Source organism: Manacus candei, unplaced genomic scaffold, assembly GCF_025592945.1.
Source record: "Manacus candei isolate 608988 ecotype Guabito, Panama unplaced genomic scaffold, ASM2559294v1 h1tg000264l, whole genome shotgun sequence".
Classification (NCBI taxonomy): Eukaryota; Metazoa; Chordata; class Aves; order Passeriformes; family Pipridae; genus Manacus; species Manacus candei.
Window position 1 is genome coordinate 1 of NW_026138312.1, and position 55,707 is coordinate 55,707.

At 56.4% G+C, this 55,707-nt stretch overlaps 6 protein-coding genes and 4 long non-coding RNA genes across 28 annotated transcripts; 5 read left to right on the top strand and 5 right to left on the bottom strand.

The window, feature by feature from the left end:
* Positions 1-11: 11 nt before the first annotated feature.
* On the bottom strand, positions 12-2,301 carry TTC5 (tetratricopeptide repeat domain 5; the record flags this gene model as incomplete). Its single annotated transcript, XM_051775210.1, has 4 exons — positions 2,194-2,301; positions 1,437-1,596; positions 686-900; positions 12-192 (listed from the first exon to the last, which is right to left on the bottom strand). Coding segments are annotated over exons 1-4 (652 nt in total), but the record flags the coding sequence as incomplete, so codon positions are not given.
* Positions 2,302-3,109: 808 nt separating this feature from the next.
* OSGEP (O-sialoglycoprotein endopeptidase) lies at positions 3,110-8,524 on the bottom strand. Its single transcript, XM_051775198.1, has 12 exons — positions 8,300-8,524; positions 8,083-8,202; positions 7,264-7,439; positions 6,569-6,664; positions 6,291-6,340; positions 5,542-5,620; positions 5,362-5,427; positions 4,763-4,853; positions 4,551-4,626; positions 4,174-4,272; positions 4,043-4,094; positions 3,110-3,368 (listed from the first exon to the last, which is right to left on the bottom strand). The coding sequence occupies exons 1-11, from the start codon at positions 8,412-8,414 to the stop codon at positions 4,055-4,057; spliced, it is 1,008 nt and encodes a 335-aa protein (XP_051631158.1). The 5' UTR covers positions 8,415-8,524; the 3' UTR covers positions 3,110-3,368; positions 4,043-4,054.
* A 13-nt stretch (positions 8,525-8,537) lies between these two features.
* On the top strand, positions 8,538-11,574 carry APEX1 (apurinic/apyrimidinic endodeoxyribonuclease 1). 9 transcript variants are annotated; one of them, XR_007901554.1, is made up of 7 exons: positions 8,538-8,766; positions 9,053-9,141; positions 9,369-9,520; positions 9,892-10,084; positions 10,430-10,935; positions 11,059-11,140; positions 11,234-11,246. XR_007901554.1 is itself a non-coding variant. In XM_051775200.1 (6 exons), the coding sequence occupies exons 2-6, from the start codon at positions 9,093-9,095 to the stop codon at positions 10,986-10,988; spliced, it is 912 nt and encodes a 303-aa protein (XP_051631160.1). In that variant the 5' UTR covers positions 8,538-8,766; positions 9,053-9,092; the 3' UTR covers positions 10,989-11,574. The 9 variants fall into 9 exon arrangements, 7 of the variants coding, with proteins under 7 accessions (XP_051631160.1, XP_051631162.1, XP_051631163.1 ...); XR_007901555.1 differs by lacking the exon at positions 11,234-11,246 and adding an exon at positions 11,189-11,205 and having other exon boundaries at positions 11,059-11,136; XM_051775200.1 differs by having other exon boundaries at positions 10,977-11,574.
* A 41-nt stretch (positions 11,575-11,615) lies between these two features.
* On the bottom strand, positions 11,616-14,949 carry PIP4P1 (phosphatidylinositol-4,5-bisphosphate 4-phosphatase 1). The gene is made up of 8 exons (XM_051775211.1): positions 14,815-14,949; positions 14,458-14,623; positions 14,154-14,356; positions 13,556-13,662; positions 13,005-13,110; positions 12,587-12,639; positions 12,382-12,472; positions 11,616-12,161 (listed from the first exon to the last, which is right to left on the bottom strand). The coding sequence occupies exons 1-8, from the start codon at positions 14,947-14,949 to the stop codon at positions 12,018-12,020; spliced, it is 1,005 nt and encodes a 334-aa protein (XP_051631171.1). The 3' UTR covers positions 11,616-12,017.
* Positions 14,950-15,137: 188 nt separating this feature from the next.
* On the top strand, positions 15,138-19,649 carry PNP (purine nucleoside phosphorylase). Of its 3 annotated transcripts, XR_007901556.1 has the most exons (7): positions 15,255-15,398; positions 16,119-16,282; positions 16,745-16,848; positions 17,429-17,604; positions 18,229-18,410; positions 18,763-19,132; positions 19,252-19,388. XR_007901556.1 is itself a non-coding variant. In XM_051775208.1 (6 exons), the coding sequence occupies exons 1-6, from the start codon at positions 15,201-15,203 to the stop codon at positions 19,029-19,031; spliced, it is 906 nt and encodes a 301-aa protein (XP_051631168.1). In that variant the 5' UTR covers positions 15,138-15,200; the 3' UTR covers positions 19,032-19,647. The 3 variants fall into 3 exon arrangements, 2 of the variants coding, with proteins under 2 accessions (XP_051631168.1, XP_051631166.1); XM_051775208.1 differs by lacking the exon at positions 15,255-15,398 and adding an exon at positions 15,138-15,211 and having other exon boundaries at positions 18,763-19,647; XM_051775206.1 differs by having other exon boundaries at positions 18,763-19,649.
* LOC127464738 (uncharacterized) lies at positions 17,632-18,121 on the top strand. Its single transcript, XR_007901558.1, has 3 exons — positions 17,632-17,732; positions 17,775-17,880; positions 17,965-18,121. It is a non-coding gene; the product is annotated as an uncharacterized LOC127464738 (long non-coding RNA).
* On the bottom strand, positions 19,040-19,881 carry LOC127464737 (uncharacterized). Its single transcript, XR_007901557.1, has 3 exons — positions 19,733-19,881; positions 19,237-19,459; positions 19,040-19,172 (listed from the first exon to the last, which is right to left on the bottom strand). It is a non-coding gene; the product is annotated as an uncharacterized LOC127464737 (long non-coding RNA).
* Positions 19,882-22,023: 2,142 nt separating this feature from the next.
* On the top strand, positions 22,024-27,846 carry LOC127464739 (protein NDRG2-like). 5 transcript variants are annotated; one of them, XR_007901562.1, is made up of 17 exons: positions 22,024-22,099; positions 22,209-22,261; positions 23,236-23,335; positions 23,459-23,579; positions 24,171-24,233; positions 24,327-24,387; positions 24,911-24,997; positions 25,096-25,152; positions 25,637-25,731; positions 25,931-25,975; positions 26,076-26,127; positions 26,210-26,257; positions 26,359-26,394; positions 26,499-26,550; positions 27,195-27,595; positions 27,627-27,657; positions 27,689-27,846. XR_007901562.1 is itself a non-coding variant. In XM_051775209.1 (15 exons), exons 2-15 carry the CDS (start codon positions 22,217-22,219, stop codon positions 27,350-27,352), a joined length of 1,020 nt encoding a protein of 339 aa, XP_051631169.1. In that variant the 5' UTR covers positions 22,024-22,099; positions 22,209-22,216; the 3' UTR covers positions 27,353-27,846. The 5 variants fall into 5 exon arrangements, 1 of the variants encoding a protein (XP_051631169.1); XR_007901559.1 differs by having other exon boundaries at positions 27,195-27,657; XR_007901560.1 differs by having other exon boundaries at positions 27,627-27,846.
* Positions 27,847-29,502: 1,656 nt separating this feature from the next.
* LOC127464740 (uncharacterized) lies at positions 29,503-32,084 on the bottom strand. Of its 5 annotated transcripts, none has more exons than XR_007901565.1 (5): positions 31,134-32,084; positions 30,981-31,042; positions 30,551-30,887; positions 29,682-30,467; positions 29,503-29,606 (listed from the first exon to the last, which is right to left on the bottom strand). It is a non-coding gene; the product is annotated as an uncharacterized LOC127464740 (long non-coding RNA). The 5 variants fall into 5 exon arrangements; XR_007901567.1 differs by lacking the exon at positions 29,503-29,606 and having other exon boundaries at positions 29,696-30,467; positions 30,551-30,732; positions 30,831-30,887; positions 30,999-31,042; XR_007901563.1 differs by lacking the exon at positions 29,503-29,606 and having other exon boundaries at positions 29,696-30,467; positions 30,551-30,732; positions 30,831-30,887.
* Positions 32,085-33,856: 1,772 nt separating this feature from the next.
* On the top strand, positions 33,857-39,526 carry LOC127464741 (uncharacterized). The gene is made up of 8 exons (XR_007901568.1): positions 33,857-34,287; positions 34,778-35,012; positions 35,097-35,164; positions 35,350-35,427; positions 35,503-36,105; positions 37,928-38,159; positions 38,309-38,501; positions 39,404-39,526. It is a non-coding gene; the product is annotated as an uncharacterized LOC127464741 (long non-coding RNA).
* The last annotated feature ends 16,181 nt before the right edge of the window (positions 39,527-55,707 follow it).

Below are 55,707 nucleotides of genomic sequence, written 5' to 3' on the forward strand. Positions count from 1 at the left end.
CCCTCACTCACACCAGGACTGTCCATCTCGGGGGTCACACCTCACGGCCGCCTCGGCCTGGGCCAGGCTCTCCCGCAGGGCCCCGCCCCCCGCGCAGGGCCCCGCCCCCTGCGGGCCCCCCCCGGCCCCCTCGGGGCCGCCCCCCGCCCGCAGGGCCATGGACAGGAGCCGCCGGGCCTCGGGGTCCTCCCCCTGTGGGACAACAACATCACCGGGGGGCTGCGGGGACCCCTGACCCACCCCGGGCCTCGGGGTCCTCCCTCTGTGGGACAATGGGGGAACTGGGGGGCTGTGGGGACCCCCAGACCCACCCCGGGCCTCGGGGTCCTCCCCCTGTGGGACAGTGGGGGGCTGTGGGGACCCCCAGACCCACCCCGGGCTCTCCCTGACCCTCCCTCTGGGATCTCCTTGAACCCCCTGAAATCCATCCCAAAACCCCCCCAAAAACCACCCCAAGAGACCCCAAAGCTCTCCCATAACTCCCCCCTCACAGTGACCCCCCAGGACCCCTCCCCAGCCCCCTGACCCCCATTAACCCCCCTCAGGACCCCTCCCAGCCCCATAACCCCCACCAGTGACCCCCCAGGGCCTTTCCTCCCCCCCAGGACCTTTCCTCCCCCCCAGGACCCAATAATCCCCATTAACCCCTCCCAGGACCCCTCCCCACCCCAAGCCCCCCCCTGACCTGCTGCAGGGCCCCCCCGAAGGCATCTCGAGCCCCCCGGAGGTCCCCCCGCGCCCACCGGTGCTCCCCCAGTTGCCTCCAGGCCGCTCCCAGTGCCGGGTCCAGTTTGAGGGCGTGGCCGAGCGCCTGCTCCGCCCGGGCCCCGCCCACCGCCGGGGCCACGCCCAACGCACGTGCGCGGAGCACCAGCGCCCGGCCACGCCCCTCGGGGGACACTGGGGGCGGGGCCACAGTCAGGGCGGCGTGGCCATGAACAGGGGGTGTGGCCAAGGCCAGGGGGAGTGGGCGTTGGGGGGGCCTCCCAGTCCCTCCCAGTGCCCCCCAGTTCCTCTCCCAGTGCCCCCAAAGTGTCCCCAAATCCCCTCCCCGTTCTGCCCAAACCCCTCCCAGTACCTCCCAAACTCCTCCCAGTGCCCTCCCACTCCCTCCCAGTGCCCCCCAATCCCATCCCAGTCCCTCCCAATGCCCCCCAAACCCCTCCCAGTCCTTTCCCACTCCCTCCCAGTGCCCCCCAATCCCATCCCAGTCACTCCCAGTGTCCTCCAAACCCATCCCAGTCCCTCCCAGTGCTCCCCAATCCCATCCCAGTCCTTTCCCAGTCCCTCTCAGTGCCCTCCAATTCCATCCCACTCCCTCCCAGTGCTCCCCAATCCCATCCCAGTCCCTCCTAGTGTCCCCCAAACCCATCCCAGTCCCTCCCAGTGCCCCCCAAACCCCTCCCAGTGCCCGCCCAGTCTCTCCCAGTGCTCACCCTGGATCTCCTCCATCAGCTTCAGCGTCTTCTCCATCTCTGCCACCAAGGGGTCGTCAGGGTCATGTTTGGGGTCACTTTTGGGGTCACTCTTGGGGTCATTGTTGGGGTCATGGGGGGTCAGACTGTCCCGAAATCGATAGAGGTCTGTCACCAGGGCCTGCAGGGGGGGAAAAATGGGTCAGAGAGGCCCCAAAACCCCCCTCACAGGGGGCCCAGACCCCAAATGACCCCCAAACCCTCCGACAGCCCCCAAAAGGGGGGTCTAATCCACCCCCATAAAGGTTCTGTTTCCCCTAGAACTCCCCAAAAGGGGTCCCAGCCCTTCCAAACTCCTTCCAAGGGGGTCCCGCCCCGTGAAACACCACAAAATCCACCTAAAACGGTCCCAGCCCACCCTAAAGAGGATCCCGCCCCCACAAAGGGGGTCTCAGCCCCCTAATTCCCCCCAAAAGAGGATCCCACCCCCAAAGGTGGTCACACACCCTCAAAGGGGTCTCAGCCCCCCCAAATACCCCCATACCCCTCAAAAGAGGCTCAACCCCCCTCAAATGGGGTCTCAGCCCCACAAACGCCCCCCATTAATCCCCCCCCTAAAGAGGCTCCAACCCCCACAAAGGGGGGTCTCAGATCCCCAAATACCCCCCAAAAGGAGCCCAGACCCCCCTCAAATGGCTCCTAGCGCTCCATAACCCCCCCAAAAAGGGTCCCATAACCCCCCTCCCCCTAAAGCCCCTCAGAGGGTCCCCTCTCCCACCTCCAGCCGCCTCAGCGCCGCCTCATCGCCCTCCCCCGCGACCCCCTCGCCCTCCTCCGCCGCCGCCGCCGCCTCCTCCTCCTCGGGCGCCGCCATGACAGGGCGGAGGCCCCGCCCTCGCCCCGGTGTCTCCGCCCGGCCCTGCCCTCGGTTACCGCCCCCGGACACCGCCCCCGGTCCGTCACCGGCGCTCCCGGTTCGCTGAGGGGACGCACCCAAGATGGCGGCGCGGCCGCTCCCCCTCAGCGCCCCACACAAAATGGCCGCCTCCTTCAGGACCCCTTCCCGCCCTTTTCAGGCCACGCCCCCTCGGCGCCTTTTAAGGACAGGCCACGCCCCCTTAATCCTCTTTAAGGTCAGGCCGCGCCCCCCGTTGGCTCCGCCCACCTCCCCCTCAGAACCCCCGAGCTGCTGGAATTGGGTTAAACCAGAAAAACCTGGGTCAAAACACGACAAGTTTGGGTCAAAACAGGACAAAACTGGGTCAAACCGGCCCAAAACTGGGACAAAGCGGCCCAAAACAGCAAAAAGTTGGGTCCAAATGAGACAAAGTTCGATCAAAGCGGCCCAAAACCGCTCTTTTTAAATCCTTTTTAAACCTCTTTTCCCCTTAATTCCACTTTTTTTTAAACCTATTTCTCGGGTTCTTTACCTTAAAATCTCTCCTTTTTCAAAGGCAAGCTGAGCTAAAAATAAAGGCAGGAAATCAAGGGGAAAGAGAAATAAGAATTGTATGAAGGGGAAAAAATAACAACCTGTTCCCTTTTACCTTGTTCTCTCTGTCACCAGTTCCCGCCCTTTCCCCTCATGTTTTACCCCCCTTCCCCTCACGAACTTTTATTACGTAAAACATATGAATTTAAAATACATAAAAACAAGCACTTTTTTTTCTACAAGAAGAACGCGTTTAAAAAAGTTTATAAATCTATGTTTTACTGTACGGTTCAGGTGACTTTCAAAGGGGGAAGGTGGGACAAATGGGGGAGGAAGTTGTGGGTAAAACTCCTGAGGTAAAAAATCTCCAATAAAGCAAAAAAACACCCCAAAAACCGATTAAGACCAAGGAACAACTATATAAAAACGCGAAAACAATTTTTAGAAGGAGAAATTCCATTAAGAAATATAAATTAAAGGCGCTTTACGAAGTCGGGATCCTCGTGGTGCGACGGCTCCGCCTGAGGGAAGAGAAACGGGGTCAGAGCCGCGACCGTCCCGGGCCTTCATCCCCCCCAAACACCCCCGAGCCTTTGTACGACCCCGCAAAATCCGGTGGAGCCCCGAACCCTCCGCTGCTCCCCCGGGTGAAGAAGAAGCCGCCGCTGCTCTGCGACACCGCTAAAACCCCGCTCGCCCGCGGCTGGCGGCGGCGGGGGGAACGCGGGTCGGGATGGAAACACACCGCCCCCCCGCCCCGCCCTGCCCTTCCCGCCGCCATCTCCCCTCAGTTACCGACGCGATCGCTCCGCTGGCCGGGATGGAAACACGCGGCCGCCCCGCCCCGCCCTTCCCGCCGCCATCTCCCCTCAGTTACCGACGCGATCACTCCGCGGGCCGCTCAAGGACTGCGACCTTCGCGCCCTCGCACGCCGGCCCCCCTCAGCAAGGCCACGCCCCCGGCTTTCCCATTGGTCACAGCCCCGCCTCCCGCCAACCCCATTGGTCGCTGCGCTCCTGGGCGTGGCCTGGTCCCCCATTAGCTCCTTATAAAGGGAAGGGGCGGGGCTATTCAAATGAGGGGGAGTGGGCGTGGCTTGTGGGCGTTGATTAACATCGCGAGGGTTAAAAATGAAATAAATTTTTAAAAAATAAAAATAAAATAAAAATAGAATAAAAAATGAAATAAACCCACCTTCGTTGCCCCTCAGTCCCTCCAGGTCACCTCCACCTCGTCCGTGCGGTACCTGGAGGGGTCAAAGGTCACAGGCGAGGGCTAAGGGCCACGCCCCCCTCACCTGTGTGCACCTGGCCACGCCCCCTCACCTCTGGGTGATCCCCGATTGGCTGAGCTCGGTCACCTGCCCCGCCCGCAGCATCTCCCACCCGGCCTGGGCGATCATGGCGCCGTTGTCGATGCAGTACCTGGGGGGAGGGGGGAGTAGGAGGGGCACAGGTGTGGCCCACAGGTGGGCACAGGTGTGCCCCGCCCTCCCCAGGTCAGCCCAGGTGTGTTCAATGCCCCCAGGTATGCTCAGGTGTGTCCAGGTGTGCCCCACCCTCCCCAGGTGTGCCCAGGTGTGTCCAGGTGACCCCCCAGGTGACCCTCAGGTGACACCCAGGTGTGCCCCACGCCCCCAGGTGACCCTCAGGTGACCCCCAGGTGTGTCCCACCCCCCTCAGGTGTGCCCAGGTGCCCCCACCTGTCGTCAGTGGGGCACAGCTCCGCCCCCCGGGCCCTGCACATGGTCTGGAGCATCTCCTGGAGCCGATGGTTACCTGGGAGGGAACCCAAAAACTGGGTCCAAACCCCCAGAATTTGGGTCCAAAACCCCAAAATCCGGGTGCAAACCCCAAAACCTGGGTTTAACCCCCAAAACCCGGGTCCAACCCCCCGAATTCGGGTGCCGCTCACAGGCCACGCCGCCCACGAGCAGGAGGTGCCGGGCGCGGGTCAGGGCCAGGGCGCGCTCGGTGACCTCGCTCAGCATCGCAAACACCGTCTCCTGGGGACACAGGAACCCCGGGTCAGGCCCAAAAACCCGCAAAGTGACCCCAAAAACCGTCAAATCGACCTCAAAAACCCACAGAACGACCCCAAAAACCCTCAGATCGACACCAAAAACCCACAGAACAACCCCAAAAACCCGCAAAACAACCCCAGAAACCCTCAGATCGACCCCAAAACCCCTCAAAACAACCCCAAAAACCCACAAAATGACCCCAAAAACCCCCAAACTGCCCCGAAATCCCATTAATCGCCCCCAAAACCACACCCAAAACCCCCTTGAACTGCCCCGAAATCTCATTAATTACCCCCCAAAACCCCCATTAATTGCCCCCAAAATCCTTCCATTAGACCCCAAAGCCCCTCAACGCCCCCAATTAACCCCCAAACCCTAATTAATTCCATTAATTAACACCCAAATCTCTCTATTAGACCCCAAAGCCCCTCAATGCCCCCAATTAACCCCGATTCCCCCCTAATTAACCCCGTTAATTACCCCCCCAGACCTGCAGGGAGAAGCAAAGGTCCTCCGGCGTCGCCTCCCCCGACTCCAACAGCTTTGGGGTCACCGCCTTTGGGGGGCACAGGGAGGGTCAGGGGGGTGTTCTGGGGTCCCCCCGGGTTTTGGGGGGGTTTTGGAGGGTCCCGGGGGGTGTTTTGGGGTCTCAGGGGGGGTTTGGGGGTACCTGGAGGTGGGAAAGGAGCCCCGAGAAGGACACGTCGAGACCCTTCACCACGTAGGGCAGCGGGACCAGCCGGCGGCCCCTGGGGGGACAGGGGGGGTTGGGGGGGTCCTTGAGGGGTTGGGGGGTCCTTGAGGGGTTTGGGGAGGTCCCAGAGGGGTTTGGGGGGTCTCTGAGGGGGTTTGGGGAGGTCCCAGAGGGGTTTGGGGGGTCCCAGAGGGGTTTGGGGGGTCTCTGAGGGGGTTTGGGAGGTCCCTGAGAGGGTTTGGGGGGTCCTTGAGGGGTTTGGGGGGTCACTAAGGGGCTTGGGGGGGTCTCTGAGGGAGTTTGGGGGGTCCCAGAGGGGTTTGGGGGGTCCCAGAGAGGTTTGGGGGGGTCTCTGAGGGGGTTTGGGGGGTCCCAGAGGGGAGTTTCGGGGGTCCCAGAGGGGTTTGGGGGGTCTCTGAGGGGGTTTGGGGGGTCCCAGAGGGGTTTGGGGGGTCCCAGAGGGGAGTTCCAGGGGTCCCAGAGGGGTTTTGGGGGTCCCAGAGGGGTTTGGGGGGTCCCAGAGGGGAGTTCCAGGGGTCCCAGAGGGGTTTTGGGGGTCCCAGAGGGGTTTGGGGGGTCCCAGAGGGGAGTTCCGGGGGTCCCAGAGGGGTTTGGGGGGTCTCTGAGGGGGTTTGGGGGGTCCCAGAGGGGTTTGGGGGGTCCCAGAGGGGTTTGGGGGGTCCCAGGGTGGGTTTTGGGGCCGATCTGGGCAGTTTTGGGGTCACCTCTTGGCCAACTGCTCCACGTTGTACCCGGGGCTGGGGTCGTTGGGGATCTGCAGAGACACCCCCCCCAGACCTCAATTAACACCTGTTAATTACCCCCAATTAACCCCCGGACCCCAATTAACCCCCAAACCCCATTTAACCCCCAAACCCCAATTAACCCCCCTTAACTACCCCCAGTGAACCCCCCAGACCCCAACTGACCCCCGTTAATCACCCCAAACCCCCCCTGTCAGCCCCCAACCCCTAATCAGCGCTAATTAGCGCTAATTAGTGACCTGCAGCAGCCGGGCCAGGCGGTCGATGCAGTTCCCCACGGCCACGTCCAGGGTCTCCCCCAGGATCCGGTACCGGCGCCGCGAGTACGAGATCACCTGGGGGTCATTAATTACCCAAAACCCTCGTTAGTGACCCCAAGCCCTCCTTAGTGACCCCAAACCCTCCTTAGTGACCCCCAAAGTCTCATTAATTACACCCAAATCCCATTCATTACCCCCAAAACTCATTTATTGCCCCCAAAACCTCATTGATTACCCCCGAAACCTCATTAATTGCCCCAAAAACCTCATTAATTGCCACCAAAGCCTCATTCATTACCCCCAAAACTCATTTATTGCTCCAAAAACCTCATTAATTGCCCCCAGCAGCTAATTAATTACCCAAAAATCTCGTAAATTGCCCCCAATCAATTGATATCAATCTCATATCATCCGATATCACCCAATATCACTGAAAACCACCCCAAAACCACCCGGGATCATCCTGATATCACCCCAAACCACCCCGAAATTACCTGGTGGCAACCTGATATCCCCCAGTGTCACCTGATGTCACCTGGAATCACCCCAAACCGACCCCAAAATCACCTGAAATCACCCCGATATCCCCCAGTGTCACCCGATATCACCCCAAAACCACCCCAAAACCACCCGGGATCCACCCCAAGCCCCTCCAGACCCCCTCAAGGCCCCACCTGTGTGTTGCCCCCGCTGACGTAGAGCACGGCGGGGTCGGGGGCGGCCCCGAGCAGCCGCCCCATCTCGATGTGCCCCACGCAGTGGTTGACGGCGAGCAGGGGCAGCGCCCACAGCTGGGCCAGCGTGCGGGCCACCGTGGCCACCACGGCCAGCGGGGCACCCATGCCCGGGCCTGCCCGAAAACGGGGTCAGCGACCCCAAAAACGGGGTCAGTGACACCAAAAACACAGTAACTGACCCCAAAATGGTGCATGGGAAACCCCCAGACACCCCGGGGACCCCCCAACCATCCCCCAGCCACAGTTGGGCCAGCGTGTGGGCTACCGTGGCCACCGCGGCCAGGGGGTGTTTCTGGGTTGGTTTTGGGGTGTTTTAGGGGTGGTTTGGGTCCCTCTCACCCACCTTTGGTGAAGGCCACCCCGTCCCTCTCCCGGGGCTGGTTTTGGGGTGTTTTAGGGTTTTTTTGGGTCCCTCTCACCCACCTTTGGTGAAGGCCACCCCGTCCATCTCCCGGGGCTGTTTTTGGGGTGTTTTAGGGGTGTTTTGGGTCCCTCTCACCCACCTTTGGTGAAGGTCACCCCGTCCATCTCCCCGGGGGTGTTTTCAGGGCTGGTTTTGGGGTGTTTTAGGGGTGTTTTGGGTCCCTCTCACCCACCTTTGGTGAAGGCCACCCCGTCCATCTCCCGGGGCTGTTTTTGGGGTGTTTTAGGGGTGTTTTGGGTCCCTTTCACCCACCTTTGGTGAAGGCTAACCCGTCCCTCTCCCGGGGCTGGTTTTGGGGTGTTTTAGGGGTGTTTCGGGTCCCTCTCACCCACCTTTGGTGAAGGCCACCCCGTCGAGCTCGGCCGGCCCCACTCCCGCGTCCCGGAGCGCGGCCCCGACCAGGCCGAGGAGCCGCTCGCGGTGGTGCCGCCCGGTGGGCCCGGGGGCGAACCCTGAGGGGGGGGAAAGGGGGGCACAACGTGACGTCACACGGGGGGGGTCCCGCTCGCGTCACGCAAGGGGGGGGGGTGAAGGGGATCGTGACGTCACCGTGTCCCGGCGGGGTGACGTAGGTGGCGCGGCGGTTGCTGAGGACGGCGCCGTCCCGCACGACCCCCGCGCCCACCTTGTTGGCGGAGCCCTCCAGGCCCAGCACGGTCGGCATGACGTCACACGGCCCCCGGGAACGAAAAAAATGACGTCACGGAGCTCCCGGGTTTTCCTCCCGCCGCTCCTCCTCGCTCCCGCGCCGTGACGTAACTTCCGCCCTCCCCTCACAGCGACTCCGCCTCCCCTCTCGTGTTTCCGCTTCCGGCCACGCCCCCCTCCCCACGCGCTGCCCACCGGTTCCATTGAGTAGTTCCCGCGCGCGGGAAGCGCTCGCGCCGCTCGCGGCGGCCGCCGATTGGCTGAGAGGAGAGGAGGGGGGGAGCGCTGAGGTACGGCGGGCGCTGATTGGTTGCGAGAGCGGGAGGCGGGACTAACCGGGAGACCGGCGGGCGCTGATTGGTTAAACGGTAAGGGGGGGGGAAATGAGGTACGGCGGGCGCTGATTGGCTGAGGGAGGGGGTTGATTGACAGGCGGCGTGGGTAGGGGGGCGGGTTTAACCGGGAGAGCGGCGGGCGCTGATTGGCCCCGGTCCGGGCCTCGCGGGCGCTGATTGGCTCCGGTTCGGGCCCCCTCGGGCCCTGATTGGCTCCGGTTCGGGCCCACGTGTCGGCGGCGGGCGCTGATTGGCTGCTGGGGGCGCCGGGGGGGCGGGCCTGAGGACCTAAGCGCGCTGTGATTGGCTCTCTGTGCAGGGGGGCGCGGCCTAAGCCGGAAAGGGGCGTGGTCTCGGTGATGCCGAAGCGCGGGAAAAAGGAGGAGGCGGCGAAGGACGGAGAGGGGGGTGAGTGACCAGCACGGACCAGTATAAACCAGTATACCCCAGTACAACCCAACACAACCCACTATAACTCAGTACAACCCAATACAACCCACTAAAACCCAGTACAACCCAACATAACCCAGTACAACCCAGTACAACCCAACACAACCCACTATAACCCAGTACAACCCCTCAGGAGCCGCCCAGCCTGTCCAGTGCCCCCACTGACCCCCCCGTTCCCCCCCCAGTGCCCCCCAAGGTGCCCAAGGCCTCCCCCGCCCCCCAGTACGAGGACCCCCCGCTCCGGGAGGAGACCCCCGGGGGGCGGCGCTGGACCCTCAAGGTGACCTCGTGGAATGTCGACGGGCTGAGAGCCTGGGTCAAGAAAGGGGGGGCCCAGGTGGGACTGGGGGCACTGGGAGGGACTGGGAGGGACTGGGGGTCAAGAATGGGGGGGCCCAGGTGGGACTGGGGACACTGGGGGCACTGGGAGGGACTGGGGGGTGAAGAAGGGGAGGTCCAGGTGGGACTGGGGGCACTGGGATGGACTGGGAGGGGTTTGGGAAGGCATAGGGTGGGCCTGAGGGGGGGTGGGAGGGACTGGGTGGGACTGGGGGGAGACTGGGAGGGACTGGAAGGTGTCTAGGGGGTCAGCCGTGGGTCTATGGGGGGGTCCCAGACCCATTTTTTGGGGTCCTGGCCCTGTGTTTTGGGGTCCTGGCCCCGTGTTTCGGGGTCTCCGCCCTCACCCCGGGGTCTCTGCCCCCGCAGTGGGTGCAGGAGGAGGCCCCGGACGTTCTGTGCCTGCAGGAGACGAAATGTGCGGGTCCCTCCGTGCCCCCCGAGGTCCGGGGGCTGCCGGGGCTGCCCCACCAGTTCTGGGCCAGCGCCGAGGGGAAGCCGGGCTACAGCGGGGTGGGGCTGCTGGCCAAGACTGAGCCCCTCAAGGTCACCTACGGCATAGGTGAGACCCCAGAATAACCCCAATATGTGCTAAAATAACACCAGGTATCCAAAAACAGGGATAAACTGCTCCAAAATGGGGATAAATCCCCTTCCAGTCCCTCCCAATCTCTCCCAGTCTGTCCTAATCCCCTCCCAGTACCCCCCAGCCCCCCCTAACCCCTGTTTTACCCCCCCCCAGGAGCCCCCGAGCATGACTCGGAGGGCCGAGTGATCACTTCCCACTCCCCTCCCAGTCCCTCCCACTCTGTCCCAGTCTCTCCCACTCTGTCCCAGTCCCTCCCAGTGACCCCCAATCCCCTCCCAGTGCCCCCCAGCCCCCCTAACCCCTGTGTTACCCCCCCAGGAGCCCCTGAGCACGACTCGGAGGGCCGGGTGATCACGGCCGAGTTCCCGTCCCTCTTCGTGGTCAGCGCCTACGTGCCCAACGCGGGGCGGGGCCTGGTGCGCCTGGAGCCGCGGCTGCGCTGGGACTCGGCCTTCCTGGAGTTCCTGCGGGGCCTGGACGCCCAGAAACCCGTCCTGCTCTGCGGGGACCTCAACGTGGCGCACCAGGAGATCGACCTGTGCCACCCCGGCTCCAACCGCGCCAGCGCCGGCTTCACGCCGCAGGAGCGCGAGGGCTTCTCGCGCCTGCTGGGCGCCGGCTTCGTCGACTCCTTCCGCCGCCTGTACCCCGAGGCGCGCGGCGCCTACACCTTCTGGACCTACCTGGGCGGCGCCCGCGCCCGCAACGTGGGCTGGCGCCTCGACTACTTCGTGCTGTCCCGGCGCCTGGCGGACGAGGCCCTGTGCGACAGCAAGATCCGCAGCGCCGTGCCCGGGAGTGACCACTGCCCCATCACCGCCTATCTGGCCATGTAGGGAGTGACCACTGCCCCATCACGGCTTACCTGGCCATGTAGGGAGTGACCACTGCCCCATCACTGCCTACCTGGCCATGTAGGGAGTGACCACTGCCCCATCATTGCTTACCTGGCCATGTAGGGAGTGACCACTGCCCCATCACTGCCTACCTGGCCATGTAGGGAGTGACCACTGCCCCATCACTGCCTACCTGGCCATGTAGGGCCATGCCTGGGAGTGACCACTGCCCCATCACCACCTACCTGGCCATGTAGGGAGTGACCACTGCCCCATCATTGCTTACCTGGCCATGTAGGGAGTGACCACTGCCCCATCATTGCTTACCTGGCCATGTAGGGAGTGACCACTGCCCCATCAGCACCTACCTGGCCCTGTAGGGCCGGTGCCAGGGCGGGGATGGGCCGGGAGTGGGGCAGGCTGGGCTCCAAGGAGGGTAAAAGCAGCCCAAAATCAGCCCAAATTGGCCTTCAGTTCCCCCCAGCGGCCCCAAATCTGCCAAATCTCAGCCTGGAGCCGCCCAGAGCTGGGCTCTGATGACATCACCAGCTCCTTTAGCCTCCCATTTGCCCCAAAACGGCCCCAAACTGGGGCCAAATCCCCCCCCCAGGCCCCTCCCCCACCCCACAGACCCCTCCCCTGCCCCGATATATTTTAATAAAGCTCAATTTTGGGGGCAAATCCGACGATTTCGGGTTTATTTACACGTGAGGCCCCGCCCCCCCCCGCCAGGGGAGGTTAATTAACGGGGCTGTTAATTAAATAATAATAATATACAGGGGGGTGTGGGGGAGGGGCGGGGCTTATGTACAAGGGGGCGTGGCTTTGGGCATGCAGGGAGGGGCCATGCTGGGGGAAACAAGGGGGCGTGGCACAGTTTTGGGAAGGTCGAAAGGGGGCGGGGCCACCGAAGGGTCACCCACCCCAGGTGTCGGGGTGGGCGTGTCCCCCAAGGGGGGGGCGTGTCCGACAAAAAGTGGGCGTGTCCCACCAGCTCCAGGCATATCCCAGGTGTGCGCTGTGGGCGTGGCCTCCCCCGGTGGGCGTGTCCGCGGGTGAGGTGGGCGTGGTCAGGCACGGGGGGGGAGGGGCTGGCTGACCCTGACGCAGCCCCAATAGGCCGCGCGGAGCAGACACGCCCCCGCCCCCGCCCCCAGCGCCGCCCAGGCCGCCGGGACCCACCGCGCCCGGCGCCAGAGCCACCACGTGCCGGCCTGGATGGCAACAAAACCCAGCAAAATCCCAGTTAAACACGGCCAAAATCCCAGTAAAACCCGGCCTAAATCCCAGTTAAACCCGGCCGAAACCCCGCCCACCGCGCCCGGCGCCAGAGGCACCATTGGGCCCCTCCCTTTAGGCCACGCCCTCTCCCGTCCCCTCCCCTTCAGACCACACGCCCCCCCGGGCCCCTCCTCTTTAGGCCCCGCCCCTCACCGCGAGCCCCGCGGCGGCCCCGCCCATCAGCAGCGCCCCCAGGAGGCAGCACAGGCAGCGTCGCCGTGGGAACCGCCGGCCAATCGCAGACCTGCATCCAACAAAGGGGGCGTGGTCATGTCCCCGGGCGGGGGGGCATGCCCACAACAGGAGGGGGGCGGGGTCACACAGAGACCACGCCCCCAAGAGGGGCGGGGCCACTTACACCTTGCGGCAATGGGGGCACCGGGCCAGGGAGCGGTCGGGGAGCTCCGCCCACTGTGGAGAGGGGTGGGGCTTAGAAGGGTGTGGTCGCAGGGGAGGGGCTTAGAGGGGTGTGGCTGAAGGGGAGGGGCTTAGAGGGGTGTGGTTTAGACATTTAGATGGGTGGGGTGGGGCTTAGATGGGTGTGGTTATTGGGGTGGGGGTTGGAAGGGGTGTGGTCATTTGGGGCGGGGTTTAGAGGGGTGTGGTTGAGACAGGGTGGGTTTTAGAGGGGTGTGACCAGGAGGGGGTGGGGTTTAGAGGGGTGTGGTCATTGGGGGCGGGGTTTATAGGGGTATGGTCAGAGGAGGTGGGGTTTATAGGGGTGTGGTCAGAGGAGGCGGGGTTTGAGTGGGTGTGACCGGGGGGTCGGGGCTCACCAGGAAGGGCCCCCCGCAGTGGGCACAGGCCACGCGAACCCCCCCCGGGGGCGGGTCCGGGCTGGGGGCCCCCGAGTGCACCGGGCCGAGGTTGATGATGCGTTTACTGGGGGGAGGGAACTGGGTTAGACTGGGGGAGACTGGGAGGGGATTGGTGATCCCAGTGAGGAGCGATGGCCCCGCCCAGTGCTCCCAGTATGGCCCGGGGACCCTTCTCAGTGCTCCCAGTATGGCCCAGGGCCCCCCAAAATGCTCCCAGTACAGCCCAATGACCCCTCCTTGTGATCCCAGTATGGCCCAGAGACCCTTCCTAGTGCTCCCATTATGGCCCAGTGACCCCTTCTAGTGATCCCAGTATGGCCCAGCAACCCTGCCCAGTGCTCCCAGTATGGCCCGGTGACACCTCCCAGTGCTCCCAATATGGCCCAGGGACACCCAAAATGATCCCAGTATGGCCCAGTGGCCCCCCAAAGTGACCCCCAGTGCGCCCAGTGTGGCCCAGCGCCCCCTCCCAGTGCCTCCCACGCCCCTCCCAGTGCTCCCAGTCTGACCAGTAAGGCCGTGGGCAGGCGATGCGCTGGGCCGAGGCCCTGCACACCAACAGGCAGTTGCAGGGGCACCGCACGTATTTCTTCCCGCCGGGGGCCGTGCGGATTGGCTGAGGGGGGTGGGCGCGAAATTTTGGGAGGGGGCGTGGCCTCAGGGCAGGGCCCTGCCCCCTAAAACCCCACCACCCACTTTAGCCCCGCCCATTCCCAGAGAGAAGGCTCCATTGTAAGCCCCGTCCCCTTAGGCCACACCCATCGCACCCAAGTCCCGCCCCCTCCAAAACCCCACCCCTCCAGACCAGCCATTGAGCCACCCCCCTTAGGCCCCGCCCCTTTAGGCCCCGCCCCTCTAGACCCCCTTTGCCCCACCCCCTTAAGGCCACACCCCTTTAGACCCTGGTGGTCCCACCCCCTTTGGCCTCTCCCCCTTCAAGCCCCGCCCCCAAACCCCTTTTCCTGCCCCCTTTAGGCCCCGCCCCTCAAAGTCCCTCCCACACCCAACCACACCCTCTTCCCGCCACTTTGACCCCTCCCCTTCCCTCCCGCTCTGACCACGCCCCCTCCCGACCCCGCCCGCCCCCTCCAGGCCCCGCCCCCTCACCGTGGCCTCCCCGCACCCCCCGCACTTCACCACGTGCTGGTGCGTTTTGCCCTCGACGCTGATGGGCCGCTGGCACACCCGGCACGTGACGGCGGGCGGACCCGCCCCGCCGGGCCCTCCCGCTGCCCCCCCGGCCCCCGGAGCCGCCCCCTCCTCGGGGCTGCCCAGCGGCGAGTACGGGGGCGGGGCCTCCCCGCCAGCGCCTGGAAGGAGAGGGGGGAAACAAGGGGAGGGGTCGCTCAGCCGCGGCCCCCCACAACGACCACACCCACACCCCCCACCCCACCCCTTCCCCGAACCTCACCGGCGGCGGCCCCGCCCGGGCCCGGCCCCGCCTCGGGCGGCAGCAGCGGCGACCGCTCCCCGTCCGCCATGACAGCGCCGAGGCCGCGCCCCCCGCCTCGCCGGCGATTGGCCCGTCCCGCCAGCGTGACCGCGGGCACCGCCCCTCCCCGCCTCCTATTGGCTCCCTAGCGGAGACACGTGACGTCCCTTTCGGCGTTGCCAGGCAACGCCCCGCACTAGCCTTTCCGGGTTCCGCCTTCGCGCGCCCCCATTGGCCCCGAGCTCCTCACGTGTTGGCCCTTTGCCGTTGCCAAGCAACTCCCCGCATCGCCTTCCGGGTTTCTTCACGTCCTCCCATTGGCCCCGCGGGCCTCACGTGACGCCCTCCTTTAGCGTTGCCAGGCAACAGCCCGCACACCCCCTGTCCCTTTTCCGGGTTCCGCCTCCCGCTCCCATTTGCCCGCGGGCTGTCACGTGATTTCTCCCGAACACCCCCTCTTTCCGCGTTCATCCCGCCCTCACCTCCATCCGCGTTCCGATTGGCCGGTGCGCCCGCCCTCCTTCCGCTCTGATTGGTCACTGCTCCCGCCACTCAATGCCCATCCCTCCGAGCCTCGCCCGCGGCGGTTTCCATGGCGACGCGGCGGGGACAGGGGCCGCTGATTGGCCGAGCGGTGGCGGCGCAAGGGGGCGCGTCCGCGCGCGGTGACGTCACGGGTATATAATCGGCGGGCGGGGGGGCGGTGGCGCATTCACTGCTCGATGGAGGGAAGGTACGGGGGTCCCGGGGGGGGCGTTAATAGGGGGTTTGAGGAGCCAAATGTGCGGGTTCGGGGGGTGAATGTGGCGTTTTGGGGGGGTCTCGCATCCCTCTGGCCGCCAATAGGTGCGGGGGGCGTGGCTTATGTTCTAATCCCCCCCCCCGCCCAGACCCCAGGGGATGGGGGGGAACAACGACAGGTTGTGAGGGGGCGTTTTGGGGGAGGGGGCTCGGGGGGGACGTTGGGAGGTTTCGGGAGGGTCCGGGTGGTGTTTCGGGGGCGGGGGAGGGTCGGCCCCGAGTCCCAAAGTCCGTCTGGCCCCGGGCCCGGGCCTGGAGCGGCTCCTGCGCGGGGTCAAGGTCGGGGGCTGGGGGGACATGTGGGGCCTGGGGGGTAACTGGGGTCGGTTTGGGGGGCTGGGGCCTGCTGGGGGGGCTGGAGTCGCTGGGGGGTCACTGGGGGTCATTTTGTGGGTCCTGGGGGGTCCCTCTGGGGGTCACTGGAGGGTCATCAGGGGTCACCCAAAGGGTCCTGGGGTGATGCCAGGGGGCCCTGGGGGGTGGTGGGGTTGTTTTGGGGGCGATTTGGGGGCGATTTTGGGGATGGTTTGGGGGGCGATGTTGGGATGATTTGGGTATGATGTTGGGAGAGATGTTGGGGTGGTTTTGGGATGATTTGGGGATGATTTTGGGATGATTCGGGGATGATTTTGGGGGTGATTTTGGGGGTGGTTTGGGGCTGATGTTGGGGGTGATTCTGGGATTGATGTTGGGGTGGTTTTGGGATGATTTGGGGATGATTCGGGGATAATTTTGGGGATGATTTTGGGGGTGGTTTGGGGCTGATGTTGGGGGTGATTCTGGGACTGATGTTGGGGTGATTTTGGGGGTGATTTCGGGGCGGTTTTTGGCCCCCCCAGCTACGAGGCCTGTGCGGAGGCGGCGGCCTGGCTGCGGGCCCGGCTCCAGGAGCCCCCCAGGGTCGCCCTGGTCTGTGGGTCGGGGCTGGGGGCTCTGGCCCAGGAGCTCACGGACCCCCAGAGCTTCGACTACGCCGACATCCCCCACTTCCCGCGCAGCACCGGTACGGGGGGGCCGGGGGGGGATTTGGGGGGGATTGGAGGGAACCTTGGGGGACTGACGGGCATTTGGGGAGGGGATTTGGGGGTCTGGGGGGCAGTTGTGGGGCTGGGGAGGGTGTTTGGGGGCTGGGGGGCACTTGGGGTCGCTTTGGGGGTCACTTTGGGGGTGGATGGGGCGGTTTGGGGTCACTTGGGGGTGGATGGGGCAGTTTGGGGTGACTTTGGGGGTGGATGGAGTGGTTTGGGGACACTTTGGGGGTGGATGGGGCAGTTTGGGGTCACTTGGGGGTGGATGGAGTGGTTTGGGGACACTTTGGGGGTGACTTTGGGGGTGGTTTGGGTTCACTTGGGGGTGGATGGGGTGGTTCGGGGTGACTTTGGGGGCGGTTTGAGGTCACTGTGGGGGTCACCTGGGGGCACTGGAGGGTCCCTCGGGCCCGGGGTGACCCCCCCGTCCCCCCCAGTGCAGGGCCACGCCGGGCGGTTGGTGGTCGGGCGCCTGGGGGCGGGGCCTTGCGCCGTCCTGCAGGGCCGCTTCCACCTGTACGAGGGGTACAGCCCCGCCCAGGTGAGGCACACCCCTCCCCGGGACACGCCCCCTTCCCCGGGACACGCCCCCTTCCCCGGGACACGCCCACCCGCACTGCCCTGAGCCCCCACCCCTTTCTCGGCAAGCCCCACCCATTTATTGTGTTCTGTTCTTAAGCCCCTCCCCTCTCTCTTTAGACCACTCCCCTTTACTCCAGAGCTCCTCCCACTCTTTAGTCCCTCGTCTCCCTCCCCAAGCTCCTCCCCCTTTTCTGGCCACACCCCCTGCCTCAGCCACACCTCCATTCCCTTAGCTCCACCCCTTCATTTGCTTGCATGAACCCACCCTCCCACGCTTAGCGCCCCCTGCTGGTGGTGACGCCCCTTTGCACGTTGGCCCCGCCCCATCCCTATTGGCCCCACCCTTCATTTGCATGGCAGTGCCCATCATTTGCATAGCCACACCCCTTTTTACACTTAGCACCCCCTACAGGCGGTGACATTCTCTGCCCCCCGTCCCTTGGCCCCACCCCTCATTTGCATGGCCATGTGCCTCATTTGCATGGCCATGCCCCTCATTTGCATAACCACACCCCTCATTTGCATGTCCCCGCCCCCAGGTGGTGATGCCGGTGCGCACCCTGGCCCTGCTGGGCGTCCACACGCTGGTGCTGACCAACGCCGCGGGTGCCCTGAGCCCCGGGCTGGCCCCCGGCCACCTCCTGGTCATCCGCGACCACATCGACCTGCCCGGGCTGGCCGGGCGCAGCCCCTTGGTGGGGCCCAACGACGACAGGTGGGCGGGGCCAGAGGGGCGGGAGGGGCGGTGGCCACCCCCAGATGGACACTGACCGTTCCCAGGGTGTCCTTGGCCACCTCCAGATGGACACTGGCCGTTCCCAGGGTGTCTTTGGCCACCCCCAGGTTGACATTGGCCATTCCCAGGGTGACCTTGGCCACCCCCAGGTTGACATTGGCCATTCCCAGGGTGTCCTTGGCCACCCCCAGATGGACGCTGGCCGTTCCCAGGGTGACCTTGGCCACCCCCAAACGGACGTTGGCCGTTACCAAGGTGTCCTTGGCCACCCCCAAATGGACACTGGCCGTTCCCAACTGCATGTTGGCCATTCCCAGTTTGATCTTGGCCATTCCCAAGGTGTCCTTGGCCATTCCCAGGTTGGCCACGGCCATTCCCAAGTTTGCGTTGGTCATTCCCAGGTTGATACTGGCCATCCCAATCTCACGTTGCCTGTTGCCAAGTTGACCACGCCCATTCCCATGTTGACCACGCCCATTCCCAAGCTCACCACGCCCATTCCCAAGTTGACCAAGCCCATTCCCAAGCTCACCACGCCCATTCCCAACTTGACCACGCCCACTCCCAAGCTGACCACGCCCATTCCCGGGCTCTTCCCGGCAGGTTCGGGCCGCGCTTCCCGGCCATGACGGACGGATATGACCCCGCCCTGCGGCGCCTGGCGCTGGCCCTGGCCCCGCCCGAGCTCCACGCCCGCCCGGGGGTCTACGTGGGCGTGGGGGGGCCCAGCTACGAGACCTGGGCCGAGTGTCGGCTCCTGCGGCGCCTCGGCGCCGACGCCGTCGGTGAGTCGTGGGGGGGGCCCAGAACCGACCCAAAATGGGCCCAAAACGGGCCCAAAACGGGCCCAAAACGGGCTGGACGTGCCAAGGATGTGCTGGGGGGGAGGGGGACACACCTGGGACACACCTGGGACCATTCCCAAGCTGTCCACCCCATTCCCAAGTTGACCTTGGCCGTTCCCAAGTGGACCTTGGCCATTCCCAAGGTGACCACGCCCCTCCCCAAACTGACCACACCCGTTCCCAAGCTGACCACGCCCCTCCCCAAACTGACCACGCCCCTCCCCAAACTGACCACACCCATTCCCAAGCTGACCACACCCACTGCCCTGGCTGACCGGGCCCCGTTCCGCAGGGATGAGCACGGTGTCGGAGGCGGCGGCGGCGCGGCACTGCGGCCTGCGCGTGCTGGGCCTGTCCCTCATCACCAACGCGGCCCCGGGCGACGCCGACGAGGAGGAGCAGGAGGAGGAGGAGGAGGGCGGCGGCAGGGCGGGGCCGGCGGCCGAGGCCGCGCCCCCCGGGCACGAGGAGGTGCTGGCGGCGGCCCAGGAAGGGGCGCGGCACCTCCGGCGGCTCCTGCTGGCCCTGGCACCGCGCCTGGCCGAGGGGGCACGCGCCTAGGGCGGCGTGGGGGTCACCCGGGGCTGGGGCTGTCCCCTGTACTCCCCTGTCCGTCACACTGTTACTGCTGATTCCGGCCTTAAACACCCCCAATGGTCTCGTGTCCATCCCGTGTCCATCCCGTGTCCATCCCGTGTCCATCTCGTGTCCATCCCGTGTCCATCCTGTGTCCATCACACTGTTACTGCTGATTCCGGCCTTAAACACCCCATTGGTCTCATGTCCATCCCATGTCCATCCCGTGTCCATCCCGTGTCCATCTCATGTCCATCCCGTGTCCATCCCGTGTCCATCCCGTGTCCGTCACACTGTTACTGCTGATTCCGGCCTTAAACACCCCCCAATGGTCTCGTGTCCATCCCATGTCCATCCCGTGTCCATCCCGTGTCCATCCCATGTCCATCCCGTGTCCATCCCGTGTCCATCCCCTGTCCGTCCCGTGTCCGTCACACTGTTACTGCTGATTCCGGCCTTAAACACCCCCATTGGTCTCATGTCCATCCTGTGTCCATCCCGTGTCCATCCCATGTCAGTCACACTGTTACTGCTGATTCCGGCCTTAAACACCCCCATTGGTCTCATGTCCATCTCATGTCCATCCCGTGTCCGTCCCGTGTCCGTCACACTGTTACTGCTGATTCCGGCCTTAAACCACCCCCATTGGTCTCATGTCTGTCCCGTGTCCATCCCGTGTCCGTCACACTGTTACTGCTGATTCCGGCCTTAAACACCCCCATTGGTCTCATGTCCATCCTGTGTCCATCCCGTGTCCATCCCGTGTCCATCCCATGTCAGTCACACTGTTACTGCTGATTCCGGCCTTAAACCACCCCCATTGGTCTCATGTCCATCCCGTGTCCATCCCGTGTCCATCCCGTGTCCGTCCCGTGTCCATCCCATGTCAGTCACATGTTGTTACTGCTGATTCCGGCCTTAAACATCCCCTTAAACATCCCTGTGTCCATCCCGTGTCCATCCCGTGTTGAATTCCTGCTGATTCCGGCCTTAAAGCCCCCGTCCCATGGCTCCCGTGTCCGTCCCATGTCGGGGTCTCGTGTCATCACGTGTTGGTTCCGTGTCAGTCCTGGTGGTGCCTTATCCTGTGTCAGTCCCGTGTCGTTCCCGTGTCGTTCCCGTGTCGTTCCCGTGTCACCCCTCCCTGGATTCGCTGCTGGTTCTGCCTTAATCCCTTTTAAATCCCGTGACAATCCCGTGACAATCCCGTGTCACTCCCGTGTCACTCCCGTGTCGTCCCTCTCCCCATGTTCCCTGCCAATGGTGCCTTAATCCCACGGGAATCCCGTGTCAATCCCATGTAAATCTCATGTCAATCCCATGGGAATCCCGTGTCAATCCCGTGTCAATCCCATGTAAATCTCATGTCAATCCCACATATATCCTGTGTCAATCCTACTGGAATCCCGTGTCAATCCCATGTAAACCCCATGTCAATCCCATGTAAATCCCGTGTCAATCCCATGTATTTCCTGTGTCAATCCCATATAAATCCCATGTAAACCCCATGTCAATCCCGTGTAAATCCCATGTCAATCCCATGTCAATCCCGTGTAGTCCAGCCTGAGTTTATCCCATGTAAATCCCGTGTCAATCCCGTGTCAATCCCATGTAAATCCCATGTAAATCCCATGTCAATCCCGTGTAGTCCAGCCCGAGTTTATCCCGTGTAAATCCCGTGTCATTCCCGTGTTGTTCCCATGTCAATCCTTCCCCCCATCCCCCCCTCCAGGGCATTAATTACCCCCCGTTAACGAGCCACAAACTCTCAGGACAAGGGGCCAGTGACCTCCCCCCTCCTGGGCTAATTAGCCCCCATCTCTTAATTATTCCAGGCCAATTCGCCCCCATCTCTTAATTATTCTGGGCTAATTAGCCCCTCTCTGTTAATTATCCCGGGCTAACTAATCTCCCTGGGTTAATTAGCCTCGTGGGTTAATTATTCGGGGTCGGTGGCCCCGTGGATTGATTAGTCAGGGCTAATTGGCCCAACTGCTTGATTATTCGAGGTTAATTAGCCCACCCCAATAATTCGTTCCAGGTTAATTGTTATCGATGATTCCAGATTAATTAGCCCAGTTAATGTATTATTCAAGGTTAATTAATCCCATTAATGTATTATTTGAGGCTAATTAGTGCCATTAATGTATTATTTGAGCTTAATCGATTGCTTTGATTAATTATTCGAGGCAAATGCGCCACATTAATTATTTCTGCAAGGCTGAATGAGCCCTCAATTAATTATTCTGGGCTAATTAGCCCCGATTATTGAAGATCCAAGGCTTTAATGACTAATGGTTCGGGGCTGATTAATTATTCATTAATTGTTCCAGGTTGATGAGCCCCTCCAGTTAATTATTCAGCTTAATTACCTGCACTGCTTAATTTATTCAGGGCGTTGATTAATTAACCAAGGCCAATTACACCTGCAAAGATTAATTAGCAAAGGTTAAGGGGCCCCCTGTTTAATTACTCAAGGCTGATCAATCTCACTGATTACTGAAGCTTAATTAGCCCCAGGAACCGATAATTAATTAATTATTTGAGCCTAATTAACTATTCAGTGCTGATTAATGCAGTTAATTATTCGAGTCTAATTAACCATTCGATTCGTTAATTAATTATTTCAGCCCAATCAGCGCTCCTAATTAATCATTCCAGCTCATTTACATTCCGAATCAGCCCCTCCTCCCCTCCCCTGGCGCTTTAATTAATTATTTAATTAACGGGGGCGGGGGGGGGAGGGGCAGGGGTGGGGCCGCGTCGGGTCGTTCCGGAGCCTTAATTAAAGTTGATTGAAGTTAATTAAAAGCGGAGCGAAGTTAATTAAAGTCGATTAAAGTTCGTTAAAACGCCGGGGTGGGGGGAGAGGCGGGGGGTGGGGGGAGGGGCGGGGGGAGGGGCGGGGGCGGGTATTTTTAGCCACGCCCGCCCCTCCCCCCGCCGTGGGAACGGGGTGTGGGCGGGGGGAGGGGCCGGGGCGGGGGGTGGGGGAGGGGCGGAGGGGGTGGGGGAGGGGCCGTTTCCCAGAGGGCGCGTGAAGGTGGCAACAGGTACCGACCCCGGGGTCGCCCCCGGGGGGGGGAGGGGGAGGGCGAGGGGCGGGGGGGAGGGGGGAGGGGTCGTGACCTTTGACCCTCCCTCCCCTCCCCCAAATCCAAGTCAGGGTCATGGAGCCGCAGGAGGCCGCCCCTCCCCCACCGCCGGAGGTCAAGGTGAGATTGGGGGGGGGGGAGGGGCGGACACACCCAGCGCCGCCCCTCCCCCACCCCGCCCCGCCCCCCACCCCCCTCCTCCCGGCGCGTTTTGGGGCAAAAAAACTGGAGTTTGGGAGTCGGGGGGGGAAGGAGGGGGAGGAAAGGGGGGAGGGGCGGGGTGGGGGCATTTTTGGGGGGAAAGGGGAGGGTTTGGGGGAAACCCTGAATTGGGGGCGGGGCCTGGGGAGGGGGGAGAGAGAATTTGGGGTAAAAAGGGGGGGAAATGGGGAATTTGGGGGGAAAAGGAGGGAATTTGGGGGGGAAGGGAGGGATTGGGGGGGAGATTGGGAATTTGTGGGGAAAAAAGGAGGATTTTGGGCGCAAAGGGGGGGCTTGTGGAAAAAATTGGGGAACGGGGGAGGAAATGGGGAGTTTGAGGGGGAAAAAAACCGGGGAATTCGGGGATAAAAAATGGGGAAAAGGATTTTGGGGGTGAACAGAACCCATTTGGGGAGCGAAATGATATTTTGAGGGTGAAAACGGGGAGGTTTGGGGTGAAAGGAGCCCGTTTTGGGGGGGAAAGAGCCAATTTTTGGAGTCAGACGGGTGTTTTGGGGGAGTTTTGGAGTGAAAAGAGCCAATTTTTGGAGTCAGACGGGTGTTTTGGGGGAGTTTCGAGGAGAAAGGAACCCATTTTGGGGTGAAAAGAGCCTGGTTTTGGAGTTCAGCAGGTGTTTCAGGGGAGTTTTGGGGAGAAAGGAACCCATTTTGGGGTGAAAAGGGCCTGTTTTTGGAGTTAAGGGGGTGTTTCGGGGGAGTTTTGGGGTGAGAAGGGCCCGTTCCGGGGGCGGCACAGACGCTCCGGGGCCGTTTCCGTGCCCCTCCGCGGCCGATTTTGGGGCTCAGAACCCCAATTTTGGGCCCTGCCGGCGGGTCCTGGGGGGCGTGGCCGCCCCTGACCCCCCCCCCCCCGGGGCGGGTCCCCCCCCCAGTTTTTGGAGACGCCGTTCGGGGGGGTCCACGCCTGGATCTCGGGGAGCCCCCGGCCCGGGCGCCCCGCCCTGCTCACCTTCCCGGACGTGGGGCACACCCGTGAGTCCCCCTGCCCCGCCCCAAAAACAGCATCGCTGGGGGAGGGAGGGACCCTCCCGCCCCCCCCGCCCCTCCCCCACCCTGAGGTGACCCCGCCCCCTCACCCGGCCCCTCCCCCCCCAGACGAGACGTGTTTTGCCCCCCTGTTCGAGCACGAGGAGATGGCCGAGATCGCCCGGAGCTTCCACCTGGTGCACATCGACCCCCCTGGCATGGAGGACGGGGCACCGCCCTACCCACCTGGGTAACGCCCACAGCCCCGCCCTGTCCACCTGGGTAACGCCCACGGCCACGCCCACACCCCACAGCCCCGTCCTGCCCACCTGGGTAACGCCCACGGCCACGCCCCACAGCCTACAGCCCCACCCTACCCACCTGGGTAACGCCCACAGCCACACCCCACAGCCCCACCCTGCCCACCTGGGTAACGCCCACAGCCCCGCCCTGCCCACCTGGGTAACGCCCACGGCCACGCCCACACCCCACAGCCCCACCCTACCCACCTGGGTAACACCCACGGCCACGCCCATACCCCACAGCCCTGCCCTGCCCACGTGGGTAACGCCCATGGCCACGCCCACACCCCACAGCCCCACCCTACCCACCTGGGTAACGCCCACAGCCACGCCCACACCCCACTGCCCCACCCTACCCACCTGGGTAACACCCACGGCCATGCCCAACCCCCCTCCCCCACCCACTAACCCACCCTCCCTCCCCCTTCTTGCTCCCTGGTTGATACCCTTGACCCCCCCATGACCTCTTGACCCCCCCTTTGACCCCTCCCACCTCGGCACTCCCTTGACCCCCGTTTGACCCCCATTTGCCCCCCCAGGTACCAGTACCCCTCCCTGGAGCAGTTGGCTGAGATGCTCCCGGGGGTCCTGCAGGCCCTGGGGTGAGTCTGGGGGGGCTTGGGAGGGCTCTGGGGGGTGGGGGAGGGGCCGGCCCCACCCCCCCGTGACCTCTGACCTCTCCCATCCCCCCCCAGCATCAAAAGCATCGTCGGGGTGGGGGTGGGGGCCGGAGCCTTCGTGCTGGCCAAGTTTGGGGTGAGTCTGGGGGGGACTGGGGGGGATTGGGGGGCTGGGGGGGGTTGGGGGTCACTGGGAGGGTCACTGGCGGGCTTGGGGTGGGAATGGGGGGCCCTGAGAGGTCCGTGAGGGGTTGGGGGTCCCAGGCAGGGTCCGGGGAGGGTTGGGGGTCACTGGGAGGGTCCAAAGGGGTTGGGGGTCACTGGGAGGGTCACTGGGAGGGTCCAAAGGGGTTGGGGGTCACTGGGAGGGTCACTGGGAGGGTCCAAAGGGGTTGGGGGTCACTGGGAGGGTCCGGGAGGTGTTGGGGGTCCCTGGGAGGGTCTGGGGGGGGGGTTGGGGGGCACTGGAGTGGTCGGGGAGGGATTGAGGGTTCCTGGGAAGGTCCGGGAGGGGTTGGGGGTCCCTGGGGGGGTCCAGGAGGGGGTGGGGGGTACTGAAAGGGTCCGGGAGGGGTTGGGGGTTCCTGGAGGGTCTGGGAGGGGTTGGAGGGCCCCGGGGACCCGGGTGACTCCCTCCCCACCCCGTGACCCCCCAAAAGCTGCTGCGCCCCGAGGCCGTGGAGGGGCTGGTGCTGGTGAACATCGACGCCCGCGCCAAGGGCTGGATGGACTGGGCCGCCAGCAAGGTGGGCTGGGGGGCCCTGGGGGGCCCGGGGGGGTCCCTACAGATCCCTCAGGGGGGTCTCGGGGGTCCCACAGTGTTGCTTCCTCCACCCCCTTGCAGCTCTCGGGGCTGACGACGTCGACGACCGAACTGATCCTGAGTCACCTTTTCACCCAGGTGGGGGCCGGGGGGGAACCTTGGGGGGTCTGGGGGCATTTGGGAAGGTCAGGGGGGGCTTGGGGGGCCTGGGTGGTCCGAGAAGGTCTGGGGGGGCCAGTTATGGGGGTCACTCCGGGTTTGAGGGGGGGCCTGAAGGGGAACTGGGGGGTCCCGGGGGGGTCCCGGGGGGTCTTGGGTGGTCTGGGAGAGGGGAGGGAGGGGGGGATCAGAGATCTGGGGGGGGTCAGAGGTGAGGGGTCAGCCCCGCTGGGGGTGGGGTCTCTCTCTCTCCCGGGGGGGGTCAGAGGTGACCCGGGGGGTCAGAGGTGAGGGGTCAGCCCCGCTGGGGTGGGGTCTCTCTCTCCCGGGGGGTCAGAGGTGAGGGGTCAGCCCCGCTGGGGTGGGGTCTCTCTCCCGGGGGGTCAGAGGTGACCCGGGGGGTCAGAGGTGAGGGGTCAGCCCCGCTGGGGGTGGGGTCTCTCTCCCGGGGGTCTCCCCACAGGACGAGCTGGCGGCCGCCCCCCCCCACGTGCGGCGGCTCCGGGAGCGTTTGGGGAAGACGCCGAACCCGGCCCTGCTCTGGTCCATGTTCGCCAGGTGGGGGGCGGGGCCTCAGAGGGTGTGGCCGGATGGGCGTGGCTACAGATGGGTGTGGCTGGAAGGCGTGGCCACAAAAGGGCGGAGTCCAAGGCAAAGGGAGGGTTACTTCGGTGGGGCGGAGCCTAAAGGGGGGGGTGTGGCCTGGGGGGCATGGCCAAAGTGGGCGGGACCAAACAAGCCCCTCCCCTCCTTTCAGCCGCGGGGACCTCGGGCTGGAGCGCAGCGGGGCCGGGAGCCTGCGGTGAGTGACCCCTGACCCCCTGACCTCTGACCCCTGGGACCACCCCATGCTCAGCCTGGGGTGACCCCGTGACCTCTGACCCCGTGACCTCTGCCCCCAGCTGCCCTGTCCTGCTGGTGGTCGGTGACAACTCCCCCCATGAGGACGCTGTGGTGAGTGGGGGGGGGTGGGGTCATGTGACCCCTGGAGCGAGGTCACATGACCCCCGTGACCCCCCCCCCATCCCCCCCAAAGGTGGAGTGCAACGCCAAGCTGGACCCCACCCAGACCTCCTTCCTGAAGGTGACCTTTGACCCCCGCCCTGGGGGAACATCCCCATGACCCCCCCCCGTGACCCCCCATGACCCCCCCGTGACCCCCCCGACCCTCCCCCTGTGTTGCAGATGGCCGACGGCGGGGGGCAGCCCCAAATCTCACAGGTGAGAGGGGTCAAAGGTCACCCGGGGGGTGGGGGAGGGGCGGGTCGTGACCCCCTCCCCCCCCACTGAGGGGGGGTCACGGGCTGACCCCTCCCCCCCCCCAGCCGGGGCGTCTCACCGAGGCCTTCAAGTACTTCCTGCAGGGGATGGGCTACAGTGAGTCCTGAATATGCACGAGGGGCTCGTTAATATGCATGAGGGGTTCGTTAATATGCATGAGGGGCTCATTACCATGCACAAACGGCTCATTAATATGTGGCGGGCTCGTTGATCTGTGCTGGGGTCGTTAATATGCACGAGGGATCATTATCACGCACGAGGGGCTCTTTGATGGGTGGCGACATTCTCATTAATATGCACATTACACTCATTAATATGCACGCAAGATCATTAATATGGTGCAGGGGGCTCCTCAGGGGGCGTGGCTTAGGGGCTTAAAAGGCATGGCCTGAGTGGGGCGTGGTTTAAGAGGAATGGGCGTGGTTTATAAGGGAAAGGGGGCGTAGTTCAAAGTGGGGCATGGTTAAAGTGGAGTGGGCGTGGTTTAAGAGGTGTGGGCGTGGTTTAAGGGCAATGGGTTAGGGTTTAAGGGAAAGGGGTGTGGTTCAAAGTGGGGCGTGGTTTAAGTGGAGTGGGCGTGGTTTGAGGGGGTGTGGGCGTGGTTTAAGGGCAATGGGGCATAGTTTAAGGGAAAGGGGGCGTGGTTTCTGGGAACAGGGTGTGGTTTAGGGGAAAGGGGCGTGTGTGGGGTTGGTTTTTGGGGGCGGGAGGGCCGTGTCCTGACGCTGCCCCTCCCGCAGTGGCGGCCTCCACCATGACCCGCCTGTCCCGCTCCAGGACCGGCTCCTGCTGTGCCCCGGGGGGGGACGGCGGGGCCGAGCGGGGCCGGGCCCGGACCCTCAGCAGGGGCAGCACCGGGGCAGGGGCCGCCCTGCCCCCGACCCCCCCCCACCCCTGAAGGACCCCAAATATCCCCCAGATCCCCCTCCCTCCTCCATTCCTGTTTGAGACCTTCCCAGGAGCCTCCAATACCCTCCCTCAGAGATCCCTCCCAGGGGGGACCCCCCGAGACCCTTGGGACCCTCCTGAGACACACACCCACCCCCCATGTGCCCTGGAACACCCTGAGACCTCCCCCCGTGTGCCCTGGAACCCCCTGAGACCCCCCAGTGCCCCCTGGGACCTCCCTGAGACCCCCCCCGTGTGCCCTGGAAGCCCCTGAGACCCCCCAGTGCCCCCTGGGACCTCCCTGAGACCCCCCCTGTGTGCCCTGGAACCCCCTGAGACCCCCCAGTGCGCCCTGGGACCCCCTGAGACCCCCCAGTGCCCCCTGGGACCCTTCCCCGCCCCCAGTTATCACTGGGAACTTTTTGAGACCCCCCCCCTCACCACCACAAGTGACCTTTGACCCCATTGTCCACTTGTCAATAAAGGGTCAAATCAGCAACGGAACGGACTCCAGTGTGGCCAGTATGGGAACTGGGAGGGACACTGGGAGGGGACGGGGAGGTGTTTCTGGAATTCCTTTTGATTTTATTTTTAGTGGGAGCACGGAGGATGAGACTGGGATGGGATTGAGGGCACTGGGGAGGGACTGGGGGCACGGGGGAAGGCTTGGGATGGGACGGGGGAGGGACTGGGAGCACTGGGTTGGAGTGGGTCTCTCCCTGGGGAGGGCAAGGGATGGGACTGAGGGTAGGTGGGAGGCACTGGGATGGGAACTGGGGAGGGAATGGGATGCACAGAGATAGGACTGGGTCAGGGTTCTTCTGTAAGGAAGAAAAGACCCTCAGCCCCTCCACCCACGTGTGCCCCACTGACCACACGACAGCAAGAAACTCCACTTAAATGGAAGGTGTCCCCTCCCCACTCTGGGGGGAAGGGACCTCGCTGCTGATCCGGGGCTTTTCAGGGTCACTCCAAGCTGGGTCTTCGTCCCCCGATGCTTCTCTGGGCCCCCCAAAGCTGGAATTGGCCACCCGACTCCCCAGAATTCAACAGGGATGAAGACTGCACCCAGTAAAAAGGTACCAGGACAGGGAGCTCTTGCTGCCCCTGGAGTGCCCAGGGTGACCCACAACCTGCACCCGAGACACGAGGGCAAGGGCTTTTTTTTGTCCTGTGGTAATACAGCTGTTGTTCGCTTGGAGGAGCCCTCTGACCCTGCAAAGAAATGAGATAGCAAAGTCAGCCACATAGACAGGGGGACTTTAACTGCTGTGCAATTGTCACTTCTCTTTAGACAAACTGTGTGAGGTCCAAAGACAACCTGCACAAACAAACACTGCCCTAACTTTAAGGCCCTGCCGTACCCCCCTTCCTGCTCCACCTACCCCCAACTCCACACTGCAGGGCAGAGCAGTTCCAGGCCCAACACAAACTCCAAGCACACATTTCCAGACAAGTGCTGTGGTGCAACGAGGAGAGAGAACTCTGAGAAAGGAACGACGCCAAAATGGATGTGCTGCCGCACGAGAAGACGGAGGATACGGCGAGACTGAACGGAGGAGGCTCTGGGGAGCCTGAAAAGACACTCTAACAGAATGGCCTGGGACAAGAACTGCCTACAAAATTGCTAAGATGGATGGGAGACAAGGCTATGTTCAGAATCTTCTTAGATTCTCACAAGTCCCGGGTGGGATGACAAGGGATGACTGCACAGCACAGCTACCGATACAACCTGTAAGGAGGCTGTAAAAGACACCTGACCTGACACTTCTCAGATGCGATTCCGATGCACGTCCAAGCTAATGAGCCAAAGAACGGATGGTATGGGCACTGAGCTGGGCAGTGCAGAGGTTCAAGACCCTAGGAATGATGCCTTGGCATCTCAGATAAGAACTTTGAGAGCAGAAAGACCTTTCAGGGTAGAAAGCAAAGATGTGGTGACTGTGAATTGTAACACACAGAACACAGACTGGACAAAGGACACGACACAGACCTGAACGGCTCTGCCCTGCACATCCTACTCCATGATGAAAAGTAAACTGCTCCTCCTGTGTGTGCCAAGGGCCTCTTAGGGCAGACCCTTTCCCCTGTGCTCATTTGAAAATCCCTCCCTCCTAACCATGAAACTGGACCCAGCTCTCATCCCCTCTCCAGGTGGGAGTCCTCCACTTATCTTTCCCACAGCTGGGGATGTGAATCCATCTTCTATGCAAAGGAAGGACACCTGGCTGGCTCAGAGGGTCCTGTGATCCCTGACTCGGTCGCTGTGAGAAAGAAAACAGAAACTGACACAAGAGTTCAGCAGCACGTGGGAGATAACCCTGCAATTGGCTACTCACCCTCCCCTGAGCTGAGAGGTTCTCGGGCCACTGGCTCCGACCCCAGTCAGAGGCTGCTGCCGTCACCGTGTGCCGTACCAGCTGCTGGATGAGCTCACTTGCACATGATTGCACCTGAGTTACGGACACCTGCTCCATCCGGCAGGACCGTGCAGCCATCGGCTCCACTGTCTGAGGGAACTGACATGTTGATGTCAGACTGAGCAATATTCTATCTACCCACTGATCCACGTAGCAGGGCAGAGCAGTTCCAGGCTGACCCCAAGTGAGACACCCCATACCTGTGACCACACACACCATGTGACACAATTAAGAGACGAAGGACACAGAACAGGGACGAGACAAAGGACGTGACACAGACTGGAACTGCTCTGCCCTGCACACGGGAATCCAAGGATACAAAGCCCTTCCTTTGATGTGTCCAAATAACCTGTCACAGGATACCCCTTGCACCGGACTCATTTCAAAAATCCCTACAGGCGAGGCACACACTTGCACCGACTCCCAACCCCTCTCTGGGGCTTTGCCCTGCACTTATCTTGCCGAGAGCCGGGGATGTGAATCCATCTTTGATGCAGAGGAGGGGCACCTGGGCTGGCTCAGAGGTTCCTGCCATCGTCAGACTACTCGGAGTCAACTGCAAGAAAGAAAACCAGACACCGTATCTGAGTAGTGTGACACGTGGCCCCAGCCCCGACGATCCCTCTACTCACTGGCACCGAGGCAGGTCCTCGTGTCGCTGGCTCTGACCAGACTTGGACAATGTGCTGTCATCTTCTGGGATACCTGAGCGAGAGAGAGAAACAATTAGAGGGCATTTCTAAAGCTGCAGTGGATCCCTGCTCCTCCTGCCTCCCCCCCCGACTCACCTCCAATGCTCATCTGCTCCCAAAGGTTACCCGGATGGCACCTGCAATCAGAAAAGCTCAGTGCTTCATTGCTGATCCTTTTAATACTCAGAGATTACCTACAAGGACAGCTCCAGGGGACCAAACCGTGTCCATCTCCTCATTGTGAGTTGGCTTCGGCCCTGTCAGGCTGTCTACATCTCCTGCAAAAAAACCCCAGAGGCAAATGTGAGTACTGAGATACTGCCCAAGAGTTTGCTGCCCCCATGGCAGTTTCTGTCTGACACCCCTTGACCGTGACCTCTTACAGGCAGGGTCCCCATCACGTTGGACTGCACGTCAGAAGTCGGTGCACTGCCTGGAAAACAAAAAAACAAGTATGTACACAGATTCACCACAAGCACACCGCCTGCAAAAGAGCAGCTAGTTTTGTCCTGCAGTCCCTGCTCACCTTCCTCACCAGGCTCACCTTCCCTCTAGTGCCTATCGTCTGCTGGGCCGGGGGCTCTGCATCTTGAAAAAAACCAAAAACAACCATTCAAATGATCAAGTAAACCTAGGCCCAAAAGTCATGTGTTGGCTCTGACCTCACATGAGAACCCACCTTCTGACTGTGCTCCTCCAGCCTCTTCTGTTCATCTCTGCTTTACATCCAGTCCCTCCGACGCTGCAAAGAAATGAGTTACCAAAGTCAGCCACATAGACAGGGGCACCTTAACTGCTGTGCAATTGTCACTTCTCCTTAGACAAGCCCTCTGGGGTCCAAAGACAACCTGCACAAACACTGCCCTAACTTTAAGGCCCTGCCCTCAGTGGCTAAGCCTATCCACAGGGTAACTGGAAAGTCTCCTTTCTACTCCCCCTACCCCCAACTCCACACTGCAGGGCAGAGCAGTTCCAGGCCCAACACAAACTCCAAGCACACATTTCCAGACAAGTGCTGTGGTGCAACCAGGAGAGAGAACTCTGAGAAAGGAACGACGCCAAAATGGATGTGCTGCCGCACGAGAAGACGGAGGATACGGCGAGACTGAACGGAGGAGGCTCTGAGGAGCCTGAAAAACCACTCTAACAGAATGGCCTGGGACAAGAACTGCCTACAAAATGGCTAAGATGGATGGGAGACAATGCTATGTTCAGAATCTTCTTAGACTCTCACAAGTCCCAGGTGGGATGACAAGGGATGACTGCACAGCACAGCTACCGATACAACCTGTAAGGAGGCTGTAAAAGACACCTGACCTGACACTTCTCAGATGCGATTCCGATGCACGTCCAAGCTAGTGAGTCAAAGAACAGATGGTATGGGCACTGAGCTGGGCAGTGCAAAGGTTCAAGACCCTAGGAATGATGCCTTGGCATCTCAGATAAGAACTTTGAGAGCAGAAAGCAAAGACACCGTGATTGTGAATTGTAACACACAGAACACAGACTGGACAAAGGACACGACACAGACCTGAACTGCTCTGCCCTGCACATCCTACTCCATGATGAAAAGTAAACTGCTCCTCCTGTGTGTGCCAAGGGCCTCTTAGGGCAGACCCTTTCCCCTGTGCTCATTTGAAATCCCTCCCTCCTAACCATAAAACTGGACCCAGCTCTCATCCCCTCTCCAGGTGATAGTCCTCCACTTATCTTTCCCACAGCTGGGGATGTGAATCCATCTTCCATGTAAAGGAAGGACGCCCGGCTGGCTCAGAGGGTCCTGTGATCCCTGACTCGGTCGCTGTGAGAAAGAAAACAGAAACTGACACAAGAGTTCAGCAGCACGTGGGAGATAACCCTGCAATTGGCTACTCACCATCCCCTGAGCTGAGAGGTTCTCGGGCCACTGGCTCCGACCCCAGTCGGAGGCTGCTGCCGTCACCGTGTGCCGTACCTGGGGGAGGGAGAAAAAAAGTTATGGGGTGTGTTTGAAAGTAAGGGAGACCCCAGCACCTCCTCACTACCTCCCCGACTCAACCTCAATGCTCCTCCTTTGCCAAAGGCAGGCTGGAGGGCACCTGCAGCTGGAAAAGGTCCAGCCTTTTTTTTGTTATCATTACTCAAATTATGGCTGTGGTATAAATTAAGTACCATATTCAAAAGAGCGCAGATTGTGATTAATTAATTAATTCAGAATAATTAAGAATAATTAAGCACAAGCTGTTAAATAAACAGATACCTTGCTGTTTAAAAATACAAAAGTCTCCGAGCAGTTTTTCAGACTGGGTCTTTCGGCATCACGGCCCAACTCTTACCCAACACTGCCACTGTAACTCCTAAACCGTCACCCAGCACCAGATCCAGACACCCTTTGAACACCTGCAGCAACGGCGACTCCACCACCTCCCTGGGCAGCCTATTTCAATACTTGACCACCCAAGCTTTTCCTAATTTCTAATCCGAATCTCTCCACTCTCATAGCAAAACCATTTTTCCCCGGTCCTCACCGCAGGACAGCGGCTCTTTCCCGGTTCAAACCTCGGCACAGCCACCGGACCAGGTGCGGGTCCGTGGCAGCACTTCCTGATTCCTGTTATTACCTCACTCCACATCCCCGTCGCGAAGCGCCCTGGGAGGGTCCCGGCATCCCCGGGGGCTCAGCCCGGCCCCGCGGGAGGGTCCCGGCATCCCCGGGGGCTCAGCCCAACACCCCGTGAGGGTCCCGACATCCCCGGGGCTCCCTCCGGGCCCCCCCGTGCCCCGTTCCGGTACCGCCAGGATCACCCTTGTCCCGCAGGTAGGACGCGGCCACACCGCGGAGCCCCAGCCCGCCCCTCTCCAGGCTCCCACCGCTCCAACTCAGTCACTCCCCGCCGCTCCAACTCAGTCACTCCCCGCCGCTCCGACTCAGTCACTCCCCGCCGCTCCGACTCAGTCACTCCCCGCCGCTCCGACTCCGTCACTCCCCGCCGCTCCGACTCCAACTCCCCGCCGCTCCGACTCCGTCACTCCCCGCCGCTCCGACTCCAACTCCCCGCCGCTCCGACTCCTCACTCCCCGCCGCTCCGACTCCAACTCCCCGCCGCTCCGACTCCTCACTCCCCGCCGCTCCGACTCCTCACTCCCCGCCGCTCCGACTCCTCACTCCCCGCCCCGACTCCAGCTCCCCGCCGCCCCGACTCCAGCTCCCCGCCGCCCCGACTCCAGCTCCCGCTCCAGCCCGCACCCCGAGCCGCCCCAGCCCGCATCCTAATCCCATACCAACTCGAAACCCAATATCAACTACAATACCTGCTTTCATTAAGAATCTTTTTCATCGTCAGGCTCCACCCATCCTGGTTTTAAATCAGAGATGCCACTCAGGTGCTGCTGCTCCCAGGGCTTTTATACTGTCTGGGATTGGGCTGCTCCCTTTCCCCCGGGGCCTCACGGGAAGGGAGGTGGGCACGGCCAGGGGTATATTAACCCCAGCCTTTGCTCAGGGAGGTCATTCAGCAGCCGGGCTTCAAAGAGGTAAGAGCTCTCCCTTTCTTTCATTAAATGGGACTTTTCCAGCTATTCCTGTTTTATTGAAGCATCAGCTTTGGCATCCAAAGAAGCAGAGCTGTATATGGCAATGAAGAGGATTACGCTCACATGCAGGGTTTTTAAATTTAATAACTTGGTGTTGGTAAGCTGTTTTTATAATTGGTTATCTTTTTTCCTTTTCCTTAGGAGCTTTGCATCTTTTGGGATCTCCTGATCTTCTCAACTGCAGTTTGGTGTTTTTTCACCAGTGTTATCCCATTTTCAGGTGAAGCTGCTCTGTGTTGAAGATGGCTACAGACACCCAGGTTTGCAAGTAGTCAGTGGGGGGTTACAGCCCAGAGATGGAGAGAGGGCTGGGGTACCAGCTTAGGAATTGCCAGGGGTGTTTTGAAGGTAGTATGGGTGGAAAGCAGTGTCCAGGAGCCACCTAAATGCCTGTGAAGGCACCCACTGACTTTTCAGATGTGCCACTTAAGTTTTCTTCTCATTCACCACATATTCTGTGTGATTACAGCTGCAGTCTTTGGCTGCAGGCAATGACCCTGGGTGGTTTGCCTAAAGAGAAGGGAGACTCTTTGAGCTCTCCCCATCTATCTGGGTGACTTTGGTTAGGGTTTCTTTACCATGTGAGAGAGACAGGGTGTAAAGCAGAGTTGAACAGAACAGAGGGTAGAGGAGCAGAGCGAGAAGGTGGGTCATTACCTGACATCAGCACCAAGATGTGGCTTTTGGCTTTTCGTTTACTTAACATATTAAGGGTTTTGTTGTTCTGGTTTGTTTACTCTTTGTTTTCAGATCCAGAGCCCTGGCCCCAGGAGGCTCTAGGCACCGGAGGGGAGGTGATCCAGGTGAGTCCCAGTGAGCAAGGTGAGCATTGACTCCAGGACAGGACTAGATGGTCTTTTACAGGTGTTGTGGTGAATCTGTGCACATGCTTTGTTTGTTGTGTTTTCCAGGGGTTCTGCCACCTTCTCACAGACAGTCCAGTGCTTCAGGGCCCCTGCTGGTAAGAGGTCACTGTGGAGGAGAGGTAGGTAGGAGCTACCCTAGGAAAGCCATCCTTTCAGGCAGTACCTCAGTCTGTACATTTGCCTTTGGCTTTTTTCCTTTGCAGAGAATGTGTGCAGCCTCAGAGGGCCGCAGCCACCTGCCAGTTAGGTTTGATGGTCTTCAGCTGTCCTTGTGAGTAATCTCCTAGTACTACGAGGGTCATCAATTAAGGCTGGACCTTTTCCAGTTGCAGGTGCCATCCAGCCTGTGTTTGGCAAAGGAGGAGCATTGAGGTTGAGTCGGGGAGGTAGTGAGGACGTGCTGGGGTCTCCCTTACTTTCAAACACACCACGTAACTTTTTTTCTCACTCCCCCAGGTACGGCACACGGTGACGGCAGCAGCCTCCGACTGGGGTCGGAGCCAGTGGCCCGAGAACCTCTGAGCTCAGGGGATGGTGAGTAGCCAGTTGCAGGGTTATCTCCCACGTGCTGCTGAACTCTTGTCTCAATTCCAGTTTTCTTTCTCACAGCGACCGAGTCAGGGATCACAGGACCCTCTGAGCCAGCCGGGCGTCCTTCCTTGGCAGCGAAGATGGATTCACATCCCCAGCTGTGGGAAAGATAAGTGGAGGACTAGCACCTGGAGAGGGGATGAGAGCTGGGTCCAGTTTTATGGTTAGGAGGGAGGGATTTTCAAATGAGCACAGGGGAAAGGGTCTGCCCTAACAGGCCCTTGGCACACACAGGAGGAGCAGTTGCCCAGAGGGATTTTTGAAATGAGTCCAGTGCAAGGGGTATCCTGGCACAGGTTATTTGGACGCATCAAAGGAAGGGCTTACTTTTTATCGTTAGATTCACGTGTGCAGGGCAGAGCAGTTCTGGTCTGTGTCACGTCCTTTGTCTTGTCCGTGTTTTGTGTCACGTGGTGTGTGGGATCACAGGTGGGGGATGTCTCCCTTGGGGTCAGCCTGGACCTGCTCTGCCCTGCTCTGTGGATCAGTGGGTAGATGGAATATGGCTCTGAATGTCAGCTCAGCATGTCAGTTCCCTTAGACAGTGGAGCCGATGGCTGTGCAGTCTGTGAGCAGGACGGTCTTGCGATGCCCTGCTGGGGTGTGTAGAGTCCCGGCTAGGTAGAGTAGCGAACAGTGTCTAGGGTTTAGAGGTTTTTGGCTTTCCTTGTGAGCAATCCCTACATGTTTTAGAGCGGAGTGTTTGAGCATTTGCCCATTTCATTTGCAGGGGCGGTGTTGGGAGCAGCTGAAGAGAGAGGATCCTTGGAGGTGAGCTGGGGAGGCAGCAGGAGGAGCAGGGATCCACTGCAGCTTTAGAGATGCCATCTAATTTTGTGTCTCACTCACTCAGGTATCCCAGAAGATGACAGTGCGTTGTCCAAGTCTGGCCAGAGCCAGCGGCCCGAGGACCTGCCTCAGTGACAGTGAGTAGTGGGATCCTGGGGGCTGGGGCCACGTGTCACACTACTGAGATATGGTGTCTGGTTTTCTTTCTTGCAGTGGACTCCGAGTAGTCTGACGATGGCAGGAACCTCTGAGCCAGCCCAGGTGCCCCTCCTGTGGATCAAAGCTGGATTGACGTCCCCGGCTCTCGAAAAGATAAGTGAAGGGAAAGCCCCAGAGAGGGGCTGGGAGTTGGTGCGAGTCTGTGCCTCGCCTGGAGGGATTTTTGAAATGAGTCTGGTGCAGTGGGTATCCTGTGACAGGTTATTTGGACCCATCAAAGGAAGGACTTACTCTTTATCATTGGATTCTTATGTGAGGGCAGAGCAGTTATAGTCTGTGTCATGTCCTTTGTCTTGTCCATGTTTTGTGTCCTTCGTCTCTTAATTGTGTCACATGGTCTGTGTGGTCACAGGTGTGGGGTGTGTCACTTGGGGTCAGCCTGGAACTGCTCTGCCCTGCTACTTGGATCAGTGGGTAGATGGAATATTGCTCTAAGTCTGACACCATCATGTCAGTTCCCTTAGACAGTGGAGCCGATGACTGTACAGTCTGTGAGCAGGATGGTCTTGCGATGCCCTGCTGGGGTGTCTAGAATCCTGACTAGGTAGAGTAGCAAAGAGTGTCTAGGGTTTAGAGATTTTTGGCTTTGGTTGTGAGCATTCCCTAAATGTTTGAGAGCTGAGTGTTTGAGCATTTGCCCATTTCATTTGCAGGGGCGGTCTTGGGAGCAGCTGAAGAGAGAGGAGCCTTGGAGGTGAGTTGTGGAGGCAGTAGGAGGAGCGGGGATCCCCTGCAGCTTTAGAGATGCCATCTAATTTTGTGTCTCACTCACTCAGGTATCCCAGAAGATGACAACCACTGTGTCCGACTCCGGTGAGGACCAGTGACCCGAGGACCTGCCCGGGTGACAGTGAGTAGAGGGGTCATGGGGGCTGGGGCCACGTGCCACACTACTGAGATACGGTGTCTGGTTTTCTTTCTTGCAGTTGACTCCAAGTAGTCTGATGATGGCAGGAACCTCTGAGCCAGCCCAGGTGCCCCTCCTCTGCATCAAAGATGGATTCACATCCCCAGCTCTCGGCAAGATAAGTGCAGGGCAAAGACCCAGAGAGGAGTTGGGAGTCGGTGCAAGTGTGTGTCTCTCCTGGAGGGATTTTTGCAATTAGTCCAGTGCAAGGGGTATCCTGTGACAGGTTATTTGGACACATCAAAGGAAGGACTTAGTTTTTATCACTGGATTCCCGTGTGCAGGGCAGAGCAGTTGCGGTCTGTGTCATGTCCTTTGTCTTGTCCGTGTTTTGTGTCCTTCGTCTCTTAATTGTGTCACATGGTCTGTGTTGTCACAGGTGTGGGGTGTGTCACTTGGGGTCAACCTGGAACTGCTCTGCCCTGCTACGTGGATCAGTGGGTAGATAGAATATTGCTCAGAGTCTGTCCATTCTGTGAGCAGGATGGTCTTGCGATGCCCTGCTGGGGTGTCTAGAGTCCCGGCTAGGTAGAGTGGTAAAGAGTGTGTAGGGTTTAGAGGTTTTTGGCTTTGGTTGTGAGCAATCCCTAAATGTTTGAGAGCTGAGTGTTTGAGCATTTGCCCATTTCATTTGCAGGGGCGGTGTTGGGAGCAGCTGAAGAGAGAGGAGCCTTGTAGGTGAGTTGTGGAGGCAGCAGGAGGAGGGGGGATGCATTGCAGCTTTAAAGATGCCCTCTAATTTTGTCTCTGGCTCACTCAGGTATCCCAGAAGGTGACAGCACATTGTCCAAGTCTGGTTAGCGCCAACGACCTGAGGAACTGCTTTAGTGACAGTGAGTAGTGGGATCATGGGGGCTGGGGCCACATGTCACACAATTCAGATATAGTGTCTGGTTTTCTTTCTCACAGTTGACTCCTAGTAGACTCATGATGGCAGGAACCTCTGAGCCAGCCCAGGTGCCCCTCCTCTGCATCAAAGATGGATTCACATCCCCGGCTCTCGGCAAGATAAGTGCAGGGCAAAGCCCCAGAGAGGGGTTGGGAGTCGGTGCAAGTGTGTGCCTCGCCTGGAGGGATTTTTGAAATGAGTCTGGTGCAAGGGGTACCCTGTGACAGGTTATTTGGACCCATCAAAGGAAGGGCTTACTTTTTATCATGGGATTCACGTGTGCCGGGCAGAGCAGTTCCAGTCTGTGTCATGTCCTTTGTCTGGTCCATGTTTTGTGTCATGTGGTGTGTGTGGTCGCAGGTGTGGGGTGTCTCACTTGGGGTCAGCCTGGACCTGCTCTGCCCTGCTCCGTGGATCAGTGGGTAGATGGAATATGGCTCCAAGTCTGACGTCAACATGTCAGTTCCCTCAGACAGTCGAGCCGATGGCTGTGCAGTCTGTGAGCAGGACGGTCTTGCGATGCCCTGCTGGGGTGTGTAGAGTCCCAGCCAGGTAGAGTAGCAAAGAGTGTCTAGGGTTTAGAGGTTTTTGGTTTTCCTTGTGAGCAATCCCTAAATGTTTGAGAGCTGAGTGTTTGAGCATTTCCCCGTTTCATTTGCAGGGGCGGTGTTGGGAGCAGCTGAAGAGAGAGGAGCCTTGGAGGTGAGCTGGGGAAGCAGCAGGAGGCGGGGGGATGCACTGCAGCTTTAGAGATGGCCTCTAATTTTGTGTCTCACTCACTCAGGTATCCCAGAAGATGACAGCACGTTGTCCAGGTCTGGTCAGAGGCAATGACACAAGGACTTGCCTCGTTGAGAGTGAGTAGAGGGATCATGGGGCCACGTGCCACCCTACTGAGATACGGTGTCTGGTTTTCTTTCTCGCAGTTGACTACCGGTAGTCTGACGATGGCAGGAACCTCTGAGCCAGCCCAGGTGCCCCTCCTGTGGATCAAAGCTGGATTGGCATCCGCGGCTCTCAGAAAGATAAGTGCAGGGAAAGCCCCAGAGAGGGGTTGGGAGTCTGTGCAAGTGTGTGCCTCGCCTGGAGGGATTTTTGAAATGAGTCTGGTGCAGTGGGTATCCTGGCACAGGTTATTTGGACGCATCAAAGGAAGGGCTTAATTTTTATCACTGGATTCACGTGTGCAGGGCAGAGCAGTTCCAGTCTGTGTCATGTCCTTTGTCTTGTCCGTGTTTTGTGTCCTTCGTCTCTTAATTGTCACATGGTCTGTGTCGTTGCGGGTGCGGGGTGTCTCACTTGGGGTCAACCTGGACCTGCTCTGCCCTGCTACTTGGATCAGTGGGTAGATGGAATATTCCTCCGAGTCTGACGTCAACATGTCAGTTCCCTCAGAGAGTCGAGCCGATGGCTGTGCAGTCTGTGAGCAGGATGGTCTTGTGATGCCCTGCTTGGGTGTATGGAGTCCCGGCTAGGTGGAGTAGCAAAGAGTGTCCGGGGTTTAGAGGTTTTTGTCTTTGGTTGTGAGCATTCCCTAAATGTTGGAGAGCTGAGTGTTTGAGCATTTACCCATTTCATTTGCAGGGGCGGTCTTGGGAGCAGCTGAAGAGAGAGGAGCCTTGGAGGTGAGTTGGGGAGGCAGCAGGAGGAGCGGGGATCCCCTGCAGCTTTAGAGATGCCATCTAATTTTGTGTCTCACTCACTCAGGTATCCCAGAAGGTGACAGCCACAGTATCCGACTCCGGTCAGGGCCTGGGTGATGGTCAGTAGAGGGATCACTGGGGTTCGAGCTCTGTGCCACACAACTCACATATTGCTTATGGTTTTTTTTCTCGTTATTGAATCGGAGTAACCCCGTGACTGCAGGAACCACCTCACGATGGGGCGACTGACCCAGATAGGTCTTCTTGAGCTGTCCTCATCTGCAATCTCCGAGTTTTAAAACGATGAGCGAGGAGGCACTTATCTTTAGTGATGGTAGGGGCCATCTGGGTAACTTTTGGGAGTGTCCAGGCATTGGAGGTGAGCTGGGGAGGCAGCATGAGAAGCAGGGATGCACTGCAGCTTTAGAAATGCCCTCTAATTTTGTCTTGCGTTTATTTCTCTTAGTCTCTTTTCCTGATTTTAATTCTCTTAGTCTCATCTTCTGCTTTTATTTCTCTTAGTCCGTTCTCATGCTTTTAATTCTCATAGTCTCTTCTCCTGATTTTAATTCTCTTAGGCTCTTCTCCTGATTTTAATGCTCTTAATCTCTTCTCTTACTTTTAATTCTCTTACTCTCTTCTCCTGATTGTAATTTTTTTAGGCTCTTTTTCTGATTTTAATTCTTTTAGGCTCCTTTCCTGATTTTATTTCTCTTAGGCTCTTCTCCTGATTTTAATTTTTTTAGGCCCTTCTCCTGATTTTTTTATTTTCTTAGGCTCCTCTCCTGACTTTATTTCTCTTAGGCTCATCTCCTGATTTTATTTTTTTTAGGCTCTTCTCCTGATTTTATTTTTTTTTAGGCTCTTCTCCTGATTTTATTTTTTTTTAGGCTCTTCTCCTGATTTTATTTTTTTTAGGCTCTTCTCCTGATTTTATTTTTTTTTAGGCTCTTCTTCTGATTTTAATTCTTTTAAGCTGTTTTCCTGATTTTAATACTCTTAGGCTCTTCTCCTGATTTTATTTTTTTTAGACTCTTCTCCTGCTTTTAATTCTCTTTGGCTCTTCTCCAGATTTTATTTTTTTTATACTCTTCTCCTGTTTTAATTTTTTTAGGCTCTTCTCCTGTTTTAATTTTTTTAGGCTCTTCTCCTGATTTTAATTTTTTTAGGCTCTTCTCCTGATTTTAATTTTTTTAGGCTCCTCTCCTGCTTTTATTGCTCTTAGGCTCCTCTCCTGCTTTTATTTCTCTTAGGCTCCTCTCCTGCTTTTATTTCTCTTAGGCTCCTCTCCTGCTTTTATTTCTCTTAGGCTCCTCTCCTGCTTTTATTTCTCTTAGGCTCTTCTCCTGATTTTCATTTTTTTAGACTTTTCTCCTGCTTTTATTTCTCTTAGGCTCCTCTCCTGCTTTTATTTCTCTTAGGCTCTTCTCCTGATTTTAAGTTTTTCAGACACTTCTCCCGATTTTAATTCTTTCAGACTCTTTTCCTGATTTTAGTTTTTTTAGGCTTATCTCCAGATTTTATTTCTCTTAGACTCTTCTCCTGATTTTAATTTTTTTAGGCTCTTCTCCTGATTATTATTCTTTTAGGCTCTTCTCCTGCTTTTATTTCTCCTAGGCTCTTCTCCTGATTTTAAATTTCTTAGACTCTTCTCTTGATTTTAATTCTTTTAGGCTCTTTTTCTGATTTTAATACTCTTAGACTCTTCTCCTGATTTTATTTTTTTTAGTCTTATCTCCTGATTTTATTTTTTTTAGGCTCTTCTCATGATTTTATTTTTTTTAGGCTCTTCTTCTGATTTTAATTCTTTTAAGCTGTTTTCCTGATTTTAATTCTCTTAGACTCTTCTCCTGATTTTATTTTTTTTAGACTCTTCTCCTGTTTTTAATTTTTTTATGCTCTTCTCCTAATTTTAATTCTCTTAGGCTCTTCTCCTGTTTTAATTTTTTTAGGCTCTCCTCCTGATTTTAATTTTTTAGGCTCTTCTGCTGATTTTAATTTTTTTAGGCTCTTCTGCTGATTTTAATTTTTTTAGGCTCTTCTGCTGATTTTAATTTTCTTAGACTCTTCTCCTGATCTTAATACTCTTAGGTTCTTCTCCTGATCTTAATACTCTTAGGCTTTTCTCCTGATTTTAATTTTTTTAGGCTCTTCTCCTGATCTTAGTTCTTTTAGGCTCTTCTCGTGATTATTATTCTTTTATGTTCTTCTCCTGGTTTTAATTTTTTTAAGCTCTTCTCCTGGTTTTAATTGTTTTAGGCTCTTCTCGTGATTTTAATTTTCTTAGGCTCCTCTCCTGATTTTAATTTTTTTTAGGCTCCTCTCCTGATTTTAATTTTCTTAGGCTCTTCTCCTGATTTTAATTTTCTTAAGCTCTTCTCCTGATTTTAATTCTCTTAGGCTTTTCTAATTTTAATTCTCTTTGGCTCTTCTGATTTTGATTTTTTTTTTTTAGACTCTTCTCCTGATTTTATTTCTCTTAGATTCTTCTCCTGATTTCAATTATTTTAGGCTCTTCTCGTGATTTTAATTTTTTTAGGCTTTTGTCCTGATATTAATTTTTTAGGCTCTTCTCCTGATTTTAATTTTTTTAGGCTCTTCTCCTGATTATTATTCTTTTAGGCTCTTCTCCTGATTTTAAATTTCCTAGACTCTTCTCTTGATTTTAATTCTCTTAGTCTCTTCTCCTGATTTTAATTTTTTTAAGTTCTTCTGATTTTAATTCTTTTAGGCTCTTTTCCTGATTTTAATACTCTTAGACTCTTATCCTGATTTTTTTTTTTTTAGGCTTATCTCCTGATTTTAATACTCTTAGGCTCTTCTCCTGATTTTAATTCTTTTAGACTCTTCTCCTGATTTTAATTTTTTCAGTCTCTTCTCCCGATTTTAATTCTTTTAGACTCTTTTCCTGATTTTAATTTTCTTAGACTCTTCTCCTGATTTTAGTTTTTTTAGGCTTATCTCCAGATTTTAATTCTCTTAGGCTCTTCTCCTGATTTAAATTTTCTTAGGCTCTTCTCCTGTTTTTAATTTTCTTAGGCTCTTCTCCTGATTTTAATTTTTTTGGGCTCTTCTCCTGATTTTAATTCTATTTGACTCTTCTCCTGATTTTATTTCTCTTAGGCTCTTCTCCTGATTTTAATTTTCTTAGGGTTATCTCCTGATTTTAATTTTCTTAGGCTGTTCTCCTGATTTTTATTCTTTTAGGCTCTTCTCCTGACTTTAATTTTTTTAGGCTTTTGTCCTGATATTAATTTTTTTAGGCTCTTCTCCTGATTTTAATTTTTTTAGGCTTTTCTCCTGTTTTTATTTCTCTTAGGCTCTTCTGATTTTAGTTTTCTTAGGCTCTTCTCCTGATTTTAATTCTATTTGTCTTTTATCCTCATTTTAATTCTCTTATGCTCTTCTGATTTTAATTTTTTTTAGGCTCTTCTTCTGATTTTAATACTGTTAGGCTCTTCTCCTGATTTTAATTCTTTTAGACTCTTTTCCTGATTTTAGTTTTTTCAGACTCTTGTCCTGATTTTAATTCATTTAGACTCTTTTCCTGATTTTAATTTTCTTAGGCTCTTCTCCTGCTTTTATTTCTCTCAGGCTCCTCTCCTGATTTTAATTTTCTTTGGCTCTTCTCCTGCTTTTATTTCTCTTAGGCTCCTCTCCTGATTTTAATTTTCTTTGGCTCTTCTCCTGATTTTAATTTTTTTAGGCTCTTCTTGTGGTTTTATTTCTGTTAGGCTCTTCTCCTGATTTTAGTTTTTTTAGACTCTTCTCCCGATTTTAATTTTTGTGGACTTACTTAAGTAAATTTTCAAACAACTGAGCAATTACAAGCCAATTATCCAATTTTTATAGAAAACTACAGTAATAAATACGGTTATGAAACAAAAAAAATCTAGTAAGTAAAAAATCGCATAGCAACACTGCCACCTGGTGACATGGAAAAGGAATTGCGCTTATATTTTACATGAAATACTGCCACCTGCTGACAGAAAACAGGAACTGCATTAAAAAAAAATTCATAACTGCGCCACCTGCTGACAGAAAACAGGAACCGCATTAAAAAAAAAAATTCATAACTGCGCCACCTGCTGACAGAAAACAGGAACTGCATTAAAAAAATTCATAACTGCGCCACCTGCTGACAGAAAACAGGAACTGCATTTAAAAATATTGATAACTGCGCCACCTGCTGACAGAAAACAGGAACTACATTTAAAAAAATTCATAACTGCGCCACCTGCTGACAGAAAACAGGAACTGCAGTTAAAAAATTCATAACAGCGCCACCTGCCGAAATAAAAACGGAATTGCAACTGAAAATTAATCGAACTGCTGCCACCTTGTTGACAATCATAGAATTGCACATAAAAATAATATTTATTAAAAATAATAAAAATACATAAAAAAACACCCAAATAACACCACACACACACCTCACAACACAAAAAGAACCACCCAAGAAACCCCCATCAACCCTAGACCTACACCTCTCCCAAACCCTAACCCTAGGCCTACCTGTAAGCCAAACCCTAGCCCAAACTCCACACCTTCCCCTAGGGGAAGGACAACGCCTAGCCTTATAAATAACCCAAACCCTAATCCTACCCCTACACCTGGCCCTAACCCTACACCTAAACGTAAACCTAGCCTAAATCCCAACCCTACGCATAACCCTAAGCCAACCCAAACCCTAACTCAACACCTAACCCTAATGATAACCATCACCCAACCCTAGGCCTGACCGACTACCTAACCCTAACAGTACACCTAACCTTAAGACTAACTCTAACCCTAAACCTGGACCTAGGCCTAGAGAGAGGGTTACAGTCAGCATTAGGCTTATAGTTAGATTTAGGGTTAGGGTTTACAGTTATGCTACACCTAAACCTACCCCTAAACATTAGGGTTAGGGGTACAGTTAGTTTTAGGGGTAGGTATAGGTGTAGTATTAGGGTTAGGGGTTACAAGTAGGTTTAGGGGTAGGTTTAGGTATAGTATTAGGGTTAGGGGTTACAGTTATACTACACCTAAACCTACCCCTAAAGCTTAGGGTTAGTGGTACAGTCAGGTTTAGGGGTTAGGGTTAGGGTTAGGGTTAGGGTTAGGGTTAGGGTTAGGGTTAGGGGTTAGGGTTAGGGTTAGGGTTAGGGTTAGGGTTAGGGTTAGGGTTTAGGGTTAGGGTTTAGGGTTAGGGTTAGGGTTAGGGTTAGGGTTAGGGATTAGGGTTAGGGTTAGGGTTAGGGTTAGGGTTAGGGTTAGGGTTAGGGTTAGGATTAGGGACTAGGATTAGGGTTAGGGTTAGGGTTAGGGTTAGGGTTAGGGTTAGGGTTAGGGTTAGGGTTAGGGGTTAGGGTTAGGGTTAGGGTTAGGGTTAGGGTTAGGGTTAGGGTTAGGGTTAGGGTTAGGGTTAGGGTTAGGGTTAGGGTTAGGGTTAGGGTTAGGGGTTAGGGTTAGGGTTAGGGTTAGGGTTAGGGTTAGGGTTAGGGTTAGGGTTAGGGTTAGGGTTAGGGTTAGCAAGGTTAGGGTTAGGGTTAGGGTTAGGGTTAGGGTTAGGGTTAGGGTTAGGGTTAGCATTAGGGTTAGGGTTAGGGTTAGGGTTAGGGTTAGGGTTAGGGTTAGGGTTAGGGTTAGGGTTAGGGTTAGGGTTAGGGTTAGGGTTAGGGTTAGGGTTAGGGCGCCATTAGGGTTAGGGTTAGGGTTAGGGTTAGGGTTAGGGTTAGGGTTAGGGTTAGGGTTAGGGTTAGGGTTAGGGTTAGGGTTAGGGTTAGGGTTTGGGGTTAGGGTTAGGGTTAGGGTTAGGGTTAGGGTTAGGGTTAGGGTTAGGGTTAGGGTTAGGGTTAGGGTTAGGGTTAGGGTTAGGGTTAGCGAAAGGGTTAGGGTTAGGGTTAGGGTTAGGGTTAGGGTTAGGGTTAGGGTTAGGGTTAGGGTTAGGGTTAGGGTTAGGGGTTAGGGTTAGGGTTAGGGTTAGGGTTAGGGTTAGGGTTAGGGTTAGGGTTAGGGTTAGGGTTAGGGTTTAGGGTTAGGGTTAGGGTTAGGGTTAGGGTTAGGGTTAGGGTTAGGGTTAGGGTTAGGGTTAGGGTGCCATTAGGGTTAGGGTTAGGGTGCCATTAGGGTTAGGGTTAGGGTTAGGGTTAGGGTTAGGGTTAGGGTTAGGGTTAGGGTTAGGGTTAGGGTTAGGGTTAGGGTTAGGGTTAGGGTTAGGGTTAGGGTTAGGGTTAGGGTTAGGGTTAGGGGTTAGGGTTAGGGTTAGGGTTAGGGTTAGGGTTAGGGTTAGGGTTAGGGTTAGGGTTAGGGTTAGGGTTAGGGTTAGGGTTAGGGTTTAGGGTTAGGGTTAGGGTTAGGGTTAGGGTTAGGGTTAGGGTTAGGGTTAGGGTTAGGGTTAGGGTTAGGGTTAGGGTTAGGGTTAGGGTTAGCAGGCGCCATTAGGGTTAGGGTTAGGGTTAGGGTTAGGGCGCCATTAGGGCGGGTTAGGGTTAGGGTTAGGGTTAGGGTTAGGGTTAGGGTTAGGGTTAGGGTTAGGGTTAGGGTTAGGGTTAGGGTTAGGGTTAGGGTTAGGGTTAGGGTTAGGGTTAGGGTTAGGGTTAGGGGTTAGGGTTAGGGTTAGGGTTAGGGTTAGGGTTAGGGTTAGGGTTAGGGTTAGGGTTAGGGTTAGGGTTAGGGTTAGGGTTAGGGTTAGGGTTAGGGTTAGGGTTAGGGTTAGGGTTAGGGCGCCATTAGGGTTAGGGTTAGGGTTAGGGTTAGGGTTAGGGTTAGGGTTAGGGTTAGGGTTAGGGTTAGGGTTAGGGTTAGGGTTAGGGTTAGGGTTAGGGTTAGGGTTAGGGTTAGGGTTAGGGTTAGGGTTAGGGTTAGGGTTAGGGTTAGGGTTAGGGTTAGGGTTAGGGTTAGGGTTTGGGGTTAGGGTTAGGGTTAGGGTTAGGGTTAGGGTTAGGGTTAGGGTTAGGGTTAGGGTTAGGGTTAGGGTTAGGGTTAGGGTTAGCGAAAGGGTTAGGGTTAGGGTTAGGGTTAGGGTTAGGGTTAGGGTTAGGGTTAGGGTTAGGGTTAGGGTTAGGGTTAGGGTTAGGGTTAGGGTTAGGGTTAGGGTTAGGGTTAGGGTTAGGGTTAGGGTTAGGGTTAGGGTTAGGGTTAGGGTTTAGGTTTAGGGTTAGGGTTAGGGTTAGGGTTAGGGTTAGGGTTAGGGTTAGGGTTAGGGTTAGGGTTAGGGTTAGGGTTAGGGTTAGGGTTAGGGTTAGGGTTAGGGTTAGGGTTAGGGTTAGGGTTAGGGTTAGGGTTAGGGTTAGGGTTAGGGTTAGGGTTAGGGTTAGGGTTAGGGTTAGGGTTAGGGTTAGGGTTAGGGTTAGGGTTAGGGTTAGGGTTAGGGTTAGGGTTAGGGTTAGGGTTAGGGTTAGGGTTAGGGTTAGGGTTAGGGTTAGGGTTAGGGTTAGGGTTAGGGTTAGGGTTAGGGTTAGGGTTAGGGTTAGGGTTAGGGTTAGGGTTAGGGTTAGGGTTAGGGTTAGGGTTAGGGTTAGGGTTAGGGTTAGGGTTAGGGTTAGGGTTAGGGTTAGGGTTAGGGTTAGGGTTAGGGTTAGGGTTAGGGTTAGGGTTAGGGTTAGGGTTAGGGTTAGGGTTAGGGTTAGGGTTAGGGTTAGGGTTAGGGTTAGGGTTAGGGTTAGGGTTAGGGTTAGGGTTAGGGTTAGGGTTAGGGTTAGGGTTAGGGTTAGGGTTAGGGTTAGGGTTAGGGTTAGGGTTAGGGTTAGGGTTAGGGTTAGGGTCAGGGTCAGGGTCAGGGTCAGGGTCAGGGTCAGGGTTAGGGTTTGGGTTAGGGTTAGGGTTAGGGTTAGGGTTAGGGTTAGGGTTAGGGTTAGGGTTAGGGTTAGGGTTAGGGTTAGGGTTAGGGTTAGGGTTAGGGTTAGGGTTAGGGTTAGGGTTAGGGTTAGGGTTAGGGTTAGGGTTAGGGTTAGGGTTAGGGTTAGGGTTAGGGTTAGGGTTAGGGTTAGGGTTAGGGTTAGGGTTAGGGTTAGGGTTAGGGTTAGGGTTAGGGTTAGGGTTAGGGTTAGGGTTAGGGTTAGGGTTAGGGTTAGGGTTAGGGTTAGGGTTAGGGTTAGGGTTAGGGTTAGGGTTAGGGTTAGGGTTAGGGTTAGGGTTAGGGTTAGGGTTAGGGTTAGGGTTAGGGTTAGGGTTAGGGTTAGGGTTAGGGTTAGGGTTAGGGTTAGGGTTAGGGTTAGGGTTAGGGTTAGGGTTAGGGTTAGGGTTAGGGTTAGGGTTAGGGTTAGGGTTAGGGTTAGGGTTAGGGTTAGGGTTAGGGTTAGGGTTAGGGTTAGGGTTAGGGTTAGGGTTAGGGTTAGGGTTAGGGTTAGGGTTAGGGTTAGGGTTAGGGTTAGGGTTAGGGTTAGGGTTAGGGTTAGGGTTAGGGTTAGGGTTAGGGTTAGGGTTAGGGTTAGGGTTAGGGTTAGGGTTAGGGTTAGGGTTAGGGTTAGGGTTAGGGTTAGGGTTAGGGTTAGGGTTAGGGTTAGGGTTAGGGTTAGGGTTAGGGTTAGGGTTAGGGTTAGGGTTAGGGTTAGGGTTAGGGTTAGGGTTAGGGTTAGGGTTAGGGTTAGGGTTAGGGTTAGGGTTAGGGTTAGGGTTAGGGTTAGGGTTAGGGTTAGGGTTAGGGTTAGGGTTAGGGTTAGGGTTAGGGTTAGGGTTAGGGTTAGGGTTAGGGTTAGGGTTAGGGTTAGGGTTAGGGTTAGGGTTAGGGTTAGGGTTAGGGTTAGGGTTAGGGTTAGGGTTAGGGTTAGGGTTAGGGTTAGGGTTAGGGTTAGGGTTAGGGTTAGGGTTAGGGTTAGGGTTAGGGTTAGGGTTAGGGTTAGGGTTAGGGTTAGGGTTAGGGTTAGGGTTAGGGTTAGGGTTAGGGTTAGGGTTAGGGTTAGGGTTAGGGTTAGGGTTAGGGTTAGGGTTAGGGTTAGGGTTAGGGTTAGGGTTAGGGTTAGGGTTAGGGTTAGGGTTAGGGTTAGGGTTAGGGTTAGGGTTAGGGTTAGGGTTAGGGTTAGGGTTAGGGTTAGGGTTAGGGTTAGGGTTAGGGTTAGGGTTAGGGTTAGGGTTAGGGTTAGGGTTAGGGTTAGGGTTAGGGTTAGGGTTAGGGTTAGGGTTAGGGTTAGGGTTAGGGTTAGGGTTAGGGTTAGGGTTAGGGTTAGGGTTAGGGTTAGGGTTAGGGTTAGGGTTAGGGTTAGGGTTAGGGTTAGGGTTAGGGTTAGGGTTAGGGTTAGGGTTAGGGTTAGGGTTAGGGTTAGGGTTAGGGTTAGGGTTAGGGTTAGGGTTAGGGTTAGGGTTAGGGTTAGGGTTAGGGTTAGGGTTAGGGTTAGGGTTAGGGTTAGGGTTAGGGTTAGGGTTAGGGTTAGGGTTAGGGTTAGGGTTAGGGTTAGGGTTAGGGTTAGGGTTAGGGTTAGGGTTAGGGTTAGGGTTAGGGTTAGGGTTAGGGTTAGGGTTAGGGTTAGGGTTAGGGTTAGGGTTAGGGTTAGGGTTAGGGTTAGGGTTAGGGTTAGGGTTAGGGTTAGGGTTAGGGTTAGGGTTAGGGTTAGGGTTAGGGTTAGGGTTAGGGTTAGGGTTAGGGTTAGGGTTAGGGTTAGGGTTAGGGTTAGGGTTAGGGTTAGGGTTAGGGTTAGGGTTAGGGTTAGGGTTAGGGTTAGGGTTAGGGTTAGGGTTAGGGTTAGGGTTAGGGTTAGGGTTAGGGTTAGGGTTAGGGTTAGGGTTAGGGTTAGGGTTAGGGTTAGGGTTAGGGTTAGGGTTAGGGTTAGGGTTAGGGTTAGGGTTAGGGTTAGGGTTAGGGTTAGGGTTAGGGTTAGGGTTAGGGTTAGGGTTAGGGTTAGGGTTAGGGTTAGGGTTAGGGTTAGGGTTAGGGTTAGGGTTAGGGTTAGGGTTAGGGTTAGGGTTAGGGTTAGGGTTAGGGTTAGGGTTAGGGTTAGGGTTAGGGTTAGGGTTAGGGTTAGGGTTAGGGTTAGGGTTAGGGTTAGGGTTAGGGTTAGGGTTAGGGTTAGGGTTAGGGTTAGGGTTAGGGTTAGGGTTAGGGTTAGGGTTAGGGTTAGGGTTAGGGTTAGGGTTAGGGTTAGGGTTAGGGTTAGGGTTAGGGTTAGGGTTAGGGTTAGGGTTAGGGTTAGGGTTAGGGTTAGGGTTAGGGTTAGGGTTAGGGTTAGGGTTAGGGTTAGGGTTAGGGTTAGGGTTAGGGTTAGGGTTAGGGTTAGGGTTAGGGTTAGGGTTAGGGTTAGGGTTAGGGTTAGGGTTAGGGTTAGGGTTAGGGTTAGGGTTAGGGTTAGGGTTAGGGTTAGGGTTAGGGTTAGGGTTAGGGTTAGGGTTAGGGTTAGGGTTAGGGTTAGGGTTAGGGTTAGGGTTAGGGTTAGGGTTAGGGTTAGGGTTAGGGTTAGGGTTAGGGTTAGGGTTAGGGTTAGGGTTAGGGTTAGGGTTAGGGTTAGGGTTAGGGTTAGGGTTAGGGTTAGGGTTAGGGTTAGGGTTAGGGTTAGGGTTAGGGTTAGGGTTAGGGTTAGGGTTAGGGTTAGGGTTAGGGTTAGGGTTAGGGTTAGGGTTAGGGTTAGGGTTAGGGTTAGGGTTAGGGTTAGGGTTAGGGTTAGGGTTAGGGTTAGGGTTAGGGTTAGGGTTAGGGTTAGGGTTAGGGTTAGGGTTAGGGTTAGGGTTAGGGTTAGGGTTAGGGTTAGGGTTAGGGTTAGGGTTAGGGTTAGGGTTAGGGTTAGGGTTAGGGTTAGGGTTAGGGTTAGGGTTAGGGTTAGGGTTAGGGTTAGGGTTAGGGTTAGGGTTAGGGTTAGGGTTAGGGTTAGGGTTAGGGTTAGGGTTAGGGTTAGGGTTAGGGTTAGGGTTAGGGTTAGGGTTAGGGTTAGGGTTAGGGTTAGGGTTAGGGTTAGGGTTAGGGTTAGGGTTAGGGTTAGGGTTAGGGTTAGGGTTAGGGTTAGGGTTAGGGTTAGGGTTAGGGTTAGGGTTAGGGTTAGGGTTAGGGTTAGGGTTAGGGTTAGGGTTAGGGTTAGGGTTAGGGTTAGGGTTAGGGTTAGGGTTAGGGTTAGGGTTAGGGTTAGGGTTAGGGTTAGGGTTAGGGTTAGGGTTAGGGTTAGGGTTAGGGTTAGGGTTAGGGTTAGGGTTAGGGTTAGGGTTAGGGTTAGGGTTAGGGTTAGGGTTAGGGTTAGGGTTAGGGTTAGGGTTAGGGTTAGGGTTAGGGTTAGGGTTAGGGTTAGGGTTAGGGTTAGGGTTAGGGTTAGGGTTAGGGTTAGGGTTAGGGTTAGGGTTAGGGTTAGGGTTAGGGTTAGGGTTAGGGTTAGGGTTAGGGTTAGGGTTAGGGTTAGGGTTAGGGTTAGGGTTAGGGTTAGGGTTAGGGTTAGGGTTAGGGTTAGGGTTAGGGTTAGGGTTAGGGTTAGGGTTAGGGTTAGGGTTAGGGTTAGGGTTAGGGTTAGGGTTAGGGTTAGGGTTAGGGTTAGGGTTAGGGTTAGGGTTAGGGTTAGGGTTAGGGTTAGGGTTAGGGTTAGGGTTAGGGTTAGGGTTAGGGTTAGGGTTAGGGTTAGGGTTAGGGTTAGGGTTAGGGTTAGGGTTAGGGTTAGGGTTAGGGTTAGGGTTAGGGTTAGGGTTAGGGTTAGGGTTAGGGTTAGGGTTAGGGTTAGGGTTAGGGTTAGGGTTAGGGTTAGGGTTAGGGTTAGGGTTAGGGTTAGGGTTAGGGTTAGGGTTAGGGTTAGGGTTAGGGTTAGGGTTAGGGTTAGGGTTAGGGTTAGGGTTAGGGTTAGGGTTAGGGTTAGGGTTAGGGTTAGGGTTAGGGTTAGGGTTAGGGTTAGGGTTAGGGTTAGGGTTAGGGTTAGGGTTAGGGTTAGGGTTAGGGTTAGGGTTAGGGTTAGGGTTAGGGTTAGGGTTAGGGTTAGGGTTAGGGTTAGGGTTAGGGTTAGGGTTAGGGTTAGGGTTAGGGTTAGGGTTAGGGTTAGGGTTAGGGTTAGGGTTAGGGTTAGGGTTAGGGTTAGGGTTAGGGTTAGGGTTAGGGTTAGGGTTAGGGTTAGGGTTAGGTTAGGGTTAGGGTTAGGGTTAGGGTTAGGGTTAGGGTTAGGGTTAGGGTTAGGGTTAGGGTTAGGGTTAGGGTTAGGGTTAGGGTTAGGGTTAGGGTTAGGGTTAGGGTTAGGGTTAGGGTTAGGGTTAGGGTTAGGGTTAGGGTTAGGGTTAGGGTTAGGGTTAGGGTTAGGGTTAGGGTTAGGGTTAGGGTTAGGGTTAGGGTTAGGGTTAGGGTTAGGGTTAGGGTTAGGGTTAGGGTTAGGGTTAGGGTTAGGGTTAGGGTTAGGGTTAGGGTTAGGGTTAGGGTTAGGGTTAGGGTTAGGGTTAGGGTTAGGGTTAGGGTTAGGGTTAGGGTTAGGGTTAGGGTTAGGGTTAGGGTTAGGGTTAGGGTTAGGGTTAGGGTTAGGGTTAGGGTTAGGGTTAGGGTTAGGGTTAGGTTAGGGTTAGGGTTAGGGTTAGGGTTAGGGTTAGGGTTAGGGTTAGGGTTAGGGTTAGGGTTAGGGTTAGGGTTAGGGTTAGGGTTAGGGTTAGGGTTAGGGTTAGGGTTAGGGTTAGGGTTAGGGTTAGGGTTAGGGTTAGGGTTAGGGTTAGGGTTAGGGTTAGGGTTAGGGTTAGGGTTAGGGTTAGGGTTAGGGTTAGGGTTAGGGTTAGGGTTAGGGTTAGGGTTAGGGTTAGGGTTAGGGTTAGGGTTAGGGTTAGGGTTAGGGTTAGGGTTAGGGTTAGGGTTAGGGTTAGGGTTAGGGTTAGGGTTAGGGTTAGGGTTAGGGTTAGGGTTAGGGTTAGGGTTAGGGTTAGGGTTAGGGTTAGGGTTAGGGTTAGGGTTAGGGTTAGGGTTAGGGTTAGGGTTAGGGTTAGGGTTAGGGTTAGGGTTAGGGTTAGGGTTAGGGTTAGGTTAGGGTTAGGGTTAGGGTTAGGGTTAGGGTTAGGGTTAGGGTTAGGGTTAGGGTTAGGGTTAGGGTTAGGGTTAGGGTTAGGGTTAGGGTTAGGGTTAGGGTTAGGGTTAGGGTTAGGGTTAGGGTTAGGGTTAGGGTTAGGGTTAGGGTTAGGGTTAGGGTTAGGGTTAGGGTTAGGGTTAGGGTTAGGGTTAGGGTTAGGGTTAGGGTTAGGGTTAGGGTTAGGGTTAGGGTTAGGGTTAGGGTTAGGGTTAGGGTTAGGGTTAGGGTTAGGGTTAGGGTTAGGGTTAGGGTTAGGGTTAGGGTTAGGGTTAGGGTTAGGGTTAGGGTTAGGGTTAGGGTTAGGGTTAGGGTTAGGGTTAGGGTTAGGGTTAGGGTTAGGGTTAGGGTTAGGGTTAGGGTTAGGGTTAGGGTTAGGGTTAGGGTTAGGGTTAGGGTTAGGGTTAGGGTTAGGGTTAGGGTTAGGGTTAGGGTTAGGGTTAGGGTTAGGGTTAGGGTTAGGGTTAGGGTTAGGTTAGGGTTAGGGTTAGGGTTAGGGTTAGGGTTAGGGTTAGGGTTAGGGTTAGGGTTAGGGTTAGGGTTAGGGTTAGGGTTAGGGTTAGGGTTAGGTTAGGGTTAGGGTTAGGGTTAGGGTAGGTTAGGGTTAGGGTTAGGGTTAGGGTTAGGGTTAGGGTTAGGGTTAGGGTTAGGGTTAGGGTTAGGGTTAGGGTTAGGGTTAGGGTTAGGGTTAGGGTTAGGGTTAGGGTTAGGGTTAGGGTTAGGGTTAGGGTTAGGGTTAGGGTTAGGGTTAGGTTAGGGTTAGGGTTAGGGTTAGGGTTAGGGTTAGGGTTAGGGTTAGGGTTAGGGTTAGGGTTAGGGTTAGGGTTAGGGTTAGGGTTAGGGTTAGGGTTAGGGTTAGGGTTAGGGTTAGGGTTAGGGTTAGGGTTAGGGTTAGGGTTAGGGTTAGGGTTAGGGTTAGGTTAGGGTTAGGGTTAGGGTTAGGGTTAGGGTTAGGGTTAGGGTTAGGGTTAGGGTTAGGTTAGGGTTAGGGTTAGGGTTAGGGTTAGGGTTAGGGTTAGGGTTAGGGTTAGGGTTAGGGTTAGGGTTAGGGTTAGGGTTAGGGTTAGGGTTAGGGTTAGGGTTAGGGTTAGGGTTAGGGTTAGGGTTAGGGTTAGGGTTAGGGTTAGGGTTAGGGTTAGGGTTAGGGTTAGGGTTAGGGTTAGGGTTAGGGTTAGGGTTAGGGTTAGGGTTAGGGTTAGGGTTAGGGTTAGGGTTAGGGTTAGGGTTAGGGTTAGGGTTAGGGTTAGGGTTAGGGTTAGGGTTAGGGTTAGGGTTAGGGTTAGGGTTAGGGTTAGGGTTAGGGTTAGGGTTAGGGTTAGGGTTAGGGTTAGGGTTAGGGTTAGGGTTAGGGTTAGGGTTAGGGTTAGGGTTAGGGTTAGGGTTAGGGTTAGGGTTAGGGTTAGGGTTAGGGTTAGGGTTAGGGTTAGGGTTAGGGTTAGGGTTAGGGTTAGGGTTAGGGTTAGGGTTAGGGTTAGGGTTAGGGTTAGGGTTAGGGTTAGGGTTAGGGTTAGGGTTAGGGTTAGGGTTAGGGTTAGGGTTAGGGTTAGGGTTAGGTTAGGGTTAGGGTTAGGGTTAGGGTTAGGGTTAGGGTTAGGGTTAGGGTTAGGGTTAGGGGTTAGGGTTAGGGTTAGGGTTAGGGTTAGGGTTAGGGTTAGGGTTAGGGTTAGGGTTAGGGTTAGGGTTAGGGTTAGGGTTAGGGTTAGGGTTAGGGTTAGGGTTAGGGTTAGGGTTAGGGTTAGGGTTAGGGTTAGGGTTAGGTTAGGGTTAGGGTTAGGGTTAGGGTTAGGGTTAGGGTTAGGGTTGGTTAGGGTTAGGGTTAGGGTTAGGGTTAGGGTTAGGGTTAGGGGTTAGGGTTAGGGTTAGGGTTAGGGTTAGGGTTAGGGTTAGGGTTAGGGTTAGGGTTAGGGTTAGGGTTAGGGTTAGGGTTAGGGTTAGGGTTAGGGTAGGGTTAGGGTTAGGGTTAGGGTTAGGGTTAGGGTTAGGGTTAGGGTTAGGGTTAGGGTTAGGGTTAGGGTTAGGGTTAGGGTTAGGGTTAGGGTTAGGGTTAGGGGTTAGGGTTAGGGTTAGGGTTAGGGTTAGGGTTAGGGTTAGGGTTAGGGTTAGGGTTAGGGTTAGGGTTAGGGTTAGGGTTAGGGTTAGGTTAGGGTTAGGGTTAGGGTTAGGGTTAGGGTTAGGGTTAGGGTTAGGGTTAGGGTTAGGGTTAGGGTTAGGGTTAGGGTTAGGGTTAGGGTTAGGGTTAGGGTTAGGGTTAGGGTTAGGGTTAGGGTTAGGGTTAGGGTTAGGGTAGGTTAGGGTTAGGGTTAGGGTTAGGGTTAGGGTTAGGGTTAGGGTTAGTAGGTTAGGGTTAGGGTTAGGGTTAGGGTAGGGTTAGGGTTAGGGTTAGGGTTAGGGTTAGGGTTAGGGTTAGGGTTAGGGTTAGGGTTAGGGTTAGGGTTAGGGTTAGGGTTAGGGTTAGGGTTAGGGTTAGGGTTAGGGTTAGGGTTAGGGTTAGGGTTAGGGTTAGGGTTAGGGTTAGGGTTAGGGTTAGGGTTAGGGTTAGGGTAGGGTTAGGGTTAGGGTTAGGGTTAGGGTTAGGGTTAGGGTTAGGGTTAGGGTTAGGGTTAGGTTAGGGTTAGGGTTAGGGTTAGGGTTAGGGTTAGGGTTAGGGGTTAGGTTAGGTTAGGGTTAGGGTTAGGGTTAGGGTTAGGGTTAGGGTTAGGGTTAGGGTTAGGGTTAGGGTTAGGTTAGGGTTAGGGTTAGGGGTTAGGGTTAGGGTTAGGGTTAGGGTTAGGGTTAGGTTAGGGTTAGGGTTAGGGTTAGGTGGTTAGGGTTAGGGTTAGGGTTAGGGTTAGGGTTAGGGTTAGGGTTAGGGTTAGGGTTAGG

Excerpts from the sequence above, each read along its gene's own strand:
- LOC127464739 (XM_051775209.1), top strand. The coding sequence starts at position 22,217 with ATGGAGCCGCAGGAGGCCGCCCCTCCCCCACCGCCGGAGGTCAAG. Across the intron at positions 23,336-23,458 it reads CCCGGACGTGGGGCACACCC|ACGAGACGTGTTTTGCCCCC; the intron begins GTGAGTCCCCCT and ends CTCCCCCCCCAG. Across the intron at positions 25,732-25,930 it reads CTCTGGTCCATGTTCGCCAG|CCGCGGGGACCTCGGGCTGG; the intron begins GTGGGGGGCGGG and ends CCCTCCTTTCAG.
- APEX1 (XM_051775200.1), top strand. The coding sequence starts at position 9,093 with ATGCCGAAGCGCGGGAAAAAGGAGGAGGCGGCGAAGGACGGAGAGGGG. Across the intron at positions 9,521-9,891 it reads TCAAGAAAGGGGGGGCCCAG|TGGGTGCAGGAGGAGGCCCC; the intron begins GTGGGACTGGGG and ends CTGCCCCCGCAG. Across the intron at positions 10,085-10,429 it reads CAAGGTCACCTACGGCATAG|GAGCCCCTGAGCACGACTCG; the intron begins GTGAGACCCCAG and ends TTACCCCCCCAG.
- PNP (XM_051775206.1), top strand. The coding sequence starts at position 15,379 with ATGGGGGGGAACAACGACAG. Across the intron at positions 16,849-17,428 it reads AGGGGTACAGCCCCGCCCAG|GTGGTGATGCCGGTGCGCAC; the intron begins GTGAGGCACACC and ends CCCCGCCCCCAG. Across the intron at positions 17,605-18,228 it reads GTGGGGCCCAACGACGACAG|GTTCGGGCCGCGCTTCCCGG; the intron begins GTGGGCGGGGCC and ends TCTTCCCGGCAG.
- PIP4P1 (XM_051775211.1), bottom strand. The coding sequence starts at position 14,949 with ATGAACGCGGAAAGAGGGGGTGTTCGGGAGAAATCACGTGACAGCCCG. Across the intron at positions 14,357-14,457 it reads CCCGGGCGGGGCCGCCGCCG|GCGCTGGCGGGGAGGCCCCG; the intron begins GTGAGGTTCGGG and ends CTCTCCTTCCAG. Across the intron at positions 12,473-12,586 it reads TGCCCCCATTGCCGCAAGGT|GTCTGCGATTGGCCGGCGGT; the intron begins GTAAGTGGCCCC and ends TGTTGGATGCAG.
- OSGEP (XM_051775198.1), bottom strand. The coding sequence starts at position 8,414 with ATGCCGACCGTGCTGGGCCTGGAGGGCTCCGCCAACAAGGTGGGCGCG. Across the intron at positions 6,665-7,263 it reads TCAGCGGGGGCAACACACAG|GTGATCTCGTACTCGCGGCG; the intron begins GTGGGGCCTTGA and ends AATGACCCCCAG. Across the intron at positions 5,621-6,290 it reads GTGGAGCAGTTGGCCAAGAG|GGGCCGCCGGCTGGTCCCGC; the intron begins GTGACCCCAAAA and ends CTGTCCCCCCAG.